The following is a 72,089-nucleotide window of genomic DNA, read 5'->3' as shown; positions in this document are numbered from 1 at the left end:
TCCACCCGCTTATCATGGCTTTCCCAACCACCCTAGTAGCTCCGTCACTCATCTTCCAATTACCTTTCCCGAAAATTGCCCTCCTGTCTTATCCACCATCCCCAACAATGAACACCCACTCAAAGCTCACGATGCCCAATATTACCCCTCAGAGGTTGCCCACAAGGTTCCCAACTCATACAAGCAGGGCCCGCGGGATGAGCCTCATGTTGAAAATAAAAAGTTCACATGAAGAAAGGGGCGAGATGGGATACCCAGGAGGCTGAAAGGCATAGAACAGTCCTTAAAGAACAAGCAAGGAACGGGAGACCGGGGTAGCATGTATTACAAAGAATTGTCTATATCCCCCAACGTTCGTCTGCCTGAGGGGTTTAAAGTGCCAAAGTTTAACTTGCATGATGGGTATGGGGATCCGGTAGCCCATTTGAGGGATTATTGCAATAAAATGAGAAGTGTTGGCGAGAAAGATGATTTGTTGATGGCGTACTTCAGTGAGAGCCTGACTGGGGTAGTGTTGGAATGTCATAATCGCCAAGATGTTGGTAAGTGGCCTACATTAGGTGACATGGTTCAAGATTTTGTTCGATACTTTCAATACAGATCGGGTGTTACCCCAGACCGCTCCTCCCTATCTAAAATGGAAAAGAAGCTGGAGGAAAGTTTTAGAGAGTTTGGGCTCAGATGGAGGGAGCAAGCTGCTCGAGTCAATACCCCGATTGGTGAAGAAGAAATGATTGAGCTTTTCCTACAAGCTCAGGGGGCCACCTACTTCAGTTATTTGATCCCGACCCTAGGGAAACCTTTCAATGATGTGTTAAAAATGGGAGAGCTAGTAGAAGAGGGAATCAAGTCAGGCAAAATCATAAGTTGTTCAAAAAACATTCAGAACATCCCAGTAAGCTTGGGTGGAAGAAAGAGAAACAGAAAAGATGATCCAATGGGCATTCCCGATCAACACTTTCAGCCTCGACATCGTCCCCGTAGATATCCTTATGTACCAGATGATCCTCCCCAATGCCACTTCTCTCCACAGAACTCCAAAAGTTGTACATCACTCTCCCAGTACCCAGCTCCACAAAATACCTATCTACCCCCACGAGCCTATCGGAAACCCCCTAGATCAGGTTTCCGGACCAGTCAAGCCTTTAAGAACGAGAGATTACAGAAGAAGAAAACCTTCACTCAATTGGGAGTGTCATATGCTAGTCTGTTCCAAAGGCTAAGGAAATTGGGCATGTTGAAGCCGACCTAGATAAAAATGCCAAACCCTCTTCCAAAGAAGTTTGATTTTTCTCAAAGGTGCGCTTATTGCTCATATGCCCCAGGGCATGACATAGAGAAGTGTTGGAATCTGAAGAATGCGATTCAGAAGCTTATTGATGCAGGCGACATTGTCGTGCAAAATCCAGATGCAGCAGACACTAGCCAAAGTCCATCGCCTATGCATAATGAGACGCATATGGTGGGTATGGTTTATTTTGAAAAGGAATGTGAGAATTCTTCTGGGAGCCTCGGAGGTCCACGTGCTACTAAGCTTTCAACGCTATCAGGGGTTGATCTTAAAAACGAGCCGGCAAAAGAAACCCAAAAGCAATTTGTTAAGAACAATGTGATGAAGACTTGTGGAGGCCCTAGTATTGCTGATGCAGAATTCAGTGGCTAAGATACCGCGCTTGGTAATTGGAAAGACGCTCCATTTCCTGGCCGGCCGGAGAGGAGTTTTGGTGGTTTATTTTTTTGTCATTTCTGCTGTCCGGGTTATTTCAGGGTTGTAATCCGGATATTGTCTTGTGACTCAAACCTTTCTATCCTTTTATTTTGCTTAGCTCGTTTACTCATAATAGCCTGTTTAGTGTTGTCTAGGTTTATAACCCCAGCTTAGTTTGTTTGTTTTGTTGTCTAAACCCTTTCACCATCTGTCTAATGCCATTTTTTGTTTTCTGTGATTTCTAGTCATTTTTGTTTAGTTCTCTTTTCTTTTCATAGTTTTTTTCATGTTAACGCTAGTGACATGACATGCACGCGTAATTCTCAGCCTGGTTTTAAAAGTCAGTTTAATCACGAAGCAATGAAACAATGTTGAAGATGTAAGGACATTTGAGGAAAATAAGTAAAGGCATTTTGAGATCACTTCAAACCCGAATTGTGTGAAACTGGGGCAGATAGAACATAAAAATACACTATTGAAATGCATCATGCTGCATCGGGTGAAGATAACGGCAAGTTTGCCCCAAATTTGTAGGGGGCCGTTCGTGGTAGTGAGAGTGAGAGTGTTGTCCAATGGTGCTTTGTATGTAACTGATGTAGAAGGCGAATATGTGGATATGGTCATCAAGTCTGGCGCAATCAAAAGATGTTACGAATGTTTTCCTTGGTTTGTTTAATTGTGTTGTTTGTACTTGGCATGTTTTGAAGATTGGGATGACGAAGACATTTTGTTCTGCTATCTAAACACCTTATCTTTCGTTACCCCTTTGAGCCTTTTTTATTTTCTTTCATACCCCTCTTTCGGAATCAGTAGCAAAGATCAGAAACACCAGCGTGAAAGATAAGTAAAGGAAAAGGAGAAAAGAAAAGAACGAAAAGGGAGAGAAGAAAAATGAAAAAATAAAAAAAAAAGAATGAAAAGAATGAAAAAAAAGAAGAAAAACAACAAAAAGAGAAAAAGAAGAAGAAAAAGAACGCTAAAGAAAAGAAAAAAGCTGAAAAGTTGCGCACAGACCCCCCCCTCCCACGTCATCTTCTCCGACCCCCCCTCGCTTGTTCATTTTCTTCAGCAACAAAGAACCAAAAACAGAGACCCCACCCCCTGTGACTTCGTCTTCTTCGCTCCACCCATCGACCACCCAAAATTCCATCGTCTCTTTCATATTGAGAGGACTTAAAGCAGCCATGAACAAGGGACCTTAGGCCAGCCATGTCCGAGTTCTCCACAGCAACCTAACGCCGAAAAACGCCCATAGCTGACCCTTCTCCATCTTCTTCTTCAACTCCTCCTCTCACTGGTCAGTGGCGAGCACGCCGGAAAACTCACAGAGCTCCATCACCACTGCTCTTTCTTCTTCGTCTATAACAGTTACAACAGCCATGAAACTTGCTTGAACCCTCCATGAAATAGTTCCACAAATCAGCTCCGAAAACATATCCAAACCCAACGTTGAAAACACACAAGAGAAGCAACCTCACCTTCGCATAGGAACAACAGCTCGAACTGTTGTTGTTTTCGTAGAGAAACATCCCAAAATGATTCTAAACCACCCGTTACTGTCATGGAGTTTGTTGGTCTCATTTTCTAGATTATTTCGAGTTTTCCGGCGAGCTTCGAGGTCTGGATCGAGGTTCCACTCGAGATCTCCATATGCCGGTCCGATAGGCAGCAACTTGTTTCACTTTAGGGAGAAAGGTTCTTAAGGTTCTATTCTATCACCTTATCTTCTTCTGGTTATTTTAATGAAAATGCTTGAAATTTTACACTATTTGTATTAATAACTAGGGTTTGAGAATTGTGGTGATGTTGATTTTTGACCTCTCTTGTTAGCTTTGTGACTGCTATTTAGTAGTAATATTTGTGGTTTAAAGTTCATTCTTATTTGCTAAACGGATCAGTGAATGGATTTTATTAGAATTAAGAAATGAAGATTCAATACCATGTTTATGGGCCATTGTTGAGTCTTGCAAAATTGAACTTCCATGAGCTGTGGTTGTAGTCATCGATCGAGCCATTTTCTTTCTTTTTGTTGAATATGTAGATATATTGGTAAATAATGTGTTGTTGGTATATTTAGAATTATATGTGATGGGATTTACAGTAGGGACAACACCTTTTATAGGAGTTTGAGAACGAGAAGTGTGCCACCCTCAAAAGAGTAATTCAAACATTTATTGAAATGAGAAACCAAGGCATGCCACCTAGCGAATTTTCATGGCCCTCGCGAAATTGCAAACGCGTAGTTGCTTTAGGCGCGTTAGTTTAATAATATTACCTTCTTAAATTTGGGTGCGCATTTATGTGACCCAAATCCAAATCTCAACGATGTTAAAATATGTCAAAAGTCATGGGTGCATTTATGTGACGTGGTTCGAGACGTGTTTTAATGTCGTTGCAGTCTTCTTTAATTAATTAAATAAAAGCGGTTAAAAGATAAAATTTGAACATAGGTTCATGATTGTTTAAAAATCAGATAATTAAGCCGAATATAACAGTTGAGCGACCATGTTAGAACCACGGAGCTCAGGAGTGCCTAACACCTTCTTCCAGGTTAACAGAATTTCTTACCCGGATTTCTAGTTCGTAAACTGTAATACAGAGTCAATATTTTTCTCGATTCGGGATTTGACCCGGTGACTTGGGACATCATGAATCTCCCAAGTGGCGACTCTGAATCTTTAAATAAATAAATCTCATTTCGATTGTCCTTTAATTGGAAAAACTCCCTTATATACTCCCCTTCCAGGGGTGTAGGTAAAAAGAGAGAAGAGAAAATCACAACAGCGAAGTAATTTCTATGTCATGAACTACGTTCGACCTGATTCCTTTTAAGGATACGTAGGCAGCCTCACAGTTCGGTCCCATCAAAATAAAAATCCAAAAGTCCCCAAACAAGAAACTAGGGCAAAAGTTGTGGTCGTTATCAAAAATCTGATTCCGAAAGTTGTAATTTTGAACCCATTCGAATTGTTTTGAGCTTTTCATACCCTTTCTTTCTAAGCCCATCCAAAAGCCATATTACGGTCCAAAGAAAGACCTTTCGATCAGTCCTCGAGAAATTCCAAGTCGAGAAGGTAGAGGTGATTCATATTGTGGGGCAACACTCTGGTCCAAATAGGGAAAAGAAACCAAAATGAGAGAGTCTTATTGGTGAAAACTCTCACGGGCACCATAAGGCGACGGGAGCATAGAGAAATGGAAATAAGAGAGTCTTATTGGTGAAAACCCTCACGGGCACCTTAAGGCGAAAGTGAGTTGACAGATGAAGGAATGAGAGAGGTCTGCTGGTGAAAACCTTTCAAGGCACCACAGGATGAACAAGGTCGGGATTTGAGGTGAAGAAATCACGTTATGGAAATTCTGGGGCAACAAAGTATGGCAACTGAAAGTTGATTGGTTGGACAGATTGGGCCGATTAATCCAAATTGCATGTCATGATCATTGGTGCTAGCTGTTCCACTCAGATAAGTCTCTTTTCTTTTTTCTCTTCAGATAGTCTTCCAGTTTTGGATTTTCTTATCCTTAACTTTGAAAGTCATTGCATTTCATTTCTTTTGGGTTTATTCCTCTAAGATGTTCCCAATGTCAGTTTTGTTTAAGCAAATAAGAAGAAATTTCAAAGCTCACTACCAGCTTCAAGACTGCAAAACACAGTGCGGCCAGAGCATACCAAAGATAGCATGATGTAAAGTGGGGCAAAGTGCCAGCAAGAGTTCCATCGGCAAAATGATTTGGTAATTTCATGGGAGATGCAGAGGTTCCATTAAAGGGGTCATAGGTGTGAAACAACGGTTCGGGGATAGAACACTCGGGTCATTCAAGTTATGGGTTTTTGAAAGTCAGTCGGAAAGTCAAGCGGTTCAGGTCCAGTTCGGGGAAGCCAATCAAAACAAAACAATGCAGCGGAGAGACCTTTAGCAAGAATGCCATCAAGTAACTACCACATTTTAAAACTGACAAAATTTTCTTTGATTAAAACAGGGGCAGGAAATTTTGTTTGTTTCGGAGAAACCCTCTGTGGAGAAAGGCAGTCACTAAACAGGTTTGATTTTTTGATTTTTAGGACCCTCCTGGAAAATGGGACCTAGTTTAAAGTTCAGAAATAGCATAATCTAGCATAAATGTACCCCAAAGAGTATAAGTTAGCTTAAAATTTGCATGTTCGAAATAGGATTCAATTAGGAGTTTTCAGGACCCTCCTGAATAAGGGGACTTAGCTTTAAGATTTCGGTTAGATAACAACATGTAGCTTAAACTCTGTTGTAGGGTAGTATAATTCAGCCATGAAAGTTGTCACCCTTGAGATAAAATTTGACCTTTGATTTTCAGGACCCTCCTGGATAATGGGGAGTGGTTTAAAGATCCTTTTAGATAACAAGATTTAGCAGAAGTCACACCTTTAGAAAATATAACGTAGATTTAAAGTTGTCGTTTAGTTAAGAGTTATCAGGACCCCCTGAATAATGGGACCTAGCTTTCAAATTCTCAGTAATACTTGGTAACATGATTTAGTTTTACACTTACATATGTTCCCAGATACCCCAAACTGGGGCAGAAAAATTTCCTTTGTTTTGTCATTTTGTTGAAGTCAGAAGCCCGCTTGGAGAGCAGGGAATACATTTCAAGTTTAGCAGCCAGGAGCCCGCCTGGAGAGCAGGGAATACATTTCAAGTTAGAAGTCAGGAGCCCGCCTGGAGAGCAAGGAATACATTTCAAATTCGAAGTCAGGAGCCCGCCTGGAGAGCAGAGAATATATTTCAAGTTTGAAGTCAGGAGCCTGCCTGGAGAGCAGGGAATACATTCAAGTTTAGCAGTCAGGAGCCCGCCTGAAGAGTAGGGAATACATTCAAGTTTAGCAGTCAGGAGCCCGCCTGGAGAGCAGGGAATACATTTCAGTTCAGCAGTCAGGAGCCCGCCTGGAGAGCAAGGAATACATTTCAAGTCAGCAGTCAGGAGCCTGCCTGGAGAGCAGGGAATACATTTCAAGTCAGCAGTCAGGAGCCCGCCTGGAGAGCAGGGAATACATTTCAAGTCAGCAGTCAGGAGCCCGCCTGGAGAGCAGTGAATATATTTCAAATCAGCAGTCAGAAGCCCGCCTGGAGAGCAGTGAATACATTTCAAATCAGCAGTCAGGAGCCCGCCTGGAGAGTAGGGAATACATTTCAAATCAGCAGTCAGGAGCCCACCTGGAGAGTAGGGAATACATTCCAGTTTAGAAGTCAGGAGCCCGCATGGAGAGCAGGGAATACATTTCAAGTTAGCAGTCAGGAGTTCGCCTGAAGAGCATGGGAATACATTTCAAGTTTAGCAGTCAGGAGCCCGCCTGGAGAGCAGGGAATACATTTCAAGTTAGCAATCAGGAGCCCGCCTGGAGAGCATGGGAATACATTTCAAGTTAAGCAATCAGGAGCCCGCTTAGAGAGCATGGGAATACATTTCAAGTTCAGCAATCAAGAGCCCGCCTGGAGAGCAGGGAATATATTCAAGTTCAGCAGTCAGGCATCCACTTGGAGAAAGGAAAAATATCTCAAAGTGTAGTTGGCAGTCAGGCATCCACCTAGAGAAAGGGAAAACATCTCAGATTACAATTCAAGTCGGCAACAAAGGGATTCCACTGGGAGATTACAAGTCAGCAAGGCAACAAGAACCACAAGAGCAAGTATGAAGATATAGATAGGATTTTGTAATATATAGATCATAGCATAGTCTAGCTTCTTTTTATTTTATCAAGGTGTAATAAGGGGATGCGGTAAGCAGCAGCAGCAGCAACAGCAGCAACAATGAAATCACAGCTACACGGTAGTCCCAGCTACCAAACCTTCCTGAACTGCACTGACCTAATTCCTTTTTAGCCAAGGATATGTAGGCAACCTCGGAAGCAGGGTGCGGTCAAATCTTTCAAATGCTTCCCACGGAGTATTCAAACGGGCAAAAATCGCTCGTATCCGCTCACTTTATCTTTGCACGAAAACTCTTCGTGTTTCCGGGCAAAGAGGGGCAGTTGTGAGTATGTGATTTTTGCCTTATATATGAATTACTTCCATAAATTCAAAACAAAATAACTTCTTTTCATTATTTGGAATTTTGAGAATTTTGTGGCATTTTCTGATAATTGTTTGCATTTGTCTGTGCATTTTTATTTTTGTTTAATTAATGGAAAATACAAAAATATATTGCATTTGCATTTAGGAGTTAATTTTGCATTTTTAAATCAATTAGTAATTAAATTGCCTTACAAAAATGGAAAATCACAAAATTGGTTTATTTTGCATTGTTCAATTTTTCGATTTGAATCTCGCTGGTTTTCCTTTAATTTGATATTTAATTAGTTGTAATAATTAGTGGGGTTAATTAATTTAATTTTCTAGGATAATTTGATTAGGAGTTAATTTGGGATTTAATTTTAATTTTTAATTTGATTTTAAAAGAAATTAGAAAAAGAAATCAAAAGAAAAAGGAAAATGAAAAGAAAATGGGTTTATTAAGAGAAGACCCGGTTTTTGGGCCAATTGCAATTCCTCAGCCAAGGCCCAAACCTGGTTTCCACCCGGTCCGTCTCCACACCCCACTAAACGACGTCGTTTCGCCTTTTTGATTTGGACCGTTGATCTCAAAAGATCAAACGGTCCAGAACTGACTTCATCTTGATATATAAATGTCGAAACCCCCCCCCTCTCACCCCCTCATCGTCTCACTCACCCTCACCTCTTTAGAAACACCCCCAAACCCTAACCCGCCGCCCCCTTTTGGCGCCACCTCCGTTCATCACCAAAATAACACCCCATGACTACTAAGCCCCCCTCATTCCAATTCCCTGATTGGTTTCCCTCGAATCATAGCCCAGCTTGTCAAATCTTGAATCTAGTTCAAGCCCTAAAATTCCAAACCAACTCAAATTCAAGATCTCAGTGGGATTTGGGTCTAGTTCGATGTTATTCATGTGTTCTTGACAAGAACACATGATTAATGTCAAACTTGACCGGAAAATTTTGAAGATTCGAAGTTCTCGCATTTCTTACGGGCCGGGTTATTTGTTTTCAACTTCTGAGTTTGATTTTCATGTGAGTTCTTTACCATCTTCCTATGTTCCTTTTGTGCATGTTTTGATTTTTTATTCCTCTTTTCTTCTTGGTTTCTTCGATATGCTAATTCTTTTGCATGTTTTTCGTCTTAAGTTAATTAACGTCTCTGAACTTGAAGACTAGTTTAATTGGTTTGCCCGTGCTACTTGGGCCCATGAAGTCTTTAGGACAAAGAGTCTGTGACTCGGTTTAGTCCCCTTCCCCCTTGTATTGTTTTTTTCTTTCTTCGAGATCTTCTATGAAACCTCGAGTCAAATTGGGCTCAAAAGAAAGGGTTTAGCCCACGATTGGTAAACTTAGACCCACTAAATTAACTTGGGTCAACTTGGCCCATGCTTTGCTCAGGTTGTCTGAAGTAAAAACAGGGTGCTTAGGGGGTATATTAGGGAATATAGATAGGGGAATCTTTTATAACTGCCTAAGGAAGCTTCTAGGAAGCTGGGGGTGGAGATTAAATTGAACTTCTGATTTTAACACTAGGGACACAATAGCAAAAATGAGAATTAAAAAAGGGAAAAAGAGCAAAAACTGAAAATTCTATTGCTGCCCTAATTCCTTTGTATAAAAGCTCCATTAGCTGAATTCTAAAAAGACAGAAGAGAGATCAGAGAGATAGGATAAAAAACAAAACGGCTGGAAAAAAAATCAATAGAATCACTATTTCATTGAACATCTTCTGTGATTTTTCAAGTTTTCAATTTGCTGAAGCAATTTCTTATTCATTTAGTATGGAAATGGATTGAATTTGGTTTTTAAAAGTTTGGTTTGAAGTTGTTGTAGTGACTGTTCGATTGAGACTGTTTTTTTTACTGCTTTGAGGCAATTCTTATAGTTTGAACTGGTTTTGTTGGTGCTGGTTTCTGCTACACTATTGTTGATTGGTTGATTCCTCACTCTTTTGTTTCTATTTCGATTTCCAAGTATTCATCTCATCTTTTGGTGCATGAGAATGGATGAATATGAAATTGTTTGATCAAGTTTGAAATCTATGAAAGAGCAATCGATTAAATGTTATTTTTGCCCCTTTGAAACTAGTTGATTATTGTTTTAGTCTAATTTCCTTTTATGTGGACATTTGACCCCTTTATTGAGTAGCCATTTCAATATTGGATGGTTTGTTGAGAAAAGGACATGTAATTTGTTTGAACATAGGGACTTTGTCTGCTGTATATTTGAATACTGAGGAAGCCAATGAAAGCTTCAAACATTTCATTTATTATTTGCTTGGTAAGTGCCTTCGTTGGATATACTGTAATATTGTTTCTGAAAAAGGGTTAAATAGTTTCACCTGTAATAAGGTTAGTTATTGTGCGATGTTTAAAGTCTGATGCTTGACGGTTCAATATCATTTGGTTTGGCTATTCGGAATTTAAATGTGCCAGCATGTGTATTAGTATATGTTCTACATGTTAAAGTTTGCACTGAGTGATGATTACATAGTCTGTTCTATTTGTGATAGGATCAATGTTTAACATAAAATTGGAAGTTTATAGCAAGTCATAGTATAAGATGTTTTTTTAAGGGATGAATAGCATAAGAAGTTCATTTGGCATGTCTCTTCGGTTTGCATATCGGCCTGCTTCCACTTAGGCTCGATTCCGAGTCCTTTGCCTACAGCCTGCGTTTGATAAATTTGGGCCTCTTTTGGGACTGAATGTCGAAGTCATGTTGAGACGAAGAGAAACCTACTGCCCTGGGAAGTCCCCCAATTCTTCGTCTCCAAGTAGAGATTTGGTAAGTTGTTGGGCCTGTTGTCAAGCCCGGGTTCCTTTGGAATAAATAATGGGTTCGAACTTTAGTTTAGAAATAGCCATAATTTCCTTAAGTCTTATTTTAATTAGTAGATCTTTATAGTTGATTGGAGGTGTGCTATATTAGGCAAAACGCATTTTTTGATTTAGAAACCTCTTGGTTAGATCAAATTGAGGTGTGTCATGCCGAACAAAAATCTCCATTGCACGGCCTTCGTTTAATTAATCTTGTTTATCCTTAGAAATCAAGGCGTGCCATTTAACAAATTTTCATGGCCCTCGCAAAGTTACAAACGCGTAGTCGCTTTAGGCACATTATCTTAATAATTTACCTTCCTAAACTCGGGTGCGCATTTATGTGACCCAAATCCAAATCTCAACAATGTTAGATAAAATATGTCGAGAACGCGGGTGCATTTATGTGACGTGGTTCAAGACGTATTTTAAATGACGTTGCAATCTTCCTTTAAAATAAATAAAAGTGGTTATAAAGTTAAAACTGAACCATATGTTAAAACATGTGTTAAAATCAGATAATAGGTCAATTATAACAGTTGAGCGACCGTGCTAGAACCACGAAACTCGGGAATGCCTAACACCTTCTCCCGGGTTAATAGAATTCCTTACCCAGATTTATGGTTCGCGGACTGTTAAACAGAGTCAATCTTTTCCTCGATTCGGGATTGGAACCGGTGACTTGGGACACCACAAATCTCCCAAGTGGCGACTCTGAATCTTTTAATAATAAATCTCATTTCGATTGTCACTTAAATTGGAAAAACTCCCTTATAAATACCCTCTCGGGGGGTGTAGGTAAAAAGGAGGTGTGACAGCTCTGAATTTGAAGCTTATTGGGATGCAAAGTAGAGGAAACTCAAGTAGATTATAAGATTTTAGATTAATAGGGAAACAAGATGTCAAATGATATGGGTCACGGTAGACTTGATTTTTAGGGGGATTAAGTCCGTTCCTTTCTTTTCTTTGTTTTGATGGGATTTTGTCTCTTTCTTCTGGTGTAGAGCTGATTTTGGTGAGAATATGAGAGCACCTTGGCCTCTCTTGAAAGAGAAGACGGTAGTGTCGTCCAGAAATGAGGTGTGGCCGTCGTTTTTTGTGTAGTCTAGGGTCTAGGTCTAGATTAGGATTTAGGAATTAGGCATTATTTATAGGGGGTAGGAATTAGGATAGGTCAAATGGAGAATGGGTATGGGCTCAATGTTTTTGGGCTATCCGAAATTGAGGCCTTTTCAATTAAGACCAAATAAAATTAACCTCAAATTTCATACTCTTTATTCTAAAACAAGACCAAAAATACTACACCATTTACTAATTAATCCTACTTAAGTAAAATAACTATTAAAATAAAACTAACTGTTAAAACAAACCTATTTTTTATATTTTTCAAATATCATACTAAAAGATAAAAAAATTGAAAAATCATTGTAAAATTAAAATAATATTCCTGAAATTAAAGTGGAACAATTTTTTTGTTTTTTTTTTAAATTTTATGTAAAGTAGATAAATTAAAAGTAACTAGATTAGCTAAAAAAGAAAATATTTTTGTAATTTTTATTTTTGTGATAAAATAAAGTAAAAGAGTCAAAACTAGCTAAAATATCGATATTAGACCTAAACTAAATATTTATATGCTAAAATATGTAAAATCTTGGGGAGGGTCAAAAATTACATGTCTACAGCTGCCCCTCTTTGACTGGAAATGCGAAGAGTTTTCAAACAAAGAACGACGAGACAGGTTTTTTGACTCGACCCTTATTTAGAGCCACCAAAAACTAAGAGAAAGGAGAATGTGACCGAGCCCTGATATCTGAGCTGTCTACATATCCTTGGCTATAAAGGAATTAGGCCAGGTGGAAAATCGATTGAGGTGCCACTCCATCGAGGTTCCGGTCCGCTAACCTATTATTACATCAAAATCAAAAATGAAAAAGACTAACTAAGCCTATCAGCTATGAGTTACAAGATTCCTATATATGAGTCTTCTGAAGCTTGATCTTGAGTCTTGGTTGGTTCTTCATGCGGACTCTGATCTGAATCTTGATGCTAGTTAGCTGCAGGTGTTAGGTCATTCTTCCACGACTTCTTCGGATCAAGACCGGACATGCAGAGCATGTGTCTTCAGTCATGTCTTGAGCAGTTCACATCTTTAATCTGCTTTTGCATTTGGATTCATTCCCCTCTTTCTTTTTTCTATCTTTTTGAATTGAGACTACTTTTGTTGGTCATCTCGGATTGTTGACTCGCATTCTTGTCATGAGCTTCTGCTAGTTCTAACTTGGATTGAATTCTGCAATAACTTCCCTTGTTCTCCAGGTGGGCGCGTGCTACTGACTTGAAACTTGAAATGACTCTGAAATGAATTCATTTGTTCTCCAGGTGGGCACCTGATACTACAACAAAACAGACAACAAAAGAAACTTTTCTGCCCCAGTTTGCACTAAGGAAGATTTGTGAGTTGTTAGCAAAACTATAAATCACCTATGCTCCTGATGAAAGATGCAATGATGAGATTAAAACTAATCACTCGACTATGCGTCTCCTAAACGTGATTGAACTTGCGGAAAACTATAAACTAAGCTTGACTAAAGTAAATATTGACCCTATTCTCCAGGTGGGGCCCCTGATTTCAAGAAAACTAAACATTGATAACTTAAGAAAACTAAAAATTGACCCCTCTTTTTTTCAAATTCAGACTTCCCTTTTTTTAAAATTATTATCCTAGGAGAAAATTCATCGGACTAGGTTTTCTATCTTAGGAGAAAGATTCATCGGACTAAGATTTTGATCCTAGGAGAAAGTTCATCATACGAGGTCTCTTTTCTACTTCTTTTTTGGTATTTTAGGAGAAAGATTCATCAGACTAAGATTTTTATCCTAGGAGAAAGTTCATCAGACTAGGTCTTCTATCTTAGGAGAAAAATTCATCAGACTAAGATTGTGATCCTAGGAGAAGAATCGTCAGACTAGGTTCCCTTTTTTGTTATCTTAGGAGAAAAATTCATCAGACTAAGATTTTTATCCTAGAAAAAAATTCATCAGACTAGGTCCCTTTTTTTTTGTTATCTTAGGAGAAAGATTCATCAGACTAAGATTTCTATCTTAGGAGAAAGATTCATCAGACTAGGTCTTTTTTATTATCTTAGCAGAAAGATTCATTGGACTAAGATTTTGATCCTAGGAGAAAGATTCATTGAACTAAGATTTTGATCCTAGGAGAAAGTTCATCAGACTAGGACCCTTTTTTTTGTTATCTTAGGAGAAAGATTTATCAGACTAAGATTTCTATCCTAGGAGAAAGATTCATCAGACTAGGGTTTTATTGGGAGGAAAATACATCAGACTAGGACTTTTTATCCTAGGAGGAAAAAGTGTTAAGATCAATGGCAAGATTTTATGCACAATAGCAAGACAAATAAAGGCAAAGATTTGAGAAACTTCCCTTTGTCGGCTTTTCTCTTCTTTTCTTTTTCTTCTCTTTTTTTTCTTTTTTGTTTTTGTTTTATGCCCTCTTTTTTTTTAACCACTTTTCTTGCACTTCTTTGTTCCTGTTTCACACAAAGAAATATTTGTCAGTTTTGAAAATGGTGGTCGATTTGTGGCCTTGAGTCCTTGGGCAGCTTTGACTTTTGCTCAATCAGCTTGAGTAGGTTTCAAGAGACTTTTACTCTGCATCAACCCAGATTGTTTCACACCCATTACCATTTGTATTTGTGGCTCAATCAGCCTTATCCCAACGGGAGATCTTTGCTCAGGTGATCTTTTCTGATATCTTGAATGACTTCCTACTTTTGAGCAATTTGTCTGTCAGAGAGAATCACAAGTTATCTTTGTTTGCGCCAAGCAGGCTGACAAGAGTCTTTTGGGGGGAGCTTTTGCATGAATTCTCAAGGCATGTTAAAAGTAACAACTGAGTACGCTGGCTAAATTTACTTTGTGCAACTGAAAAGCTGGTAGCAGATTTTGAAATCTTTTCTTGCTTGTTTGACAAGGACTGACTCGGAGTGAGGGACACAATGATGCAAAGAAACAAATATTAACAAGAAATGCCCCGGTCTGGAAGGACAGGGGAAGATTTTTTTTTCTTTTTTCATTTTTTTATTTTGCGCTAACTAGCCTTAATGATCATGAAATGCATTTTGGACTTAACGACCTGATCTATCCAACTAATTCAATCTTCCCTTTTACCATTCTTATGACCTTTGAAGTCGGACTTGTTCGTGTCAATCCTTTGCATTAGCTTCATGGCTCACTTTCGACTAGTGGTGCCCCGAGGGGTTTTCACCAACAAGTCTCTCATTTATTCATCTCTGCTTACCGTCGCCTTACAGTACCCGTGAGGGTTTTCACTAGTAAGACTCTTTTTTTTTCTTCTTTTTCTCTTTCTTTTGTGAGCAAATTGACAGTGTTCTATGTCGTGTGACAACTGTTGCTCATTGCATGTGTCTCTTGACATTCTTGAAGGCTTATCGGGAGGTTTTATTGGGAAGGTTTTTGGATAGGGTTGGAAAGAAGGGTCGGCATGAAGGCTCAAAGTAGACTCAAAATGATGGGGTTGTAGACTTACAACTCTTGGAATCGACTCTTTCAAAAATGAAATAAAATCTTTGCCCCAGTTTCAACTATTGGGGATTTTTGCAATTTTTTTTTTGAATTCTTATTTGGTTGGACTGAACCATGAGGCTGCCTACGTATCCTTTTTTAAGGAATCAGGTCTAACGTAGTTCAAACATCTGACCTAACTATTTTTTTTCTTTTTGTTCCTCTGGGGGTTTTTTTCTTTCTTTTCTTTTTCTTTTTGTTTGCCCCAACTTCTATCTTCTGAGGGCATGGACCTTCGACAGTTCTTTTCTTCTTCATTATTTTTTTTTACTTGAACTTTTTAAGAATTGCCCCAGTTTGTACTCTTGGGACATAAACTTTTCTTTTTTTTTTCTTTTTCTTTTTCTTTTTTTTAATTTTTATTTTATTTTTTGACTCTTGACTCTAAACTTGATTCCAAAAGAGGGTGGTCAAAGAAAATAACATAGACTCAAAAGGGGTAGCAAAGGATATAAAGTGTTTGGATAGCAGAAAAAGGGCCTCCCAGCCTCGAGAATGTCAAATATATTATCTTTTCGCGATCACAGCATTGACGAACATGTCTGTCTTCTTGGTGCGTCGTGGTCACAAGACACCATCCCTTAATGTCAAACTTTTCAACAAACTTCAATTGATTCTTTCCTCAACCCGATCTTAACAATGATTTTGAAGGTAAAGATCCTTAACCTCCACGGGTATAACTATTCTAGTTCCACTTGAATTTTACTCGGGCTTAATTCCAAGGTATTTCAACTCTTTTTCATCCTCAAAAGTATCTTGTTCTCACTTATCCAATTCAAGCTTAAATCATTTCTTAGATCTGGCCAAAAATTCTGCATGCATGTCATGTCACTAAAACTAGAGTAAAAAGAACTATGGACAAAATGGACACAAAATGACTGACTGCTTTTTATTGAATAAATGATAGTAGAGTCCGATAACTCAAAAAGAAAAAGAAAAGACGACAAAATAAGCTACCATGACTAAGGGATGAGTGACTTTCTAGTTATTAAGCGACATCTTAGCTACAAATTCGCACATGAACATTACCATGGTATTTGACCATTTTAATTGTTTTGGATTCAACATTCAAATTTTGACAACCATCCCGAGCAGCCCATGTCCTATTGCTCAAATCTAGTAAAGTCAACCCCACATTTGCCTCTATTTTTTTATTTTTCGCCGCCAACTTGCCTAATTACCTTTTCGTAACCTTGGATCAACAACAATGGTGCTTGTTCCATCGGTTGATAAGATAATTTTATTTCCGAGAGATCTTGGATGGTTTTTGTGACTCGTCATTGCAAACCAACAAACCGACCACCTTTGACTAGCTTTTATTTCAAAACAACAAACATGTTAGAATAAACACTCTCTTTCTTTTCTTTCTTTTTCTCTTTTCTATTTTTTTGCCTTTTCTTTCTTTTTTCCCATATTTTTTAAAACCATTCGATCGAACCTGATATGGGTTGCCTACGTATCATGTGGAAACATGAATCAGATCTTGCGTAGTTCGGGAAGATCAGGAATAAAGGAAATAAACTAACTCTTCTTTTTTTTTGGACTTTGAATTTTTTATTATTCCCTTTTTTTTTAATTTCCGAAAGAAAAACTTATAAAGAAAAAAAAAATTGGATTTAGATATTTTTTTTTGAGAATTTTTGAAAAGAAAGACTTCTAAAGAAGATTTTTTTTTTAATTTTGACTCTTTTTTTTTGTAATTTCAAAAGAAAAACTTCAAAGAAAATATTTTTGGATTTTTGGACTTTTATTTGAATTTATGAAAGAAATACTTCTAATGAAGAGAGAAAATATTTTTGAATATTGAATTATCTTTTTTAATTTTTGAAAGAAAAATGAAAACATTTTTGGATTTTGAGAAGAAATTAAAAGAAAATGTTTTGTATTTTTTAAAAATTTGGGGTCTAAAAGAAAGACTTTCTAAAAAAGGAAGTAATGGAAAATATTTTTGGATTTTTGAAAATTGGGGTCCTAAACTGATGAGGTTTGCCTACGTATCTCACATCCGGTGAGAATCAGACCCGCGTAGTTCGGCCATTTTGACATAATTGGAAAAACATGATATTGACTCACTTTCATTTTTTTTTGAAATACATTTTCTTTTCCTCTTTTTTTTCAAAAATTTTGGCAGAGTTTCGAGGCATTTTCAAATACCGGAGTTTTTAAAACCGGGTGAATTCTCTATCTTACCTCACTCTTGGTTTTTCTGTTATTTTCTTTTCTTAGCCGGTCAACATACAAGCCAAAGCAAATAAATGTACAAATAGCACGTAAGATGCATCAGGATGGTCTTCCATTTCGGGTACACTTGTCTTAGACGAACCCAGCCCCTGTGTTGAGTCCCCTAAGTCATATGCACGTGATGCAAACAAACATTCCTACTAGGGATCTGGTATGAGGTTATGTTATTCTAGATTTGAAACCTTGGTGGTGTGTTCTAGACATGGTTTACCCAAGCGGACAGCTCGAGCCGAGGTGGGTGCAACGTATCGGGAGCACAAAAGCCTACTCGGCCTAGTTGCTGGCCCAGCCTCGTTCTATCTGGTATAACTTCTAATAGAAAAAAGTGGGTCACGCGAACGTGTACACCATTTTTAGAAGACTTAGAGGGGTGGTGTAAGAAGACAGTTATATACAATTCAAATAATACTAAAGCAGTAAACAGATAGCATATAGAACAAAAGGTTCACAGAATACAGTAATATCAACAAACAATAAAGCCAAGCATAGATCATATTAACAAGCTCGAATTCTGAACCCTGAACCAGAGATTCTGGGTTCTAGTCCCCAGCAGAGTTGTCAGAGCTGTCACACCTCCTTTTTACCATCCCGAAAGGGGTATAAGAGGGTTTTTCCAATTTAAGTGACAATCGGAATGGGATTATCTATATTAAATTCAGAGTCGCCACTTGGGATAATTTATAGTGTCCCAAGTCACCAGTTTAAAATCCCGAATCGAGGAAGTTTGACTCTGTTTTACAGTCCATGAAACACAGAAATCCGGGTAAGAAATTATGTTAACCCAGGAGAAGGTGTTAGACATTCCGAGTTTCGTGGTTCTAGCACGGTTGCTTTAATCATACTTGGCTTAATTAAATTATCTAATTATTCATTTTTAGAACCTATGTGCATTTATCCCCTTAACCGCTTTTATTTGCTTAATTATTCTTAATTATGGAATTATCTTTAAAAAAATGAGGCACGCGTACGTGTACTCATTTCATTTGGTGCATCAAAAATCGTGTCACGTGTACGTATCCACAATTAATTACGCTTTATTGTTATTCAGAAATTTTGGTCAAAGTTGCGCGAACGCATACTCCGGCTTTGTTTTAGGATCGTAATTATGTCACGCGAACGTATACACAACCACGGTAATTTGTTTATTAATATGCGCCTAAAGCATACTAGCACATTTGAATTTTTCCCTAATCTTGGAGATTTTTGTGATGCCAAATTTATGAACAAGATATTATTGGGGAGCAAATAGGCTAGCTAACATGATCTATTGCTTGGCCAGATTTCTTATGGTCCAAAACCCACCTTATGGTCCAAAACCCACCTTATGGCCCATTCTTATTTCTTGCCAAGAAAGAAACAACTACAATTTTTTTCATCTACCCGATTAAAAAAATTTATTCAAGAACCAAGACTACATACATCACAATTGAAATAAAAACTAATTAAAACAATTTAAATGTAAACTAAGACATGCTACTCAAACAACGTAGAATCACAAATTAATCAACACGCGCACCAAGCTATCATAACACAATGAAATGATAATGAAAATTGAGAAATAGGACTTTTATTGATGAACAAAACTGAAAATTGCAAATCAATCGGGCTAAACAAAGCAACAATCCTTGGACTGAAACACCGAAATTACAAACCGAAACCTCGACTTCAAAACTTGCCGTAACTCGACGAACCTCGGACAGCACCTCAAAATTCGATCTCCAGAAGTTGTTCAAAAATGATTGTCAGTGCTTACACCATGGAACACAAAATTTGACAAACCATGCAGTGTCCTTCTCATTTATCTTGTCGTTAAAGGTATCGGCTGTGAGGGTAATGACTTCAGCTTTGGCGATAAATATCGAACTCAACAAAGATGCAACACGATAGGATAAAGGCAAATGGATGTGTGCAACGTTTCATCGCAGCACCAGATTTTGATCCTTAGAAGTTGCTCTGAATTTGAAGCTGATTGTGATTCCAAAGTAGAGGAAACTCAAGCAGATTATAAGATTTTAGATTAATAGGGACACAAGATGTCAAATGATGTGGTTCACGGTAAACTTGGTTTTTAGGGGGATTAAGTCTGTTCCTTTCTTTTCTTTGGTTTGATGGGATTTTGTCTTTTTCTTCTGGTGTGGAGCTGATTTTGGTGAGAATATGAGAGCACATTGGCCTCTCTTGAAAGAGAAGACGGCAGTGTCGTCTAGAAATGAGGTGTGGCCGCCATTTTTTGTGTAGTCTAGGGTCTAGGTCTAGATTAGGATTTAGGAATTAGGCATTATTTATAGGGGGTAGGAATTAGGTTAGGTCAAATGGAGAATGGGTATGGGCTCAATGTTTTGGGCTATCCGAAATTGGGCCTTTTCAATTAAGACCAAATAAAATTAGCCTCAAATTTCATACTCTTTATTCTAAAACAAGACCAAAAATACTACACCATTTACTAATTAATCCTACTTAAGTAAAATAACTATTAAAATAAAACTAACCGTTAAAACAAACCTATTTTTTATATTTTTCAAATATCATACTAAAAGATAAAAAAAATTGAAAAATCATTGTAAAATTAAAATAATATTCCTGAAAAAAGTGGAACTATTTTTTTGTATTTTTTTTGAATTTTATGTAAAGTAGATAAATTAAAAGTAATTAGATTAGCTAAAAAAGAAAATATTTTGTAATTTTTATTTTTGTGATAAAATAAAGTAAAAGGGTCAAAACTAGCTAAAATATCGATATTAGACCTAAACTAAATATTTATATGCTAAAATATGTAAAATCTTAGGGAGAGTCAAAATTACATGTCTACACTTCACTTCCTCGAAGTTTCCAGGTCTAGACCTTGGAGTCTATTCTATATATACAGGTTTGATGGGTAGGTCGAGGCCCAGTCCCGAACATGATATAGTTCAATTATCTCTAGAGGCTTGTAGATGAGTCCTGTGTATTTTGTATATTAGTATTGTGGCCTTGCCAACCCTGTGTATACGTTCAGTTTGGTATTGATGGTTGGAGACATTCATGGAAGCTTCGTCGGCCTGCACCGTTATGTGTATGAGCTTTTGGGTATGTTTACCCCTCAGATGATAGAGAAGTTATTTTCAGATGATTTAGAATATGGCCTCATCGGCCTAAGTAGAGGGTTACCCCTCTAGAGTTTACAGTTACAGAGTGGTAGCTCGGGCCAAGTATGGCACTGGGTGCCGGCCATGCCTCTTCAGGTTTGGGGCATTACAAACGTGGTATCAGAGCAGTTCTATCTTAGGGAGTCTATAAACCGTGTATAGTAGAGCCTTGTTTATAGATGTGTTGTGAACCACATTATATAAACAGGAAGCTACAAGGCATTTAGGAGTATTGTTGGCCCAAGTGAAGGTTTGTTTTGAAGATTGACAAAGGAAGCTCAGGCATAAACCAGGTCAACCCGTTGTGTGCATAGAAATGGGCAGATTCGAGCATGTGGGATGCACTTGAAGGAGATAAGCTTAACTTGGTATATTTGATATCTCCTGATCGAAAAGGTTGCATAATTAATAAGGAGAAGGACTCCTTACTCAAAGAGAACACTATCCAAGATCTAGAAGGAGTTAGAAGTTGAGATCAACTAGAACTCTTCCACCAAGGAAGAGTAGGATTAAAACTCTAGTTATTTCTTCATCTACTAACTCTATAAATTGTAGGATGTTCTCACTTTACAGGTAATGCACAAACGCAGAAGTTAAACATGAATTGAGAGAAAAATAGCAAGGCTTTTTGCAAGCAGTTCGTGTGTGATTCAAGTGTGCAAACTTGAAGCTACATGAACCAGATGGACGAACCAATTACAAGTGTCTGTCTTTTATTCTAGTTCAATTATAGTAGATTTTTTCATATTGTTCCTTTTGGCTTTATCTAGAGGCAATTGTAATAGGTACTCAGAGTTTTCAAGTTAGAGTTAATTTGAAGTTGTTGCAATAGTTAGAGATTGTTTGCCACAACGGGATTAGAGTAAATCCTAGGTTTACAAAAGTGTTTTGTAAATGCAGTTTTTGGTTTTGTAATTTAGTAGAGAGTTTGGGAAAATCCTACTGGGAAGTAGGTCATGGTTTTTTTTGTAACACCCCGTACATCCAGACTAGGTGTGGATATGATAAATGGGTATTAATTTGATATTTTAGACATATGAAGTCCTATAGGGATGATTATGGGTGAAAATAGTTATTTCAAAATCAAGATGGAAAGTGAGGTGTATAAGATTTGACAAAATCAACTAAGTTTGCAGAAGGTTCGTATTCCAGCAGGTTTTAGTGAAAATGAGTAAGGAATTTGGGAAAACTCAAAGCATGAAAATTGTAGGGCTTTGAAATAACTTTCCAACTATATATTGTGGAGCCCGAACAGTTCTTTGTGCAAAAGGTTATATGCATTTTACAGAACGGTATGTGATATGCACGCCCTTAGCGCGGCCACGCTAATTTTGAGGCAGTGTTACTGCCGTTTAGCGCGGGCAATATCGCGGGCAGGCCTCTAGATATGCGGGCGCACTAGTGGGGGTCGTTTTAAAGCTATATTTTGTCCCCCACAACCCCAAAACATAAAAACTTGCTCTAAAAAGAGGAACTCTCAAAAACCTAACTCCTTAAGGGTCCTTTCACCACCCAAGGTAAGTTCTAATGGTCATTCTAAGTTAATTTCAATATCCCAATATATTATTAACATGGGTAAACCCTCCATATCATTAGATATTCGTTTGGGGCATCATTGTTGAGAGAAGAAACCCTAGAACTCGAATTCAAGAAGATTGAACGTCAAAAAGGTAATGTCTTCACCCTCTAATTGATTCTAGCATTGGATTAATGATTATTGACTCAAGTTCATGAGATATGAGTTGATGAGTTTGATAGAAAAACATGAACAATTATAGATTTGGCTTGTTGATTGTTAATTATTGGTTAAGGGTGTTGTTTACCTTATGGGTGATAAAGAATAATGTTGATTATAACTATTTGAGACATTAGAATTTATCTAGGAGCAAGAGAATGGGTTATTGGGTGTAGAGACACCATTAATAAGGACTATGAAGCTTTATGCTACCAAGTGTTTGAGAAAATGCCTAAGTGACCAAAACATGAGTATTATTGCTAATACGGAATCCCTTTGACTTGTATTGATATAGATTGAAGTTGAAGGGGTTGGCGAATGTTGTATTATGTTCAAGAGCAGGAAGTTAAGGTATGTGAGGCTAACTCTCTATGTTTGAGAATATTAATGATTCTCCCTACACTACGTTTCTTTTACGACGTATCAATTGCCTCAAAAAAATATAGTTAAGCCTAGTTCCTTGAATAGTTGTAGAGCTTCTATTCTCTAGCTTCGTAACTCGTTCATGACTTTCATTCTGAACGTTGTGAGCTCAGTGCGTATTCAATATAGACTTGGGTTTGATTCCCCCGAGTCTTAGTATAGATTACTCAGTATGCTATAAACAGTTGAAGTTTCAGTGTTCATAATCAGTTCAAGAATACATGTCTCCGTCTAGTCCTATTCAGTATCCCAGTATTATGTAACTCAATGTGATTCAGTATTTCACTATCATATATTGCAGTATGATTCTCAGTTCCTGAATTTAAATCCCTGAATGTTGAACACTTGTATTTGGGCCCGAGGCCGCAGTTTATGCTTTATGCATCTTTGGGCCTGAGGCCGTAGTTTATGCTTTATGCATTTTGGACCTGAGATCACAGTTATGTATACGTATACTTGGGCCCGAGGCCGCAGTTTGTGCACATATATATATTGGGCCTGAGGCCGCAGTTTAATATTCAGATAAACAGGTTGTTCATCATTCAGAAGAGGGAGTATTCATATCCTTACTTCCTTTCAGTTCAATTATTAGTTACCGTTCAGTTATCAGTTATCAGTTCAATTACCAGTTATCAGTCTAGTTATCATATCATTTATCAGTTATCATTTCAGTTTCAATAGTTATCATTTCAGTTATCAATTATCAATTCTCAGATATCAGCTTAGTTTCAGTTTCAGTATTTATAATTCTTTCTTTCAGTTGCCTTACATACCAGTACAATTCAAATGCACTGACGTCCCTTTTTGCCCGGGGCCTGCATCTCATAATGTAGGTAATGATTTACAGGTTGACGACGCAGAGCGCTAGGATTCTCGTACCAGCTATTTGGTGATCCCCAGTTCTTTTGGGGCATTATCATTACTTTACAGCCTTTCAGTATTTACAGATAGTCAGTGTTTTCAGTACTTCAATAGAGGCTTCATAGACTAGAGAAACAGTTAGACAGAGTCTCAGACTTTTCATATTAAGCTATGTTGGCTACGAATATGTTTCAGAATTGTATTAGTATTTCCGCACTTTGATTTATATTATCTAGACTTTCAATATATCAGCATATGTTAGTTTATCTTCCGCATTTAGTATGTTATGATATCACATATTGATTCAGCCAGTCAGTTGGTTCGCTCGGTCACATGTAGTCAGGCACCGAGTGTCGTGTTACGTCCAGGCCCAGGTTCGGGGCGTGACATTTTCACCTTTTGAGCCAAGTGTTTTTCACGTAAAATACTTGTGTTCTTTACTTACATTTACTATTTCAGCAATAGTAGGTTAAGGAACACTTAGAAGAACCATGTCCTTCCATAATCAGTTTAAGCAAAAAATTGGATACCACACAAATCACCCCCCCCAATCCTTGTGTGGTATTGAAGTTAAAACATCAAACATCAATTGGTATCAAAGCAGGTTATCCTTAAAGAGGCTACCACCTTAGGAACAGATCAAGATGAGTGCACCACCTGGAAACTGGGAAGGGCAATCCACTGTTAGGCCACCACTCTTTAATGGCCAGTACTACTCTTGGTGGAAAAACAGGATGAGAGATCACATCATCGGAGAAGAATCTGAGCTATGGGACATTGTCGTTGATGGTCCCCTGGCTACCATGAAAAAAACTGCTGAAGGAGTAGATGTGCCAAAAACAAGAACTGACTGCACCACTAAGGACTTGAGGAAATGGGATAAGAATGCTAAGGCCAAGAAATGGCTTGTGTGTGGACTTGGTCCAGATGAGTACAGCAAAATTCAAAGTTGTACCACTGCTAAGGAAATTTTGGATACTTTGCAAGTGACTCATAAAGGAACACCTCAAGTGAAGAGGTCCAGAGGAACACTACTATATTCTCAATATGAGAATTTTACCATGAAGGAAGGGGAAATCATTCAGGAGATGTATACAAGGTTCATCACACTCACAAATGAACTTAAGTCTCTTGGAAGGATTATTCCTGAAGAAGACAGAGTTGAGAAGATTTTGACAAGGGTTCTGCCAGTGACTTGGGGGAGCAAAATCACTGTTATTCAGGAATCAAAGAACATTAACACTCTTAAGTTGGATGAGCTAATTGGAAATCTCACTACTTATGAACTTAGAAGGCAACCTATGAAGATGAACTCAACCAATTCAAAAGGATCCAAGTTTGGCATCTGGTACTAAGACCCAAAGAGAGATCAGTAATTGGCACAAAATGGGTCTTCAGAAACAAACTTAATGAGGATGGAATAGTTACAAGGAACAAGGCAAGATTGGTGGTTCAAGGTATAGTCAAGAGGAGGGCATAGACTATGATGAAACCTTTGCTCGAGTTGCAAGGCTGGAAGCAATAAGACTCCCCATAGCCTTTGCTACTTACATGGAATTCACCCTTCACCAGATGGATGTCAAGAGTGCCTTTCTCAATGGATATCTAAAGGAAGAAGTATTTGTCAAGCAACCTCCAGGATTTGAAAGCAAGGAGTGTCCTGATCATGTGTCCAAACTTGACAAGGAACTCTATAGGCTCAAGCAGGCTCCTAGAGCATGGTATGAAAGATTATCAAAATTCCTACTTGAGCATTGCTACAAGAGAGGTAAAATTGATAACCCTTTATTATTAAAGGAAAAAGATAAAGACTTCTTAGTAGTGCAGATATACGTTGATGATATAATCTTTGAAACAACTACTGATAAACTAAGTAAAGAATTTGCTAAACTAATGGGGTATGAATTTGAAATGAGTATGATGGATGATCTTAATTTCTTTTTAGGCTTAAAAATTAAATAAAACTCAAATAGAACTATGATCCATCAACATAAATATGTGAAAGAGTTGTTTAAAAGGTTTAAAATGGAAGAATCAAAAGAAACCGATACTCCTATAGCAACAACCACAAAGTTAGATATATAGATGAACCTGGTTCATCTGTTGGTCAGAAGTTGTATAGATGAATGATTGGTTCTCTTTTATACCTCACTGCTAGCAGACCTGCCATTGTTTTCATTGTAGGTCTTTGTGCTCGATTTCAAGCAAATCCAAAGGAGTCCCACTTGACTGCTCTCAAGAGAATTTTGAGATACTTAAAAGGCACCACTGACCTTTGTCTTTGGTATCCAAAAGGTAGTAATTTTAACTTAGTAGGATAAGCTGACGTTGATATGCAGGTTTCCTTGTGGATAGGAAGATCACCTCTTGTATGGCACAATTTCTTGGTTCATGTCTTGTGTCATGGGCTATCAAAAAGCAAAATTTAGTGGCCATATCTACTGCTGAAGCTGAGTATGTTGATGTTTCTTCATGTTGTGCTCAACTGTTGTTGATCAAACAACAATTATTGGACTTTGGAATTGATGTTGGTTGTATCCCTATATTTTGTGATAACACTAGTTCCATTAGTATGACAATGAACCCGGTTCATCATAAGAGAACTAAGCGCATAGATGTTATGCACCATTTTTTGAGGACAACTATGAGAAAGGCTTGATCACTGTAAAGTTTTGTGCTACTGACAAGCAAATAGCTAACATCTTCACAAAAGCCTTAAGTAGAGATCACTTTGAGAGGAACATGTTGGAAGTAGGGATGATTAAGATCACTTAAAAGGACCAGTTCAAGGATAAACCAAAAAATAAAAATAAAATAAATAAATAAATAAAAATTGAAAAAAAAAATATTTGGTTAGAAAGTCTGTAAATTGTGTATAATTAGATTAAGTCTTGCTCATTCTCATACTTTCAATAGTATACTTCTGTGCCATGTGCTAAAATGATTCATTAATCTCTAATGATACTTTCTCTGTTTTGGAAAATTTAGACTTACACGAGAGAATTTTCAGTGAAGAACGTGGTCCACCAAGATAAATAGGTATGTTTTCTACACTCTACATAATTTGAAATAATTATATTTGGATCATGAGTAGAGTCCTACGAAATTCCGAAGTTCTTTTAAACTTATCCTTTTACAAATGAACCAGTTTCGTTCAAAGACTCCTAACCGAATTAAACTACCTAGATATTAGGGATAAACTCCAACGTCTTTTCAAAAATGAAATTCAGTTTGATTAGACTTCTAAAAGTCTGAAAAGCCTAACGTTACCCATTAATTACCTCTCCTTTAAATTGATCAGCATTATTGCTTTCTTCACTCCATCTTTTTCAAGCCGTCAAATACTCTTCATCTTTTCTCATCTTCCAAACATAATCCAATTCTCTTCTCTTCCAGAACCAAGCATAGAAATGTCTAACACGTCTGAAAACCCTTCATCACTACCACATAAAACCACTTCCTTACCCACTATCACTCCTTCTAAAACCCCAACCTCTAAGAAAAAAGTAAAACAGATGGCTCGCAAGATTGTTGCTGGTGGAGAGCAGATTAATAAAATTAATGAACCACTGAAGGCGAGTAGGGAGGAGGAATCCTAGAAATTTGAAGATTCATTTAAGTCTGCTATAGAGGGGGAAGAAAGTGGTTCTTCCGAAACTGAACATGTATCTTTTGGTTCCAAAGTTACTCCTGAAACTATTTCTGAAGTTGCTGCAAATTTGGAGAATAGATTTGTACTTGTAGGGTCTATAGCAGGTGTTGAGACTACAGAATCTGGAGAAGTTGGTGGTAAAAATGAAAAGGAAAAAGAAAAAGAGAGCAAGGGTGCTAGGAGTGATATAAAGGGAAAGGGTAAAAGAGTGGTTGATTCTTCACCCACTCATGTTGGTCTAACAAAATAAACTGGTGCAATGCTTGTTTGGGGAGAGGAATTTGCTGAAATAGATGAGAGTGTGAGCAAAACAGGGGAAACTGGGTCTGGCGAAGCTGCTGAAGGGTTGGTTCAACTTGGAAAAAATGTAGATGAACCTATTCCATCTGAACAGGAAACCCTCGCTGACCTACTGAAAAGGGTGACTGATAGTTATAACCCGAAGAAGAAGGGAAGTTCAAAGGCTAAAACCCCTGGCACTGCTAGGGAAAACAAGAAAAGGAAGGTTTCCCCCTATGTCTCTTCTGTTACTATTTAAATTCCTCCCACAAGAGGCAGAGCCACAAGAAGCCAGAAAAAGTAGGATGAAGAAAAATTGGAGAAAGCCTTGGAGAAAGTAAAAGAAAAGCAGTTGCTAAGGGAAAGAAAAAGATGAGTGATCCTGTTGAGGTTGTTGATGTTGATGATATGGACATGGTCCTTCGTAATGAAGAGGAGACTGAAAAGGTGGAGGTTCTGACTCCCAAACCCAAGAAAGCCAAGACTTCCACTAAGAAGTTTGTTTCAGAGTCAATATCTGCTAAACCATCCACCTTAGCAAAAAGAACCAGGTCTGCTATGAAGTCAAAATAAGTGAAAAAGGTTTAAGAAGAAGAACGGAGTGGAAAGGAAGAAGATGATTCTGACACTGAGAAAGACAAGATGGCCATGTTTGGAAAAAGGACAATTTTGAGGGGAAGACTCCTCAGGGATTTGGAGGAGCAAGGAATGGTGCTGCTATTGGAGAAGTTGGAGTTGCAAGGCTAGAAGGACATGGTCCTTCAGACGGATGGCAGGTTGGCCAGGAATGAAATTGTTAACTTTATGAAAAATGCTCAGGTAAAAAAATGGAAGGGTTTCCAGTATGGTGAAAGGAGTGCAAGTCTCCTTCGATGTGAAGGAGTTGGGAGAAATTCTGGGTGTACTTGTTAAGAGTTACAATAACTATACAAAGCTTAAGTGGCCAAGCCTAGAAAATCTTCCTACTGCCCTTGCCAGTACCAGAAAATTCAGTGACAATGAGAAGGAAATTGAGCCCAAGGTTGTGTACAAGAGTGAGATGAAGCCACCCCACAAAGTGTTGTTCGAATTTGTCAACAAATGCATTATGCCAAGGCAGGAAAGGAGGCACTTTGCAAACTTCATGGACTTTGTCTTGATGGAGTGTTTGGATAGTGGGAAGCAGATTAATTGGCATGGGTTTATAATCCAGCTTCTTGATAGGGTTATCAATGGCACCAAGACTCATTCGGTTCCTTATGGCTTTATTCTTACAACTATGCTTGCACGTCTCAAGGTACCTATAAAGAAGTGGGAGGTTAGTACAAGCAAGGATCATTTTGGGGCAAATACTATGCTTGCCTATGACTATGAAGTTCATGTCACTCCTAAAGAACCTGGTTCATCCAAGAAGGTATCGGTGAATAGCAATGTGCGAGCCTTAGTGCAAGAAAATGGGGCTAAGGATGCTGAGATTGGGAGGATGAAGAAGAGGTTGGCAGAGGTGGAGACTAAGAGAAATGCTCTCAAAACTGAGCTGGCAAGAGAAAAGGAGAAGAATGATGGTATTCTTCAGGATATGCTGAAACTCCTCCAAGCCAAAAATCAAGCACCTGATCCTTCCCAGCCTTAAGCCTCCTAGCCTAGTGTGGATCAACCAGTGACCCAATTCGGGACTTTTTGTTTCTTTTGCTCATGTTTCCAGTATTTTTATTTCTTCTAATGCTTTGTGGTAGAATCTTATCAATCATTAATAAATTCATTGTTTTTGCTCTAACTGTTTGTTTACATTTCTTTGACGGTTAAAGTTTTAGCTTGATCTATGATGATTAATCCATGATTGTATTTGATGTAGCCCAGTGGCCATGAGTAAGTTTTAAAATCTGGTTATCTTACATATTTATGCACCTTTTCGATGATGTCAAAAGGGGGAAAAAGGTTGTTCTTTATACATTGAACAGTGATGTTTATAACCTAATATACTCGGTCCTTGATGATATGTGATAAAAAGGAATAATATTTCTAACATTGTGTTGATGTTGAGCTAAGTTGAAACAGGTCCTAAGCTTATGAAAAAGTGCAGAGTTTGTCATCATCAAAAAGGGGGAATTTGTTGGCCCAAGTGAAGGTTTGTTTTGAAGATTGACAAAGGAAGTTCAGGCATGAACTAGGTTCATCTCTTATGTGCATAGAAACGGGCAGATTCGAGCATGTGGGATGCCCGTGAAGGAGATAAGCTTAAATTGGTATATTTGATATCTCCTGATCGAAAAGATTGCATAATTGATAAGGAGAAGGACTCCTTACTCAAAGAGAACACTATCCAAGATAGGGAAAGAGTTAGAAGTTGAGATCAACTAGAACTCTTCCACCAAGGAAGAGTAGCATTAGAACTCTAGTTATTTCTTCATCTACTAACTCTATAAATTGCAGGATGTTCTCACTTTATAGGTAATGCACAAACGCAGAAATTAAACGTGAATTGAGAGCAAAATAGCAAGGCTTTTTGCAAGTAGTTCGCGTGTGATTCAAGTGTGAAAACCTGAAGCTACATGAACCAGATAGAAGAACCAGTTCCAAGAGTCTGTCTTTTATTTTAGTTCAATTGTAGTAGGTGTTTTCATATTTTACCTTTGAGCTTTATCTAGAGGCAATTGTAACAGGTACTCAGAGTTTTCAAGTTAGAGTTAACTTGAAGTTGGCGCAAAAGTGGGAAGTTGTTTGCCACAACGGGAATAGAGTTAATCCTAGTTTTACAAAAGTGTTTTGTAAATACAGTTTTTGGCTCAATGATTTAGTGAAGAGTTTGGGGAAATCCTATTAGGAAGTAGGTCATAGTTTTTTCACCTTTTGAGCCAGGTATTTTCCACATAAAATACTTGTGTTCTTTACTTTCCACATATACTATTTCAGCAATAGTAGGTTAAGGAACACTTAGAAGAACCATATCCTTCCATAATAAGTTTAAGCGAAAAATTGGATACCACACAAATCACCCCCCCCTGTCTAGTATTGAAGTTAAAACATCAAGTATGTTACCCTTCTTTCAAATCCAAATCGTTCTATATAAGAGTTTGAGTCAGGACTTAGGTTTGTTAATGATACAGAGATGTTTGCAATTAGAAAGATTACAGTTAGCCAGGGAGCTAATACAACAACAAGTAAGGGCACTAATTGAGAGAGATTTCTTGACAATGTGTCCATGTTTGAGGCCTATCAAATCGTGCATACCAGATGTGCAAATTTCCAGCTAAACACTCTAATATAGGAATATCAAGCACACCCCGTGAATAGCAGGCCATGGGAGAATCAGAAGGTGAAAGTATAAGTTTCAACATGTGATAGAAGCAAGGTGAAGGAGGGTACGAGGTACCCAGTTAGTGAAGATTATCAGTATTTACAATTCAGATAGAGAAATATAAGCATTATGAGGTACCTTCAACAGTAACAAATATATGTACAATTGGCCACTCGCATCTCTAATATGCCCTATGGGAGCTAAAATATATGGTTTAAGAGAAGGATGAGATATCAGGATCCAGTAACCCAAAATGGTGAATGAATTGTTAGTGTTAGATGACATTTCCAAAGGATATTGTAAACGTGATAATATTTCTCCTTGTGAAACACCCAAGTTTTGCACTCTAGAATAGTATAGTTAGATATGAATACTAGAATGTTCAGAAAATTCAGAAGATAGGCATTAGAATCATAGAAGGACAAATATTCACCTTAATATGGCTCTCGTCTCTAGTAAAGAGAGAATATTAGGTGACCGAAGAGCTAGTGAATAGAGCCAACGGAGCTAAAAGCAAAAGATTATTTTGTTGAAGTTTTCAGAATAAAGTGACAGATAAAACTATTAGTAGGAGAATAAGAAGAGAGTAAATGAAGCATTATGAGTCATATGTGATAAATGGGTGATAACGATAAATCAAAATATGACAGGATGGTAGAGTCTATAGTCAAGTGAAGGAAAAAATAATAGGTGACATGCCTTGAGACGATAAAAAGGTATAATCCATAAAGTCATATCCTCATTTCAAGAAATGAGTTGGTGACTCCAACATGATTACCATAAGGAAAAGTTAGACCCCCGAAGTAATAGAAATCAGTATGGGCTAGTGAACAAGATAAACTGAACATGAATAAGGGATAAGAAGATTTGATAATAGTCGACATCATGAGAATTTTAAAGATCGCATTTCGGCAATAATAGAATGGACAACAGAAGAATAACCTTTAAATGTCATTCAGGAACATGCTTTCCTAAAAGAAAACACTGTGAGCAGAGTTAATCTTAAGGGACTAAGTGTGCTAGTTATACTAGGTGTCACACTCGCGCGTAAGAAATTCAGTTATCCCTGGTACAGAAGGGTTACGGCAAGGCGAGTAAGGGTTATTGAAAATATGGAAAGACACCAAAGATGAAGAGGTAAAACATCTACATGTAAAACTTCAGAGCATTAAATGTTTGTACTACCCTTAAAGGGGAAAGATGATGTGATATGGTATTAAGTCAGATTCAAGTGGTTCAGGTAACTATGGAATGGTAAACGAAGAATGCAATAAAAATGCAAAAGGGGTGAGATTGAAATTATTCAAATTCGGCAGATATGTTACAACTCCGGAACAATATGCAAGCACGACGCTCGGGAGTGGCAGTAAGGGTTCCTTCCCAGGATGTTATTGATAAATAAGTATGAATGAACACATGATACATAAGGAGCTAGTGTGATAGGTAAGTTAAGATAAATGACATAACCCAATAGAAATTACGCAAAATATAGATATGAGCATGGATTTATGAGTGGTTAGTTGATTCAGGAGGAGCCTAGTTATGGCTAGATAAGAGGTCTAACATAAATTAGTAGATCATGCAAGACAAACTCTGTGAAACCTAGTATAGAAAATTTAGTCTCGTAGATACGAGATAGTAATCCCGGAGAAATATTCAGATAGAAGTCAGGGTAGTAAAGGTACCATATAAGTGTTACAAAAATAAAGAGAGTGCTACTGGGGAGACAGTCAAATTTTAGTTCAGAAGTAACCCTACGAGCACTATGGTGCGGAGGTAAGTAACTAAGGATAAATATAGGCAAGTAAGAACATCAAAACTTCTGTCGGGTATACGATGTAATAAGCTTGTAGCTTTACAAGAGTTAGAGGGTCTTCCCTAAGTACTACTATGAAAGACTAGCCAAGGAAAAAAAGAAGAAGGCTTCAACCTAAGCATAGTGACTTGAAGAAGAAATGATCTTGGAACAACAGTCTCACTACAACATTGTATGCACTCCATAATAAAGTGGCACCTATCATGACCAATCAATGGGAAGTAAAATCAAAAGTAACATTCAAGATCATAGGAGTTGCATGAAATTCCAATATATGTGGGCACTAATATAAGCCAAGTATTCATATAACAAGTGGCAGAACGACCAGGAAAAGTAATTGGTTACTTTTAAAGAAAGCTGAGAAGGCACAAAAAGAATTATTTGATCAATGCCCCAGAGTTAGTTATGTTATGAACGTACTTAAGAGTTTGGGAGTGTTATCCATGCAGCATATATGTTGACATTCATATAGCTATATAAGACTCTGGTATAAATGAAAAGAAAAACTTGAGTCCACGTCACAGACAAAGGCTTGAATTGTTAGAAGGTTATATCATAGATGTTCCATAGCATCCACAAAAGGATAAAGTAATAACTAATACCCTGAGCCGCAGATCGGAAGATAGCTTAAGCCTACATAAAGGCTAAGAGAGAAGAGGAAACCAAAGAGTTTCATCAGTTAAGTAAATCAGGAGTCTAATTATTAGACCTAGATAATTATAAAAATCATTTATGAGAACACTGTAGAAATACTCTTAATATCATAGGTACAAGAGAGCACAACAACCATATTCTATAACGGCTCTACGATAAAGCCAGTTAGAAGAGTACCGACCTCATAAGAAGTCAGTATGAAGCTCCTACCGGATTGTGTATGCACCAGAGGTGCAAGTATTATAATAGAGCTTCAAGTTGTGGATGTGAATCCTACCTATGTGGAAAGAAGGTTATGAAAGAGATAGAGATATGATGCGAGATTTATGGTAAGTAAGGTAAAAGTGAAGAAGGTACGAGATACTCAAGTGTAGAAGGTTGTAAATAGTCCATACTTCAGGTAGAGTGCTAGAAGCGATGTGATTCAGTATTCATAAATGATACTAGTATCGTCAGTAGCATATCTTTCACCCTATGGTTTCCAGGTACCGAGAGGTCTAGTTAAGAGAGTAAATAAGAGTTAGAGACAATGTGATCTATCGCTTGAGGTTCTAGAATAATATAAAGAAATCTATGGTGCTAGCAAGTTAAAGGAAGGTTGCGAGTAGTATAAATAGATATGTATAGGTCGTAAGCTAAAGTATGGTAGAGCAACAAGGTTTTAGGTAGACATGAGTAAGGATAAGAAAAGGTGAGTGAGAAGGTGACGAGAATAGGTAAGGCCTCAAGATTAAGCCCATCAAAATAAGAGAGTTGATGGTTCCCATAAGTAATAGAAAGCTTTGTATAACCTGAATGAACTCGGAAGAGTTTAAGACTAGGAGCATTTAGAAGAGATGGAATGCTTCTATAGTAGTATAATAAGGGTATAATTGTTTTAAATGATAAGCGGATGACATTTAGGCCTTCGATTGAATATTGATTCAAAGAGAAGGGTTTTCATGAATTGTATGGGATTAGAATACCCCCTTAAGATGGATCACATTGGGATGCTATGAAATACAGTTATTGAAGTATAGTAGCATCCCTAGGTGGATCGGGCAAATAACTTCAGATGTTCCCCGATGAAACGTGAACCCGAATGACAATGTATTACATAAGAGGTTTCAAGTTATCAGTGGTAGATTAAAGATCAACATGAAGGTGAATCAACAATAGTTGGATAAAAGTTACAAAGTTGAGATGAGATTAGTCTATCATTCTTTAGATGAATAGTAATAAAGAAGCATTAAAGGACTTAGATTTATAAATATAGGATAAGCAGTGAGAGAGTAACCTGGAGTTAGGTAGCAAACCTCGGTAATAATAAATTAAATTTAGAGTTATGGTATAGTATGACCTACCTAGATATAGTAAGGCCAAAAGCATAGACAACCGAGACTATGAAACAAGATATAGCAATAGTCGTAAGTTTGATAAAGTACCGAGCAAAGAACTTCAGTACCCCTATAGATGCCTAAAGGGACGGCTTGTCATAGTTCTATATATGTTCATAAAGTGAGGTCTAGAGGTTGGCTAAAAGTTGGAGGAAAATGGAGAGAAGTGTCACATATGCGTACATACAAGGACAAAGTCGTACAACCTGCATGCAGAAGGTAGCAACAGTTACGAGATTGGAAAAATTCCGACCACAAGTCATAGTGTGAGAAAGAGGCCTAAAAAGGGAATGCTCTAGCATTTAGATTTATTCACAAAACAGTTGCCTAGATGGCAAGGATAGTATTGAAGTATTCGTAAGATCTATGGGTTATGAGACTGATAAGCGCATCAGTCAATATTCGAGGACGAATGTCCCGAAGGGGGGGAAATGATGCTATACCCAATGTTTTTGTATGTAAAAGTATGTCGTAAGTCATTTAATGTAAACTCGGGAGTGAGACCATCTTTGAAAGTATATAAAGTAAGTTAATCATATTACCTTGGAGGTTAAAAATATTTAAGATCATGAATAACAAGTACCAAGAGGGTTGGAAGGCTTAGAAGCTAAATGAATCAAAGAAAATAAGTTTCGTCGAAAGTCGACAAGTTGGGATGTTATAACATGTACTTTTGGGATGAGACTAGTGTGCATAACATGATAAGGAGGTTATATTCTGAGTTATTTTAGTTGTATGATATTCGTGTATTGCGTTTTGAATTCAAGCGAAGTATGGAACAAAAGCTGACAAAGGTCATCAAAATTTACATTCATAAATGTGTTGAAAATTAGGTTAAATATATCTGAGCTTTTCTCCCAATATACTTTAAATTAAAGGATGATCCACCTACCAAATTGAAAATCTACGAATCTAGTTTCTAACGCATTAAATCGTTTGTAGACACGACATCGAAGTAAATAGGTATTTGCATTTTTGCAAGACTGCATAGGTGACAAGTAGGTGTGTCACCTACTTGCTTACATGAAAAGACGAATATGTCCCAAAAGGGGCTAGTTTGGGTCGGCCAAAAAGCCCTTTTAAGGTCTGATTTCCTTCATATATTACACTCATTATATAGCAAGAAAAATAGAGATAAGCCCCTGCAAACTTCTCCCAAAAATTTAACACAAACCCCAAAATAATTTTCTCTTCTTTTCAAGTTCTAGTTGGAGGAAAACCTAAGGGTTGAAGAACCAAGATAGGAGATGAGATATTCACCAAAGAAGGTAAGTATACTGCTCTCTCTCATCCATTTTTTCTATTGTAAAGGTATAGCAATTCGTTCAATAATTGTAAGAACTCACAGAACGATGATTCAGAAGCCGTAATTTTGAGTTATTCAACTTATAGTGGACTGTTTTGTGGGTTGTTTCGTGTTTTTGTTGGGTTATCTATTTTGATGCTATTTTATGAAGTTTTAGAGGATAAAGGATGTGGAGAAACACCACATAATGGCAGAATGGTAGGCTGGTCATTTGTCATTATGTTTTCAGGTTGTTTGACACTATTATGGTTATTGTTTTATGTATGGAGTGATTAGGGTGTGTGGGTTCTTTTGTGGTATTTTGTGATGGAGACAATGTTGGAAGATGTTGTATACATATTGTTATTATTGTGTTCTTGTTGTTGCTGGTGTTATGTCGAATTGGGAGGAAGTAAAGATTATAGGCGAGGTGTTGCCCTATTTATTATTAAATAAGCTTGTCGTTCGTTGTTGTAGATTAAGGTGCGACAAGACGAGTTCAACGTGGTTATTGGACAGATTATGATATGGTATGTTAAGTCTAAACCCTTCCTTTATTTTGGCATGATCCCATAACTACATGTGTTTGATAATGAGACATAAAGAGAAGTTCGTATTCCTGAACTTATGTACATTATCCTAGTCTCATAAGTTATAATATTCTTCCTTATTGAGACTTTATATTCAGTTAAGTATTATCTTCTTCCAGTCCAGAGAATATATATATATATATATATATACGCACACACACATAGAGTATTGTCGTATTTTCACCACCATCGAGCTATAATCGGTGGGCATGCTCCTATTGGGTAGTATTACTCTCTCTCTCTCTCTCTCTCTCTCTCTCTCTATATATATATATATATATATATATATATATATATATATAGAGAGAGAATTTTCACCACCATCGAGCTATAATCGGTGGGCAGGCTCCTATTGGGTAGTATTACAGTATTTTTACCACCATCGAGCTATAATCGGTTGGCAGGCCCCTATTGGACAACCTCTTATCAGATGGTAAGTTATATACGAGCCTACTATGATCGAGCGCCATTGAGCAAGTTGAGAATGACTGAGATACAGAGCCTAGTGTGACCGAGCGCCTATGAGCAAGCCTACGACGGCAGAGCAGTTACACATACCGAGCCTTATAGGTCTGGACAATTATTTTACTTACTATATTGAGAGAGTTAGGTTAGTATCAGCATGTAAGCATATCTTCAGATTATCTTTGACTCCCAGTTACTTTCAATTATTATATTATCAGTTCAATTTCAGCTTTCAGTTATTCTATTACCTTACATACTCGGTACATTATTTCGTACTGATGTCCCTTTTTGCTGGGGATGCTGCATTTCATGCATGCAGGTCCTGATAGACAACTAGATAGATATTCCCAGTAAACAAAGTCAAACATCAGCTTGATTGGTAAGCTCCACTTCCTCCGAGTTACCAGGTCTAGGCCTTGGAGTCTATTTTATATATACAGGTTTGATAGATAGGTCGAGGCCATGTCCCGACCATAATACAGTTCAGTTATCTCTAAAAGCTTGTAGACGAGTCCTGTGTAATTCCTTAATCAGTATTGTGGCCTTGCCAGCCCTGTGTATACTTTCAGTTTGGTATTGTTGGTTGGAGAAATTCATGGCGGCCTCGTCGGCCTGATAGTTATGTGTATGAGCTTTTGGGTATGTTTACCCCTCAGATGAAAGAGACGTTATTTTTAGATGATTTAGAATATGGCCTCATCGACCTATGTTGAGAGTTACCCCTCTAGAGTTCACAGTTACAGAGTGGTACACTCGGGCCGAGTATGGCGTCGGGTGCCGACCACGCCTCTTCAGGCTTGGGGCGTGACAAATTAATCTGTGCAAAATATATACACGGATAAAACAACAAAAATACAAGTATGACCTTGTATTTTTCCTAGAAGCCTATGAAAGTAAAGTATCTGAGGATATAATTGTAAACTCATAGCCTTTTTATTTTAATAAATAAATAAATAAATATTTAAATAATATCTTGTATATCCAATTTTAGTACAATAAATCAAACACACAATAAAAAATAATCCCTACATTATTAATCACTATATTGCAAATTCCTACATTATTAGTTCATTATATCTTGTTTTCTAACCAAACAAGGAGGTTTCTCAGAATTTTCCCTAAATTTGTCTTAGTGATGACAGTGATGGCATGTTTATGAAGTAAACTTATAGTCCGTTTGGCCAAGCTGCAAAAATCAGCTTATTTTGAAAAGTGCTTTTTTCAAAAATACTTTTCTTAAAAGTGCTTTTGGTAAGAAGCAGTTTGTATTTGGCTAATTAGTTTGAAAAACACTTCTGAGCAGCAATTAGTGTTTGACCAAGCTTTAAAAAACTGCTTCTAGGTGTATTTTTCTCAAAAGTGCTTCTCAAAAAAATGTTTTTGAAGAGAAGCTATTTTTTTCTGCTTCTGCTTCTCCTCGAAAATACTTTTTTTCTTTCCAGAAGTTTGCCCAAACACCTCAATTTGGAAAACACTTTTGGCCAAAAATAAGCTGGCCAAAAGGGCTATTAATCTCTCTAATTATGGGTAATTTTTGGGGTTTCGATAGCTTAATAGGTGTGGAGAGTGCACTGTACACCCCCTTTTTGTCATACGGTGAATCTGGCAAATATTAAATCGGACAAAACCCTACCCCAGCAAATCATCTTCACATTCAACTAAAGACAAACAACATTTCATCATCTTCCCCCATAGTTTTGCATTATCAACCCCCTTTCTCTTATTCTACAAACTCCACAATCACACCACCTCTTCTGTTCCTCTGCCAAAAACCCACCATACAAAACACAGCTTTTTACAGTTTCAGACCCCACTATAGTCCAATGTCTATAACAATGTACTGAAAACCAAGATATCAATGTCCTGTCCTAGCTAATGGACTTAGACAGACCCCATCACCGCACCAACTCTACTACTACTACAACCAGTGAACTTTTCATCTGCTTCACTTCTCGTCTTTCTTCATCTTCAATGAAACTCTCCAAGTCCATTCTTAGCCCAAGCCATGCTCGTGACACTCCTCTTTCTCTTTCCACTTCCCTCAGCCGTAGGCTTAAAACCAATGGCAGTATCAAAGGTGGCCAGTCCCCTATGTTTCCCTGCACTAACAAGAAACGTGGGTCTAATTTTGAAAACCCAGAACCTTCTTCTCCTAAAGTAACATGTATCGGTCAAGTGAAAATGAAGACCAAGAAAAAAGTAAAACAGACACGTAGTTTGTCCAAAAGAAGAGGCGATGGAAGTTTCAGGAAAATTGAACAAGCCCCTGCTGATGTCTTGAATCAAAGGTGTTTAAGTGTGCATCTTCAGCCACAACAAGAATGCGCGGCACATAGAAATCAGAGATGGGTTCATCTGCCATTGACGATATACGAAGCTTTGAGGGAGTTCAGCTGTTTGTTTCCGCGTCGTTCGTCGTGTTTTTCGACGAACGAGAAAGAAAAGGAAGAGAAAATTAACGGATCTAAGTGTGCTTTTGGTAGATGGTTAGTTGCATTGCAAAATGGGGAAGCAGAAAAAAATAGAGAGATTGAGTTTGTGGTAGCTAATAATGGTGAAGAAGAAGAGAGAATTGAGGAAATGAAAAGTAGAATGAGGAGTTCAAGAAGGCATGTGTTTGACGATATTGAATTTAAGGATGTTGAGAGAATTATTGAAATGAAGGAATTAGGAGTACCGGAGGAAGAAGAGAAAGCTAGAGTAAGCATTTGCGTTCCGCCTAAGAATGCTTTGCTTTTAATGAGATGTCGATCTGATCCTATGAAAATGGCTGATCTTACTAATAAATTCTGGGAATCACCTGTTCGAAAAGAAAATAATGAAAAAGAAGATGAAAATAAGGATGAAATTGGAGAAAATGAGCATGTGGAAAAAGAACTACCAGATGCAGAGAAATGTGAGTGGAATAATGAGCTTCAAGTGATTGACAAACGGTGCGAAGAGCCGGAGGAAACCAGTGATTCAGTAGATCTTGTGGAAAATGAAGAGATCTCAGAATCAGTAGAGATTATGGAAATGGAAATAGAAAGTAGTAAAGACGAAGAAAAGCTCAAGAGCAGTGAATTAGAACCCGAACCAGAGCAAGAAGATGAAGAACAGAGTGAGATAAAGCCACTTATAGCAGAAGTAAACTCCATTGGACAAGTAGAAGAATCAACTGTAGATCAAACAACAGAAAACGTTGAAGATAACCAAATCCCTGAACCAGAGAAGGAAGAAGAAGAAGAAGAAGGAGGCAGCAGTCAGAGCTATTCATCATTTTCAGAAAACTCTAGCGAATCCAGAGAAGATAAATCGGAAGCAACAGAAGAAGAAGAAGAAGAAGAAACATTCAACTCTACCATAACAAAGAAAGAAATGGAAGAAACACTCTTGTTGGAACACATTGACGAAGATGCAAAACAGGAAGAAGAAGAAGAAGAAGAAGAAGCAACAGCAAAATCTGATGATGTAGAAGTTGTGGGGACAGAAAAGAATGAAGTCAAAAAAGGAGATATAATTAAATCAGTTCTACCAGATTGCTTGCTAATGATGATGTACGAACCAAAATTATCAATGGAGGTATCCAAAGAAACATGGGTACACAGCACCGACTTCATTTTACCAGAGAGAGAAAAACAAGCTAAATCAGTGAAGAAAAGGATTAGCATCGATTCTAAACCTCCGCACCCAGCGCAGGATAACAGGAGCGATCAACATCTGCTAATACCGCCGAGGTCTTCGTGTTGCCTGCCGGCGGTTGGCGTTCCGGCGATGTCCATGGCGACGATGATAGAGCAGAAATTGGTGAATGCTGTGGCTTACGAGCCGTTCGTGTTGACGAGGTGCAAGTCGGAGCCGATGAGGATGGCGGTGGCGGCTAAACTTGCGCCGGAGAGTTGTTTCTGGAAGAATAGGAAGTTTGAGCCGCATCGACCCGCTACATTCGGAGTCGGGTTTTGAGCTACCCGAATCGACAAGATTATACGCTGTGGTTGGTGGTACCGGAAAACCTTAGTCTTGCACCAGTGCTCAGGTTGTACATTTTCTTTTAAACTTTTTATCATTAATGAATTATTAGTAGTAGAAGTAATCCTTTTTAAGTTTTTATATTTTTGGGTATTTCATGATTGGATTCAAGATTATGTACTGATGTTGTAAAAATGAATTTTGCTCATTGTAATTTAATCGGTTCTAATAAATTAAGCTCTTTCATGTTTTTGGTTTATACTTGATTCTTTCAGATATTTACATATTGTTAATTTTAAAAGATTTAAGTATATAAATATTCTCTTATTACCAGTTAATAAATTTGAACTTTAATTGATTTAACCAATAATTAGTTGCCTTTTCTTTTATTTTCAGTCTCCAAAAAGTATGAAAGAAATAATAATTATTCAAAGAAATGAAAATTGGGACATGGGTTTGTTAGGCTGGTAGATGTGAGGACAGAGGAGATTTTGGACTTGATCCAGATTTAGGCAAATCCTATTTAATTGTGTATTAGACATTTATAAATTTCTAATGTTTGTACAATGATTGTTTAAAGAAAATGTTGCCACTAAACAAAAATGCAACAATAAAGTGTGACACCTAAACTTAATGTTTCAAGCACTAATTATTGTACTAAGTATTTTTTTTATTGGAATTAATCTATATGATAGTACCAAAACATATAGATAGCTCATACATACATGAAGACATTTTTAAAAGGGACAGCCTGGTTTTGTATGCTAATCCGTGGCTTGTTTATATTATCATGTGACAGTCCCTTGTTTATTATCATGTGACACACTGTCACTTACATAGCCAGTTTCCCAACTTAAAACAGATCTATAATTTGAAATTAATAAATGGAAGATGAACAATGTTATCTATTATCTTTTTGTAGCAATAGATTTAACCTTTGTATTTATTATAGTTTTGAGAATGTATATGCTTTATTTGGTGCATGTTGTCTATCTTTTAAAGTTTGTACACTTATTAATTCCTCTCTCCGTTTCAATTTATGTGAATCTGTTTTACTGGTTACAAAGTTTAAGAAAAAATGAATACTTTTGAAATTTGTAATCCTAAACAAGTCCAAAGGGGCCAGAGTAGTTGTGTGGTTATAAAAGCTCATCACTAAGAACAGAATTGTAAGTTTAAGCTAAATCGTTAACAAATTTAAAAAGAGGTCATTCTTTTTTGAACGAAAAAAAAAGAAATAGGTTCACATAAACTGAAACAGGAGGAGTATCTTTTATTTTTTTCTTAAACGTATTGCTTATCGACGCTTTACTAACTAAAGAAGTAAGAGTAACATTGAAAAAAGTAGTATAAATATTTTTTGTTTATTAAAATAAAAAATATTTTGAAACAAATATTTTTTTCTTATTAAGAAACTCTTACCAAAAAAAATATTGCACAAGGGGGTTCCCTTTCCCATTTAAAACGTGAGGGGTATTGTTTCCCAAGGCTAAAGGGGTAAAGTGATTTTGACTCTTAATTACACTAAATTTTGTTTTGTTATTGTTGTCGTTGAGGAGGAGGGATCTTTGAGCTGTTTACTCATATTTGATCGTGACTAGGGATAATTATGGTTCGGTTGGATCGGTTTTTCCCTAAAAAATAATAAACCAATTAAGTTAATTTTTTATCAATTCGGTTTATATCGTTTTTTTTTGTTGTTTTTTTAGACTTTTTCTTAAAGATGAGACGTACACTATCAAATACATATTCTGGCGACTACATTTTTACCGTAACACTATCAAAAATTGATCTTTGAGAAATCTATCATTTACTATGATATATTGATGATAATTGAATCAAATAGTGATGAATAATTTAAGGACTCAATTAAAAATATATTCTCGTACTTAGCAAAAGAAAACTATAACTAGAATATGAGATTCCTTGGAAGGGCGACGTAAGGCTAAGCAACTGATGTCAGTGCAGTTGTTGTCCGCCAACTGAGGTCCCTCCGTACGCTAGACTAGATTGTCAGTGCCGTACGGGAAAACCAATGTCAAGAGCAATTGAGAGAACATGAATGAGAATTGAGAATGAAAGAAAACTTGATTGCATTAATGAAAGCTATTACAGAAAGGCAACGCGGTGTCGAGGGGGAGAGACACCAGTACAGAGAATTGTTTGCTTGCTAGAAAGTTTGATTGCTTGATCCCCCTAATAATGCTTAAAAAAATAATCCAAAGCTACAAGACTAGACTTGATTAAGCTAGAGAAACATAATGGAAGTACATGGAATAAAACTACTCTATATTTACAATGAAAAAGACTTAGTTTGCTATAAGGCAGAAAACATGGCCGTTGTCGGCAGCATAGTCTTTGGCATCAGGATCTGCGCGCGCGGCATTGTCTGCGCGCGCGGCGCTGTTGGCATCTGCCTGCGGTTGGGCGCTGGCGAGGGATATCGGTGGGGCGACAGAGGCACATGCGCGCTTGTCACTTGGCGCGGCCAAGACCACGGGGTCGTCCGTAGCGCTAGGCATTGGAAGGCTTGTTAGGACGCCACGGGACGCGCCCAAGGGGTCATGGGGCACGGCTGGAAAGCCGCCCATGACAATACTCGCGACCGTGAAGGTACTGCAGGTATCAAACACTAATAAAACACAAACTACAAGAAAGAAACAATGGTCTGATAAACGAAGTATTCCCAAATATTCTTATCTTTTCTAGCTGTAGATGGCATTTCCCGATTACTCACTTTTATGCTTTTTGTTCCAATAGAGACTGAACATGATTGAAGCCTCAAGTCCCCTTCCTCAAAAGTCAAAAGAATGAAATACAAGAAAGTTAAAACTGAAAAGTGTGTTTTATATGTGTTGTACGTTTGATACGTCTTTTGTTGGTCCTATAAAAAAGTGGTGGGGCTGGGGACTAAAGCCTACGCCATCTTTTATAAGTAATTCTAAAGCAGCTCGCTCCTGAATCACGCCCTCACCTATTTACAAACATATCGGGCAAGTCATTTTGCAATTATTACTGATAAAAATTAGCAATAAACGTTTTATTCTTTTCTCGTAATTTTAGTATACAATACGTAGTTTAAAATAGAATAAATAACATTATATTAATTTAGAAAAAAAATTCAAAAGATATAAAACAGAGAATCTAAAAGATAGAGAAAGCCCACGTACTGAGAAGTGACTACCAAGTCAGGGTAACTGAAGCACAGGTTCCTATACTAACAGTGGGCACTTTAAAAGCAGCGTTAGTCGGACTTGCCCACAGTTTTGTGGGTTCAAAGCTGCACGATAAGCACCCTTTTGACAGTTTGGCTCGAGTCTCTGATATGCTTTCGGTTTGACTGAAATTTTTATTAAAATAAACATCAAATCAGGATTCAAGAGAGTGTAACCCAAAAATTAATTTTAGAATAAATAATAAGGTCTCTAGCAATCAGATTAATCCAAAACGTGTGTAGTGAAATAATTATTACAAAGTATAGCGAGATTTGGTGATTGCCAACTTATGTTTTTAAAAAAGGGAGGAGCACTTGGTTATATTCCGGAGTTTTTTGGTCAAGACTCAAATTGATTATTTATTTCTCCGAAAGTGCGATAGGAGTCTGTGTATGGATTGCAAGGTTATACCCAGTGAGGATCTCACGACTCAGCATAGATTATTGGTGATGGATTTAGAGATCGTGAGGAAGAGGGCCGTGTATGGTCAACCAGGATCAGGTGGGGTACTTTGAGTAGTGACAAAGCGCAGGAATAGGGAGGTAAGTTGTTGTCTATGGGAGCCTGGAGGAGCATCTTATGTAATAATCGCACATGTAACTATCTCATAGATGCATCTTTTGTGGTATACATGGTAGGTGAATGAGTTCATATTCACCTTTGATATTTCCAACATTTATCGAATTCAATCCCAATTTTAGTTGGTCTATTAATTAATGAGAACAAACAACATTATTTTTGCATTCATGTAAATTTTCTTTTATTTTTGCACATTATACTTAAATTAACATGGTTAAACCAATTATGCTAATTGGATAAATTATCAATATTGATAAACAACATGTTTACATCATGACGTGTGCAATTCTTCCAGGAATGAATATGTATTCATAGAGGTGAGTGTGGTATATTCATTATCAATAGCACGTTCATATTCTTCCAAGAATGAATATGTATTCATAAATCACATGTTGTCGCATTCACATCATGAATGGACCATAATTATCTATATGTGCTTTACAAAATATCATGTCAAATCAATGATATACATTACTTTCATAGAGTGAAGGATTATTTTGAGAATCTTTATTGTTCTCATTACCACAATGATGACGATTATAATTTCGTCTATTATCACGTCCACATCCATTGATACCTTCACGATAATAATTTTGTCTTCTTTCAAACTTATCACATACTGCTACCATATTCTCTTAAGGAAACAAGAAGAACAACAAAGTCAATGGGACGGATTTTCACTTCTTGTGCTCACAATCATACGTTAATTTGACCATGATGGGACATAAAAATATTACCACTTCAGGTGGTTATAATTTCTTAAAACTTTATTAGATTTATAACCAAAATCTATTGTCTTTGCTTGTATTTAATTAAATTATAGAATTTCAAGATTTTTTTTTTAAAAAAGGGTAAAATACTTACCTTAAATTCAGAATTTATTCCTGAAGGAAGTTCATTGAACAATTGACAATCAGTATGCTCAATATTATGTACAAGCTGAGAACCGTGCACGTATACCAAAGCCTGGTGACTAAAGCAGATGTCTAGTATTGGAATATCAATGCATTCACGCAAGAGCCTCACGCAAATTCCTCTCTTCTCTCCACGGGTGGTTTAATTTCTCAAACATTAGACAATTAATTCATAGTATATCTACAAATTAAAACAAACGCCTTCTACTCTATTGGTTAGAGTCTCGTGTTGAATCCTGATAACGTGTTATAAAACAATAAAAGAAGAAGAAGAGTATTGAAGAGAAAAGTAGAGAGAGAGAGAGAGAGAGAGAGAGAGAGAGAATTCTTATTAATTTGGGATGAATTATAATGGAATAGAACTCCTCTATTTATAGGGAAAAAGTGACTTACACTCTATTTGGATCATTGTTCCCCATTGTTTTATAATGTATTGTATTGTATCGTATCATTTTATGAATACAATGTTTGAATAGATTGTATTATTTGTTATTGTTAAATAATTTTTTGCTGTTTGGTTTGATTGTATCGTACTGTACTGTAACTGATACGTTTACTAAAATACCCTCAATTAGTTAAATGTTAAATTTATTAAAAATTATGCATAAAAATAATTTTAAAAAACAAACAGAAGAAGGCAAAACACCTTAAGAAAGTAGAACAAAGGAGCGAGACAGAAGAAGGCAAAACAAAGGAGCGCAACTAATTAGAATTGAGTTAAAAGCAAATTAAGAGAAAAAATAAAACAGAAGGCGGTAAAACACCTTTAGCGTTGGCGACAGAAGAACTAGAAAAAAATAAAGTAGATCATAGGTTGGAGATGGAGTTAAAATAGCAAAAAAGCTAAAGGGTAAAATAGAATTGTAGAGTAATAAGTTAGAGCATAATTGGAAAGAAAAATAGGAAACAATCCCACCACACCAATTCGTTGTTTCAAAAATGGGGATTTTTCATTGTTCCGGAACAATAGATTTAACAATACAATAAAATCAATTTTAATGAAACAATCAAAACAAACATTGTTTTACGATAACAATACAATACGATACAATGGGGAACATCCATCCAAACAAGCTGTTAGCCACAAAGTTACAAACTCTATAATCTCTCTCAAAGATAAACATTACTTTAAATACAATACTATTTATAATACTAATCTTTTTTTGAATGGACTAATGAAGGAAAAAGTGCCAAATAAAATGGAACGGGGGGAGAACATGAAACTTGGACACAACTTAATTATTGGGCCTCTGCTTTTTATTGGGCCTAGTAGAGCCTATTTTCTATTAAAGGAAAGGAGGCAGGAAAATTACCAGCTATGTCCATTTATAGGTAGCTCATTACAAAAATTGGCCAATTGATAAAATGTTATTGATATTAGTCAAATTAGCCAATTAGCTATTTGTAGCAAAAAATATCAAATTTTTGCTTTATTTTGAGTGGGTGTTATTAGAATAGATTGAGCACAAGTTAAGGAGCTTGAATCTCAGTTTTTGGATGATTTGGTGAAGTTTTGAGGTGGTTTGAATTGAAAATTCGGTAAAAACTGAACATGAAAAAAATGATATGTGTATCACACTGTGTATCATTTGTGTATCACATATGTATCATATTTGTATCTATTGTGTATCACATGTATATCCATGTATACCTGTGTGTGAGATACATGCGCGATACATGTGTCGCAGAAGACTTTTTGAATTCGATTTAATTACGAATTTTGATACGAAACCCGTCCAAATCACCTCCAATCTTACTCAAATTTTGTATATTGACTTATCTATTTATTTTCAATGAATTTCAACTATACCCATTGAAAAAGTTCCTTTTTTGTTTAGATTTTTGGAATATTGTATATATTTTTTGTATTTCATCACGTTATTTGCTACATCATCCATAAAATTTCCTTTTTGTCTTGTATCTAGTGTTGTTAATCACGCTTAAAAATATGGAAGGTGATTTTTGTATATGATTCTTTGAGAGAAAAAGCCATATTATTTGGTTTTTCAATTTTTGTTGGCTAGTTTTGATAAGTTTATAATTAATGGCTAGAGGTTGGTAAGTTGAGATTTATTTGAGACATTTGCTTAAGTTCCCAAGGAGGCAGCCTTATCCATAACAGACAAGCCCATTTGTAAACCTCAAAACAAACAGGCTGAGCAGATAAGCTGGAATAGGAAGTTGCTCAACTTGTGATGAGGATTTTCCTTTCTAGAGGGAGGAAGAGAAGTACAAAGCAAGAGCGATGGCGGGAGCTTCCATATCTTCTTCTTGTTGGAGCTTAACTGGAAAATTCAAAACCCTTTCTCTCAATCCCTCTCACCCAAATTCTGCTGCTTTCAACCCCCTAAGCTTTTCTGCTAACACTTCGGTCAATCTATTTTCCAAAGGTACTCGGTTCATATTGAACAACCATTCGCTTTAATTAAGTGACCCTTATGATTTACAGAATTTTGCTTAAAGTTGCAGGAAATGTTTCACTGACTCCTCTGCAGCGGCCGTCACGTCGTTCAATTGTTTGTGAAGCTGCTCCAACGAAAAAAGCAGATTCAGCTGCCAAAAGGGCACGCCAAGCTGAGAAGAGGAGGATTTACAACAAAGCTCGAAAATCTGAGGTCAAAACTCGGATGAAGAAGGTATATTGCAATCCTAATTACTGATTTCTTGATAAACTTTGTTTGATTGAGCTTACTTCTGTTCGATCGCTATTGCATTTCCCCAGATTTTCCAAAATTATCTTCACGATCATATTAATCAAGTTCCCCCTCTTTAAATTTTCTCGCATAAGCTACTTATATGGGTATTGCGTGGGCATGTTGAGCTAAACTTGAACAAGTCAAATGTGTTCAATCAAAAACGATTGAGGACTCAGTTAGGTTAAGATGGGTTGGTTAATTTCGAATGACAAGACTAGAATGAGACACACAGCATATACTGGAATAGGAAACAAAGAAAAAAATCACTGCTAGTAAGTAATGACATGTCAAGGTCCTTGTCTCTGGCTATGAAGCTAATCTCTTGTTTAATATTTTTGAAAAGTCCGTATACTGTGATCATACAGTCAACACTTGAGGTCAACTCTTATGTGTTGCACCCCTTGCATTTGCAACTCGGAAAAAATAGTGTTTAGGATCAAAAGTGGAGATTTTCCGGAAAGACTTGACAATTGCTTTGAGAAAAAGTTATTGCTACATGACAACCTGCTTATCTGCATATTAAAGGTATGTTTTCCTGTTTCAGGTTTTGGAAGAATTGGACATGCTGAGGAAGAAACCAGATGCACAGCCAGAGGAAGTTCTTACTATCGAGAAGTTGATTGCAGAAGCATATTCAGTAATTGATAAAGCAGTCAAAGTAGGAACGCTTCACAGGAACACAGGAGCAAGAAGAAAATCACGTCTTGCAAGAAGAAAGAAAGCAGTTGAGATCCATCACGGCTGGTATGTACCATCTCCAGCCGCTGAACCTGCTTCTGCAGCAACAGTTTAATCTATTCCTTGTTGAATGTAAACCACTGGCACCTTGAGTAAGATATATGAATTATTTTATTATTACTCCACCTTGTTTGTGCAATTACTATCCTTTTCTGTTGTAGCACTGCAATGGCAATGCGCTTTTATGTGTTAAGACACCTGATTTATACGTGTTCTTTTCCCATATAATGTTGGATAGAAGAGAACGGAAGAGTGATGAACCCAAAAAAGGGGAAAAAGAAGGGGACATGTGGAGACTAGTGCATCTGTTCCAGATATACTTGTTGTATTGATGTTTTGATGGCACTGCAAAATACGAGCAGAATATGCCTATACACAGTAGTGTCAACAACAAAGAATGTGCTTTCGAAATTGATTAGTGGTCTTCATAATGTTTTAGCTGATTATATTCAAGGGGTTTAGAGAAGTTCTAGTGAGATTTACACACTCGCCAACTCAACGCAGATTTACCAAAGTAAGCAGAGACGTCTTGTTAGACAATTTCTACAGGATGTAGGGCGGTAAGCTGATGCCTTCAGTGGACAAAGGTTATAGATGAGAAATTCCTTGAGCAAATGGAACTCGTTTCACAGATAGAGAAGCCAACTATATTAGTCACATAGCTGAGTGTCTGAAACAAAACCAATGGGCAATAAATTTGTCTGTGCCGCTGCATATAATAAGCTGATGAGGCTTCTTTGCTTTAGCAAATACATCAAAAGAGATGCCTCAAAGATTCTTAATTGATGTTTACATTCTTATGAAAGCAAAGAGGATATCATACAAAACTAGCTCTAGTGCACCATTCACGGATCACCTACCCTTTTTCATTCTTATTCAACTTCTCATTCTTCTGTTTCCTAAACCTCTTTCATTGTCCCATAAATTTCTTGCAGCATCCTCCAGAATTTTGTCCTTGCTCCAAGCACCAACCCGTAAATGTCATCTCATTGAGATGATCCAATCTGTCATCTTATCTTCCACTGTTGATATGACCACGAATCATGTAAGGTGAACAAGATTGTTTATTCTGCTTCCTCCACAATTATCGAGTTGAAAGGGGGACAAGTGAACCACAGGACATTGTTCAGTGAACCCACAATCCACATTACCAGTTCTGCAACTCAAGGCAGTTAACCAGCAAATGCTACTTTTAGCCCCAATCACTTCTCCAGCTCCGGGCAGGTAAAACTTGCTGAGCAGTTTTCTCAAAGAATATAACTTCCAAATTGAAGACTAATATGGACGAGCATTGGTTATAATATGAAAAGATTGGAAAAATAATGCTATCAAGCTTTTATATCTCCAAGTTTGTTTCTTAGGGATACCTATATGAGAGTGTAGAAAACTTGTTACACACAAAAAGTTCACTCCAAATTATCACCATCCAATTAATTGCTTAATTATAACATGATTGCATTAACACGCAGTGATCAGATACCCTGATTTCTCGATTTGCTATATTCTGGAAAACATTCTAAGTGCCTTTGTCATCATTCTAAAGCAAGCCAATAGCATGTCAAGCAAGATTATAATAGTAATAATTATTGTAGCATGCATTACCTAGTGTTCTCATTACTCCTTCCCTTTTTTGTCATTTCCTTCTTCTCCAACTCTTTTCTTTTCTCCTTTAGCTTGATGTTCATGGCATCCACTAACAAATTTGTCCTTGGCTCTGGCACCATACTCTTTGATATCATCTCATTGAAATAACACAAAGCATCCTCTAATCTTCCCCTTTCAAAAAGACCATGAATCATAATTGTATACGATCGTTGATCAGGTCCTAGTCCACTCTTCTCCATCTCATCCCATGTACTCTTTACTCTTTCTTGATTATCCCAGCTCATAAACAACCTTAACAGCAAATTATAGGTATCCCCAAGCATTTTACATCCATTTTTATTCATCCTTTCCAAAATCCCAATAGCTTCCTCAGGTGTCTTGGCGGAATTTAACAAGTAACCATAAGTTCTAGCATTTGGCAAACAACCGTCTCCCTTCGTTTCCATCTCGTCTAAAAGCTCAAAAACCTTCTCCATCCTCCTGATCTTACATAAATGCTTGATCAACGAATTATAAGTGGCAACATCAGGTAAACAATCTCTTTCATTCATTTCACGGAAAATCTCTAAAGCTTCAGGAATTCTCTTCTTGAAACACAATCCATCAATAATAGAATTGCAAATTGCCAAATCCGGCTTACACCCTTTCTCCCACATTGTCTGAAACAACTTCACTGCAGTGCTTATTTTCCCTGATTTGCATAGAGAATTGATGAATATCCCATACGTAAACTTATCCGGCTTACACTTTGAAGTCACAATATCATTCCAAAACCTCTTTGCCTCACGTAAACTCCCCAAAACACACCATCCATTCAGAATGATATTACGCGTCTTTATATCATGCTTGAACTCATTTTTCTTATTGTGAAACAAGAATTCAGCAGCTTCAACGTGCTTGAATCGACACAAACATACGAGAAGCGTCTGAAAAGCAATAAGATCAAGCTCCAAACCCAAATCTTTCCTCTTATAGAAAAACTCTATTGCATCTTCAACTTTATGGGCTGCAGCATATCTATTAATCGCAATGCCATAAGTTCTTTCATTAACTAATCCTCTCTTAGACATTTCGTCGAGCACTTGGTTGAGTTCATCAAAACGCCTCATTCGCCCAAGTATATCAAGAATTTCATTGAAAGATCCAGTCTTTGGTGAATACCCACCTGCTAATACCCATTTGAAGAACGTAAAAGCTGGTTTCCAATCAGAACGGTGCCGTTTAAGCACGTCAAGAATGAAATCTTCAGATAGTGTAAAGTTGCATTGGCTGAGGGATTGAAATATGTCACTCACTGATTTTTGTGCTTCAATCTTGAGAAGGGTCTGCACTTTCAATGCGGCGTTCTCCTCACAAGCATTGGCAGCGAAGTCGTCGGATTTTGTGTGCGTTTGGCGATGATAGTTTTGTATGGGGAGGGGAAAGAGAGGCGTTGTTTTGTTTGTTAATAGATATATGGGTTGAAAACTGCATAAACTGTAAATTTTCCGGTAGGGTTGTTTAGTTGACATTGGTAATCAGAAAGTGAATGCCGAATACGAGATGCTAGCTGAAAAAATTGCTACTCTAGGATGAATTTTCCGGCGGGAGCACTGGGGGGGGGGGGGGGGGGTGGAGTAATGGAATGAAGAGCAAATGCAAAAGATGTAGGACCCGCTTGTCCATACATTTTTTTTCTTTTTTTAAAAAACGTGTTTGCGTACGAAGTTTTACACGCTTTTGGAAATTTTTTGGAAAATGAATTTTTCAAAATCACTTTTTTAAAGTTTTTTCTAAAAAAAAATTCACACTCATAAAACTATAATATTTTCTAATTCTAATAGTACTATTTTTTAACTTAACTCCAAATATTAGTATTTTTTTTTAAAATACAATTTTTATGTCCAAACGCCTAAGTAGTGTCACACGTTAGAGTCCTCTTAATACGATTGCCATTTTATTTTTTATTTTTATACTTGGTACAGTTTAATTCAAGTGTACATAAGAAGAAAATGGATGTTTCATACTGCCAACAAAATTTCGCAAGCAGACATTCTTTTTTGGGTAATTTCTAGTATGCTTACTCAACTTTTATTTTGTTGAATCAAACATCACTTAAATTTACGCAGATACTCAAATAAAATAGTTACTCAATTTTGGGGGGAAAAATGATAAAATGGTCTCTTATGTTTGAAGGTAGGTTCAAAATAGTTTTTAAAGTATGTACTTAGCAGTTTTGATCCAAAAATATCATTCTTTTAAATCCGAACTAAGCCTTCGTAATTCGATTTTCTTTTTTCGACTTTAAGGTTTATTCATTTTTTATTTAAGATAAATTCGAAATTGTTCGAATTGTGTAACCATCAATTAGTGACATTGGTTAGCGGCCTAAAACGATTTGATTATAATTCAATTTGTGAGGATCATAAGTAAAAAGTTCATATTCTTCGGTCATTAATAAACAATTTGCTGGACAATACTCAACGCAATTACCACAAAATATACAAATTTAAAAATGAATAAGTTTGCCAAAAGTTAATACTTTAGGTCTCCACAAATATTTAACAATTTATATTCATTAAATTTGATAGAAACTAGAGAACATTTGGAAAGAAGACCTCCTCAACACTTGAATTGGTCAAGTGACCTCTCATTTTCTTTCTCAATTTCTTTGGGTTGAAAAACGGTTAAATGAGTGGGGTTAGGGTGGATGGGGCCTTTTTAACATTGTAAAAACTTGTGGATCACCTATAAAGTTTGAAAAACACAAATTTTCTCTCATTTTTCCGCCAAATTTCTCTCTAATCTCTCTACTCTCTCTTCTCTCTATCACTCAACCACATCGATCAAGGTGGTTTCCGGCGAGAAGGGACAAGAATCAAGCTTCGATTTTAGGTGTAATCGTCTCTATAGACCCATCAAGCACCGTATTAAAGCTCAGAACGCGTCAATTTTGGTAAATCCTAAATTCTTCTTTTTTCGTTTCTTACATTTTTTATTTTGGATTTTATAGAGTGATTCGTTCATGTGCATGTTCAAGATCGATTGGGTTGTGTATAACTATATCTTATATGGCTTGGGTAGTGATTTTGCTTCTTGGACTATCTTTGTGGTCTGTATTTTAGAATTTCGTCGGAACTGGTGACCTAATGTTTATTGAGAAACTTGTGGTCGATTGTTTTCTGGTCATAGATGTTTGTCGTAATTGGGGCTTATTTTTCTTATTCTGATCATAAGTTTGAAATTATTAAATGTGACATTGCATATTTGCATGTAGGTAACATAAGGAGGAAATCAATTACTAAGAAGCATATTCCTTTGACAAAGCCTTCACAGCCTTCAAAGCTTTCAAACAAGAAAGGAAATACAAAAAAAGAAGCATCGCCAAGTAAAGCAATTGTTGAGCCTTCAAAAATTACTGCTAGAAAATAAAATGTAGATACTTCTAAAGCTTCCCGTGGTAAAGGAAATGCTGAGATTTCTAAGCATGATAAGAGCAAAAAGAACATAGAGCCATCAAAGCCTATCGGTAAAAAAAACAAGATTAATGTCTAGATTAGTTGACGAGGACATACATGTTAGTAAAAAATCTGTTTCAAGGAGGTTAGCATTAGAGGGTATTGATAAGGAGGAGGAAGAAGGTGTGGACATAAATGCAACACAAACTCAAATGGAAGAACGGGTTTCTAAAAAAATAATTATCGCAGAAGAAAAGGACAGTGATGATGAAGCTTTAAGTGTGGAGAATGATGAAAATGGTAATGATGTTGCTCCGGAGGCTGATGAAGATGTTGAAGAAGAAAAAGTAGCAGAAGAAGAAGAAGATGATGATAATGATGATGATGATGATGATGATGAAGAAGAAGAAGAAGAAGAAGAAGAAGAAGAAGAAGAAGAAGAAGAAGAAGAAGAAGAAGAAGAAGAAGAAGAAGAAGAAGAAGAAGAAGAAGAAGAAGATGATGATGATGATGATGAACAACTTGAAGATGGTGTAGATGGATTGGAAAGTGAAACACATGCAGCAGTTGAAGGTGACCAGGATGCTCTATTTGTAAGGGCCATCAACGCATCCAAATACAAATTCAAGACTTCTATAAGAAAACATAGACGTTTTCCGACCAAGATAAGTGTGAAGTTTAGGATCAATATATGCCATGAGTTCAAGGATAAACTTAGAACAATTAAATTGATGGAAAAGTTTAATAGTAGTTCTTTTGGACAGTTTGCAAAACTTTCAGAGCATTGGACACAGTTTAATGGACAACTTGTCAACTCCCTACTGATCCACCAAATTTATTGCGCGAAGAAGCACGGGTTTTGGTTTTTAGTTAGAGACAAGCTTGTTCACTTTGGATTGAAGGAGTTTGCTATGATGAATAGATTGAACTGTAGTGTCAAACCCAGTAAAGAAGCTATGAAGAAAGTGATGGATCATGGACAAGCATTCTACGACAAAGTTTGCTAGTCTAGCAGGAAATGGGTGGATGCAGAGCTGCTTTTGAAATAATTAAAGTCCAAGAGTGACACAGTCGAGAGGTTTAAGATTGCATTGGTGTGGTTTGTCCATTCAGTCTTATTTGCAAGGGATTACATAACGCAAGTCGATAAGAGATGGATTCGTATGGCTAACAATCTAGAAGTTTTCACGAAATATCCATAGGGCAAGGAGTATTTTGAGCTTACAATTGAGTACTTGAAGAAGTACATGTTGCCAATATACAAATCATATGTGAGAAAGAGGAAGAAAAATAATATCTCTGGTAAAAATTCCAAATCCGCTAGTTATGCCTTGTATGGCTTCCCATGGGCATTCATGGTAAGTATTAAAAAATCCTTCTCAAAATTTTTTTGCAGTTGAGTAGTATTATTTTATTTACTACAGGCATAAATTAATACATTTTGGTTCATGAAAAAATATAGGCATGGGCGTACGAAGCAATTTCGCTATTTGGTTGTAATGCCAAAAAATTAAAGGTCGAACCGATGTCGCCGCCAAGAATGTTGAGATGGCACAGAAAGAAAGTGAAAACTGACCCTTGATTGAGACCCCTTTAAGCAGAAAGTTGATGACCCTAGTGTCGTAAGATAGGGAGTTCAATAACACTCCACCAGTAGATTAGTATCAGCCAAAGTATGAGATTATCATAGAACTCGTGTCTATTGTTTTGTATTACTTTTCTATTGACTTCTATCTATGCTATATTTTAGGAGTTGCACCATTACCTTATTCTTATCCTACATGAGATAGATATGGACCATATGTAGAATTTGGTATCAAACGGCGATGAGGTAATGGATCCTATAATCGACCAGTTAGCGGTTAATTTAGAATGGGTGTCTGTCATTAAAAAGGCACCTGGTGCAGCGATCTTAAAGACCAATGATGAAGCTGACATTGCTGATGATGGCCCTTTGGATGGGAGTATTCCTATTTTTAACATTAGTTGGTGGTTTTTCTGATATTGGTAGTGGAGGACCATGCAAGGTGTGCAATGCTCAGCCAAGTGATACAAACATGCGCAAAGAGTTGAAGGCTGTGAAGGAGAATCTGCAACATGCGTGTGTTACGGCAAATGTTCCTCTCTTACCTCACTCTGTCTTCTTGGATCTCTCAGATGAGCCTATCCAGCGATTCTCTGATGAAAATGGCATCCATGTTTGTCCTTGACCTCAGGGGCATTTCTCTGTTAAGTGATTGAGATATTTGGAAGAATGATAAATAAATATTTCCATCAGATCTAGTGTATTTATAGGCAGAATTTGACATTAAATGGTGCCGCTCCATATGACTTCTCGTAAATGACATGACTGTTGAGAGTTTTGAGAAACTAATTGTTTCTTTGAATCCGCATATTCGATGTATTTCAATTAATTAGACAAGTCCTTTTCATGTTAGCTGTCGATGCTTATTAACATTAGACATTAAGTTAACTACCTAAACTAGTGGTTGTCAATAGACCATCTAAACCGGCACAACAAATCTTGATTAAATTGAAAATATCTATGGGGGTTGACAATAAAACATTGGTTGATTACAGGTGGTTGATTCTAAAATAGTAGTCTTCAACAGAAAGTCACATGACTCCTTCTTAAAATAAGGAGGTTGATTATAGATCATAGGTCTACAATGGACAATGTGAGTGGTTGACCATAAAATAATAGTCTATAAGATAACTTGGTCACATGAATCCTTCTTAAAATAAGAGGAGGGTTGACTCTAGATCATAGGTCTGCAATAGAAAATATTGGTGATTGACCTAAAACATTAGTCTATGATGTACAATGCAACAGTTGATAGTAGAAATAACAAGTCTAGTAAAAATAACAAGTGATTACAAACAACAAGTTTAGACTATTAAAAGAGTTAATTATCTTTATTACAACACCAATAGCTAAAAGATCAAGAATGTTGCAACAATACTTTACAAGTCGTTTTTCTGTGGTCAAGTTCTTTGCAAATGGAACATTTATTTTTGTCGTTTTTACTGCTGCTAGAAGAGCTAGGTTCTAAAATGCTTGGCCATCTCTTAAACTTCTTTCTACCCTTTGTAGGCTCAATATCGGGTGGAAGTATTTTTGTGGATTGAATCTCGTCATGCACCACCCATTTCTCTTTTATAGGAATTATGTGAATGGTTCCTTCATATGCAGCCAAATATGTTGAAATCTTATAAAACAGAGATGAGTGATCGTAAATGGAGGAACCACATCCATCCATAAAGCTCAATCTCTAAGCTGTCATTGCATGTGGGCAGGGTATTTTTTCCAAATAAAGTTGACAACAAGAACATGTGTTCGAATTTAGATCAACTACTGCATACCTACAGTGCCTGATGACTAAGCTGGTTATACTCTAATTGATGTACAAGGAGCGTGTCACCGACAACCATATTATTCCTAATCTTATTTTCAGCAGAAGGAACAAAGAGGGTAAAAATATTTTTCATTTCATTATGCTGCTCCTCAAATTTTTCTGCAAACTTTCGAATAATATTATTGAGTAGGCCAATGATCGGGAAGTCTATTTGATCCTTAATCATTGCGTTAAGAGATTCTGCAATGTTTGTTGTTAACATGCTATATCGATTTCCTGGAAAGAAGGCCCTGCTGCACTTTTGAAACCCAATTTCATTCGCGAGGCAGTTAGCTACTTTTCTGCTTTTATCACGCAATTGTTGAAAATGATCAAAGAATTCCTCAATACTGTATGACTTTGCCGCAAAAAAGAAATGCTTAACAAAAATTCCACAATAAAACCTCTTGTGCATATTTTCAGCAATGTGATGCGTGCAAAAACCATGATGAGTGGTAGTAAAATTTTTTTTGAAGCAATTCCTAATAGACAAATGTCGATAAGAGATAATGCATAATTCATCACTGTCGTCAATAATGTACCACAACTGTTAAAAAAAGTAAGTCCAAGAATCATCGCACTTTTTTTCGACTACACAAAACGCAATTGGAAAAATGTGATTCTCTATATCTTGTGCCACATTAGACAACAAGCAGCCTCCATACCTGCCACTCTGAAATGTCCCATCAACAGCAATAACCTTTCTCATATGCGCGAATCCCTTAATGAAAGCTCCAACATATAAGAAAAAATATCTAAAATGCAATTTATCGTCAACCTTCAGACCAACAATACTTCCTTCATTATAGGATAATATAACACGGCGATACGCTTCCAACAAAGCATACCCCTTCCTGGATACCCCTGATCGTAGCCTTAGCTATTTCACCTACCTTCCAGCTCCTCCAATAAGTAAGATTTTGATTAAAATCTGCAAAAATAGCATTCTTCAGATCTGGATGGGATCAGCCTTTGTCATTAACATGCCGTTCATGGTAATATGCACCCAAAGTCTTCGACGACGCATTAGGATGGCGTCTTGATATGTGTCGTACTCCGCATGTGTGCTTGCCATGGTACTTGATAATATAAAACTTATCAAAACTCTCATACTTTAAAGCGCGTAACTTCCATGGGCAACTCACATTTCGGCATGCCACTAAAGTTAATTTACTGCTACTCTTCCTCATACAAAACGTAAAATGCATTTTCACATAAGCAATCTCCAACTATTTCATTAGATCCAATTTGTTGTCAGAACATTTCCCAAAGAAAAAACATGTACCATCAGGGTGGTTGCGTTGTGTAGATAACGAGTCCACCAAACCTTCTTCTCCAGTTGTCCGACTGACAATATCTGGGAGTTCTTCCGCTCCATCTGCATCTTCTGGACCATACGAGTTCATTCCATTGTCACAAAAATCATGCAAGTAATCACTAAATCCATTGAAATCCTCTTTTACCTTTCTTTTCTCCTCTACTTCTATAATTGGTGGCCGTGTTAGCGTTGGTGGTGGCGGTAGTGGTGCAGTCGCGATATTTGAACTTTGATGAGACCTTTCAACAGGAACTCCAGCCCCTCCTTCAAACTCATTTTCAGCAACAAATATCTCAAAACAAGGCCTCATACCATCAATTATAACATTAAGGATGTGCGATTGCAAATCACTATTATTCTTAATAAAGGAAGGATGAATTTTGTCCCTCTTCGATGCAAAGCTAAGCATATATGTAATATTCGAATTTCTCGGAGAACATTTTAGTTTATCACGTTTAATAATGACATCAACAAATTCGTCAAATGTACAATTGCTAGGTATATGGATAGGTACTGTGGCCTTTATATAGAAATTCTAATTCCAACTAGTTGGTCCCTCAACCCATTCGCCAGAATATAGACTGCATACTAATATATAATCTCCCATCGTTCTATTGTGAACCAATGATATTGTACACTAGTGATCGAGCACTGTGCAGAAACCCAAATTAACAATGACGAAGAAGATAAGATGAAAACACTTACCGGATGAAGGAGGTACACAATATACCACATGGAATGAATTATCAATCCAATGTACCACCAATTTCTTTCCCAAATTCTACAGATCCGAAAAACTCCCAATTTTTCGATTTCTTCAAAGTAAATGATAAATCAAAAAATGAAGCTTTGAGAGGAATGTGGAATAAGGGAGACGACCTTTGTGTATTGAATGCAAGAAAAACAAGTTGCAATGGAGGATTCAGCCATGGGAAATGGTGATTGGAGCGGTAGATGAGGCGGGAAAGGATGAGATTTTTTTTCAAAATCTAGTAATATTACATTTATATAAATTGGGGCCAAAGTATAATAACTGAAACTTTAGGGATAAAGACTGAACTCTCCCCTTCACTTTATAATCCGACTTTATCATTAATTAAGCATGGGTCAATCCTATAATAGTTAAAACCTGAATGTCTCTTGGTCAATTCAAGTTTGAAAAGAGGTCACCTCGCCGACTACCCCTAGAAACTATGGGGAAAAATATTTAACCATGAACACCAGGAAAGTTCCATCAAAGCTTAAAGAAACATAAAAAAAAACTACATTAGACCCCGAAAGGATACCAAATATAGCAAAATATATCTCAAAAAGCTGCACCAGGCTATAGAAATAAATAAAAAAAATAGCAAAAATTATGAAGAAATATACCTCTAAATGTGAGCTTCCGCTAATTTTCTTTTAATTTTCATAGTTCTCGTGAAATCTAACAGAAAGAGTTCAATAAATATTTAACGAATTAACACATTTTTCAATACCCGTAAAATCTAACAGAAAGAGTTCGTTAAATATTTGATAGAAACCAAAAGTATTAACTTTTGGCAAATTTTAAGGATCAAAACTGCTCGGTGCATACTTAAAGTACCACTTTGGGCCTACCATTAAACATATGGGACCATTTTTGCTATTTTTTCTAATTTTTGGTGCAATAAAATAAATGTTGAGCATATATTCATGAAATTAACCCACATTTTTAATAACTTTCAAATTTCATCCTTTTTCCGGTAAGTTGAGTATAAGTTTCAAGTGTTCCAAGTTATAAACGGATTAATAACGGAAAAAATATTTTTATGACAAGTAAAATTTATATTGTTGATGCACAACGTAACTCTTAATTAAATTACTTAAATGGAATGGATTACCGATCTATTCACTTCTTGACAGTCAATGACATTTGCTTTTAATTTTCAGTGTACCGTAGGTGTCGACCCGCAAATTGCATGGAATCATAAGGTAATTTTTACTTATCTATATTATATTATAAACGTATTTATCCTTTTCTAAAGAAGTTATCACTTAATTACATTAGTATATAAAATTTATCATTTATATACAAAATAATATATTAGACTCAAAGCCTACTCATTTTTTTCTCCCTTTTTTTTATTCCCCACGTTTGTATCACACTTAGGGGTCGTTTGGTAGGAGGTATTAGAAAAAATAATGCAAGCATTAGCTCTATGCATTACTAATATCTTGCTTAGTATTAGTTATACATCATACCTGGTATTATCCTATGCATTAGTGATGCATAGAAAACCATGGCATTAGTAATACCAAGGCTATTAATGCATGCATTAGTATGTTTAAAAACAAAATTATCCTTAAAGTCCTTTAAAGCTAGAGAATATGGAGGGCATTTCTGTAAACAACTATTTTTCTTAAAAATTATGCAATGCATTATAATTTTATTACACCACACCAAACAGTAGATAAGAAATAATATATGCACAACTAATGTTTGCATTACTAACACATGCATTACTAATACACCTTATTCCACATTATTCTTATAATCCTACCAAATCACCCCTTAATACAATTGGAATACCGCAAAAACTCACTCCTTGGCAAATAAAATCGTTGGAAAATGTTAGTTGGTGAATTTTGAGTAGTTTTCGTTGACTCAAATGCCCAAACACCATAACTAAATTCATGATTATGTTGCATAATGCAATTGGAGCTTTTGAAACAATGGGGAAAATGGATATAACGGAGAAGAATCATGAGTTAGTTATCCTGAAACAGTAAAAAAGATAGTAACTACTACTAAAAACTTCCCTCGACAACCATTAAAAAGCTTTAGAGGTCGTTTGGTATGAGGTATAAGAAGGTATAAGGGTGGTATAAAAATTTAATACCACATTAATACTCTGTTTGGTTAGCAAACCAGGTATAAGTTATCCTGGTATTAATTTTAACACTGGGATAACTTATACCTTATAGAAGGTGGGGTAATTAGTACCGGTATAACTTATACCTTCTTCTTAGAAATTATGCAATTGTCATTCTTAATACAACATACCAAACAATGAATAAACAACAATCTCAGCATAACTAATCCCAGCATAACTTATCCCAATATAACTTATACCGCCATAACTTATACCGGTATAAATCGTATTCCAACCAAATGACCCCTTAAAGCTTTGAATTCAAAAATAAAATTTTGTGAAATGTTATTTGTTTGATCGAGTATTATTTCAGACGATTGGGCATATCCTTTGGAGTTTATATCTCAATTTTGAGAGAATTTGTTGAAGACTCGATGTAATTTTTGTTAAAATTTTAAATTGAAACTCGAAGAAGACAACAATAAATTATAGATATTTTTATATAACGGGTGTAGAAACGGCATACAAAATATGTACAACTAACATAATTGCAGAGGCGGATTCACCTTAGAGCCCATGGTGCACATGCACACATGCTGTTTGGCTTTAAGAGTGAATCTTATAAGCAAAATTTTTTAAAAATTAGTTCCATATTGCAGTGTGAATCCATGGTGAAAAATATACGTTGGGTCCTTGCTGCCTTACGGGTTATTTGGTATGAGGTATAAGAAGGTATAAGGGTGGTATAAAAATTTAATACCACCTTAATACTCTGTTTGGTTAGTAAATTAGGTATAAGTTATCCTGGTGTTAATTTTAACACTGGGATAACTTATACCTTATAGAAGGTGGGGTAATTAGCACCGGTATAACTTATACTTTCTTCTTAGAAATTATGCAATTGTCATTCTTAATACAACATACCAAACAATGAATAAACAACAATCCCAGCATAATTAATCCCAGCATAACTTATTCCAATATAACTTATACCGGTATAACTTATACCGATATAAATCGTATTCCAACCAAACGACCCCTTAATTTTATAGAGCTTCTGCTAAATGTATACCCATGGCCCAATGTTTCAGAATTTAGATTAACGAAAGCATTGGCTAATTTCTTTTCAGTTTTCTTTTTCTTTTCCCGTTCTACTTTTTCTCTTATCTCCATTTCATCGGAATATATGTTCTTCAATGCAATTCTGTTACACATTTTTTTAAATCTCTTTCTTTTTAATTTTTATTTTTCTAATTCCTTGACTGCATAGGACTTTGATGCCGCAAAATTTCATGGTTAACAACAACGGATTTGGAAATTAGCTATTGGCTACTTTAAATTAAATTAGTATTTGCCTCCATCTTGAGTTGCTATAAATAATTTACATGATTATAGGATTTAAGTTACAAATGAAAATCACTAAATAATATTTTTATTAATTTCAATTATATTGTTGAATTTTTGTCTCCAAAATTTTCACAACTAGATAGAGATTTTTTTACTTTTGGCAAGCAATTCACTAATAAAGAATTTAGTGATATGCTCTACGGCTTTTTGGTATCTTCTTGCAATCAATTTGCACATAAATCAATTTTCAGCTATCTATTTTCCGCTTTGTTTTGAATTTTTACACCAAGAATAATATTTTAACATTTTATTACTTAGTGGGCGTTTGGACATAAGAATTGTAAAATTCCAAAAATGGGTAGAATATTTTTTTAAGTGAAAATGGTATTTGAAATTTAGAGTTGTGTTTGGACATGAATATAATTTTCAGTTGTTTTTTGAAGTTTTGTGAGTGATTTGAGTGAAATTTTTAAAAAATAGGTTTTTGGAGTTTTTTAAATTTTCGAAAATTTCCAAAATGCATCCTCAAGTGAAAATTAAAAATTTATGAACAAACACTGATTTCGGGAAAAAAGTAAAAAAAATTGGAAAAAGGGAAAAAATTTCTTATGTCCAAACGGGCTTTAGCCAATGTTTTGGAATTGTTATTGCTTTATACCAAACAACATATCAAATAATGAATAAACAACAATCTCATCATAACTAATCCCAGCATAACTTATCCCAATATAATTTATACCGGCATAACTTATACCGGTATAAATCGTATTCCAACCAAATGACCCCTTAAAGCTTTGAATTCAAAAATAAAATTTTTTGAAATGTTATTTGTTTGATTGGGTATTATTTCAGACGATTGGAAATATCTTTTGGAGTTTATATCTCAATTTTGAGAGAATTTGTTGAAGACTCGATGTGGTTTTTGTTAAAATTTTAAATTGAAACTCGAAGAAGACAACAATAAATTATAGATATTTTTATATAACGGGTGTAGAAACGACATACAAAATATGTACAACTAACATAATTGCAGAGGCGGATTCACCTTAGAGCCCATGGTGCACATGCACACATGCTGTTTGGCTTTAAGAGTGAATCTTATAAGCAAAATTTTTAAAAAATTAGTTCCATATTGCAGTGTGAATCCATGGTGAAAAATATACGTTGGGTCCTTACTGCCTTAGGGGTTATTTGGCATGACTCTCTTCGCGATCGCATAGAGCAATTTTGCCCAGTTATAAATTTTAATTCCAGAACAGTGTAGTTACGGGATTTTCATAAAAACACACGAACTCTTTCTTCTCCAAGGTCCTTAGGCGTCCATTGAAGCTCTCTTTCACCAATACTTCTTGGGTTAGTAAATTTCAACTCGTTTTCTTCATTTTCCATCAATATCTATTGAATTCCTAAGCCTAAAACATGTAATTTAGAGTAGAAATTAGGGTTTTGGGTAGAGTTAGGTTTTTGGGAATTTTGAGTGATTCAACCTCAATTTGGGGTCGGATCTTAAAAAAAATTATATATTTGAACTCGTGGTGTTATGGGTAATCGGGTTTTGTTCCGAGCCTCGTGTTTGGACCATGTGGGCCCGGGGTCGAATTTTGGTATTTTTGGAAAAATGCTAGGAACTTCATATCTAAGGTATGGGATTTTGTTATCGAGTCTTTATTGATATTATTGAATTAATTATGCCTAGATATCGTTGTTTCGGAGTCGGATTATAAAGGAAAGGAGGTATTTGAGGGTTGATTGTTATTCTTTGGACCGAGGTAAGTGTTTGTTCTAACTTTGGCTTAAGGGAATAGGATTAGAGTGTTGTTTGCTATTATCTAATTGTTGAGTACGGTGTATAGGCATGGTGACGAGTATCTATGCACCGGAGTCTAGCATGACCGTGAGTCTTGTTTGTGTTTATTGGGATTTTGTGATACCCCTTCCTTGTTAAATTGATAAATTTCATATAATGTGAAGAGTTTGAGGAAGAATTATGATTTGTACATTCTTGGAGCGTTGGCTCGAACGAGAATATGATAATTGAGCTAGAAGTGATCAAAAGAGAAAGTGATGTAATTATTCCCTTGCCGGGACATGTAGTTTATTATAGTTGTTGCTCCCTTGCCGGGATTTAAGTATTATATTTGTCCTCCCTTGCCGGGATGTTTAATATTGTTTGTCTATCCCCTCGCCCTGTTTGGTTGGGATTGTTGATTGGGTGAGGAAGAGCGATTATGCACGAAGGGTCATTCCGTGTCATGTTCTGAATATTTATGCACGAAGGGTCATACCGTGCCATGTTTTGAATATTTATGCACGAAGGGTCATTCCGTGCCATGTTTGAATATTTATGCACGAAGGGTCATACTGTGCCACGTTTTGAATATTTATGCACGAAGGGTCATTCCGTGCCTTGATATGAGAGTTTATGAGAGTAAAAGCACGAATGGTGATGCCGTGCATTTGTTGCTTTCTGATTCTTTGTTGATATCCGAATTATTTTTTTTTCATTACTTGTTGTTATTTGATTTACTTCGAGGTTATAGCTTCCCTTACCCTAATTGTCTTGTGATTGTTGTTTGGGTGAGGAAGAGCGTAAAGCACGAAGGGTGATGCCGTGTATTGTTTTGGTGAGGACGAGAGTAAAAGCACGAAGGGTGATGCCATGTAAATTTTTGACTTTTGATTCCTGTTGATATTCTGACTTGTTGTTTCTTTCTGTTATTGAGGATTTCTATTTGAAACTGTTAAATCCCCACGCCATGTTTCCCCCTCCCACATTGACTGATTATTTCTGTATCTCTTTTCCGCTGCATGTGTATATATATATATATATGAACTGTACAGGTTTATTTGGAGTCCGGCCCTAGCCTCGTCACTACTTCGCCGAGGTTAGGCTGGGCACTTACCAACACATGGGGTCGGTTGTGCTGATGCTACACTCTGTGCATCTTTTTGCACAGATCCAGGAGCAGCTTTTGGACCTCAGCAGTAGGATTTGATCGGGAGCTGACTTCAGTCCAGGGACTTTCGAGATAGCCTAGTTGACGTCCACAGGCCGGAGTCCCTTCCTATTTTACTTGGATTGTTTCCCTTTTGTATCGGAACAAAGCATTGTATCTTTTATTCAAACCTTGTTTGTAGTACTCTCTAGTAGTTCGTGAGTTAGTGACACCAGACTCTGGGTAGAGACGTATTTAGACTTCCGCATTTAATTTCAGTTATCTAAGTTTAAAGACTTCCGCTTTTATTTAATTGTCTCGTTTTGTTTATATTGTTGCGAATGTTATCAGAAATGTTTTAATACTTGGCTAGCCTAGCTCCAATAGTAGGCGCCATCACGACTCCCGATGGTGGAAAATCCGGGTCGTGATAAGAGATTTCCACCTAGTGCGAAGTGTCTCAATGTCAAAATTATCTTTTCGAATTTCCTTACCAAGGATGAAATACTCAGCAAATCCAGCAACAAAAGCACCACAATCACTGTAATTAAAAAGAAACAAATCAGATTCAAATAGGTATACTAATAGTAAAATAGTAAAACAATTAAGATTAAACTACCATTTGATCTGTTGGGGCACATTATTAACCAGATTAATCTACAAAGCATCAGAATGGGATTTATCGGTATATGCACCATTGTTCCAATTAATGCCCTTCTTCTCGGCATAAAAATCAGAACTCTTCAAGAAGTAAGGTATGAGAATTGCATAAGGTAATGCAACATCCAAAGCAAGTCTATCATTAATAGCTCCACGGTTAGAGTCATCGATGTGGATGCACCTATCTATGAACGTAAACAACCCCAAAACCCAATGGCCCAATTTTGCTCTTCCGCGCTTCACATAGATAGGGAATAAGACGTGGTCAATAGTGTGTTACGGTACATTTGCATCACAATAATATCCTCTAATGTACTCTTCTATCTCATGCCCTTCAGGAATCACTGAAGAATCTTGATTCACTTTGAAATCTTTATACAGGGAGTTGATTTTGTTACCAAAGGCAAAGTCGGTTGTAGTAAACCTCATGGAAACACTCGGCCCATATTTTCCCCTCTTCCTCAAATAATAAAAGAGGACATCCAAGTGCTGAGATAAGAAATAAAATAGAACAACCATCACTACAAGATTTTTAAAATATAGAAATTTATACACTATTATACAATCTTACATTGTGATTATACAAAGTTATGTATACACTATGGGGGTCTCAAACAATAAAGATATGCAACAAATAAAAAAAGGCATTAGAACAGAAAGTTATTAAATACCGTGTCAATCAAAGGTCGACCACAATACACAAGTGAGTGGAACCAATCCTTAGTGGTCACATGACATGAGCCAAAAGTAAAAGCTTCCACAAGCTTATTTACCTCATCGGTATATATATTTTTGGCACTTCAAATCACAAAAAATAAAAAGTAATCAGAACTACCTTCATTGACAAGTATAAAATCAGAACATGAAAGATTAAAGAAAGTGAAGATACCTTCGCCTCGTATCCATCCCATTATCAACATACGCGCAAAACTCTTTAGCCAATGGCGACAATGGATCAAAATCATCAATTTCAATCGTAAAAGGATGCTTGATATCAAAAATGAGCTTGTGTGCCGATCCTGATGCCCCCAAATAAAAAACTGGCAAATATGGAGATTTGGCATATTTTCCTGGTATTTTCTGTCGAACTGACTGTCCAGGAGAAATGTAATCATCTTCTACGTCTATGATGGATGGTTTGTGAAGCACAATTTGGGACATCTGTAGCGAAGCTAAATCTTCATCGCCAATGTCATCCCAAAATGTGTCACCCTTAACACCACCTGATGTCCCTTAGATAGAGAAAACCAATAATAAAAAACTTTCAAAATGAAGAAATGAAAAATCAGACAAAAAAAGATAAAATGTGGAACGAATACCATGATCAACATCATCAATAACTCCCTCGTCAGCTAGCACGTTATCTTGATTCACTTGATCGACAAAGTCAGGAACAACATCATTTTGATGACCATCAAATTTGCCGAGACCAGATGTATTGTCATCAAACACGCGCTGACGAAAATAGAAAGAGAATACATATTGAGTGATGATTTAGAAAAGGCATAACTGTTGAGTGATTTGGTTTTATCAGTAAAAAATTACCTTAGAATCAGTAACATCCTTTCTCGTTTTCTTGGTTTCCTTCATATTCAGAAAACTGAACACTTTTTCAAAGGAAGAAACTACATAATTGGTGAGTGTCGAAATTGTATCAGTCAACTACAACAAAAAAAAAGTAAATCAACAACTATGTTTATAATCCAAAAACCATGTATATACAAAAAGTACCGATAAACTACAGAAAAGCTAAAACTCCAGTACATTTCTAACAACAGTCCTCAACTTCTCAACTTCAGCAGATCAATACGCACAAAAGGATCATAACTCGAGTTAGACTGTTGCTCCGTATTCTGAGGAAAAAGTCATTTAGACTGTTGCTCCGTATTCTGAGGATAATGTCGTTTAGACTATTGCTCCATATTCTAAGGACAAGGTGGAGATGCAGCGACAGAATCATCAGTGTGAAAGGCAGGCACCTCCCCTGATGCAACATCATCGGCATTAACCTCAAAAAACGTGTCGATGTTCAGAGTTGACATCTCTTCACGAGTAGGGGAAATGTTCCTATAGTTCAACTACAAGAAGAAAAACTGGATTACAATAGTAGAAAAAGGAAATTGTGACGTATTCATAAATATATACTTACAGAAAAACTGAAATCATATATGAAGAAGTATTATGGTACAAAATGTTTTCCTTGTTGATACTACACATGATCACCCGCCAGTTAAATCCGCATATGTTGGAGTTTAAGTGACTTTCCAATTAAGAATGCATGGCACATTTGTGCCAACGCGAACAACTAGATGCTTGTCAACCATAGAGCAAGACTCAAAAAACCATATTTGTAATGCAAGTGGCAAACCTCCAAGCCTATACATTGTCAAATAGTCACACTGTCTGTCCCCCATTGTCTTTAAAATATTTTCAAATGATGATTTTCCCCAAGCATACGTCTGATATTTATCACTTTCAACGATATCAAAATCATCTTTGTTGATACCATGATTATTGACATATGAGAATATGAAATGATGGACAAACACCATCAATGCCATCTTGAACGCATCTTCGTCCGACTTCCAGTCCTTTTTCTTGAAGCGATCAAGAAGTTGCCCCCTCGTTATAGCCTTTTTTCCATCTCCTGGAAACTACTCTTTTAGCAACCTATTAACAACTGGTTTGTTATAGAAAGTGGGGTCGTCTTCTACACACTTCAAACTAGTGATAACAACAAACTCTCCAATGCCAAAACACAGCAAACAACCATTAATTTTCACCCACAACTCCCTTTCCCATCCTGGGACTACTTTCCTCAATAGTATACAGTGAATAAGTTGATTTTGAATTTTAAATTGAGGGAGGTCCAAGAAGTACCCAAAACAACTAGAATGGAACATTTGAAGTTGCGTGTCAGTCAAACATTGCTTCAAAATACTCACAATATCAGTCTCGGTATGAGAACTAATCTTGTTGTGGAAATGATCAACTGGTTGTATATAGAAGTCCCCAACCTTGCATATATAAAAATAACAAGAAATAGACCAGGAACAAAAACTATACTAAAACATTGTATAAACATGTATAAATCAGTGTAGCAGTACTTGTATAAATATGTATAAACAGCTGTATAACTTTGTATGAAATTGTATAAGCATGTATAAAATTAATAGCAACACAGAGAATACCTTCAGCTTAGCTTTTCTCTCATTCAATTTGCAGCGAATAGCAAACCTTTGTTCTTTCGATATGCAATCAAGACCATTGTCACCATCGTCCTTGATCTTTCTCCTTTTCGGTTTAACACTGGGACCTACATCATCTTCATTAACCAAATCAACTTTCATATTTTCTTTTGATTTTTCAGGTCTCCCACATTTCTTACTCCTTATTCTAACGATGTTAACCGGAGTAGGAGTATTACTCGTTTGCGAACGAGTCATTCGACTGCTCTCTTGTTGCAACTTTTTTGTAGGAGTAGGAGACTCAAAATCATCATCATCGGGAGCCTGGACATGCATATTCGCTTTAGAAGCAGGGGTTGAGGGCAAGTCCCTCGATGATTTAACTGGAGTGGGAGTAGTCCTCGTTTGCGAACGAGTCATTCGACTGCTCTTTTGTTGCGAATTTTTAGGAGGAGCATGAGACTCAAAATCATCATCATCTGGGGCCTGGACATGCACATTAGCTTCAGAATCAGGGCTTGAGGGCAAGTCCCTCAATCTTTTCGCACAATCGAACTTAACGCCTTTTCCAGCAACCTTCATTTTTCTTTTAGAAACAGGTATTTTTGAATGCATTTTCTACAATAAAACAAACAAACAAAGCTTTAACAAAAGTGAAGACAAGTGAAAGAAAACACAAAAATCAAACCAAAAATAGAGGCCATGAACACAAAGTAGAGGCCAATTTTCCCAAATTGTAACAAAAATCAAAAAATAAAAAAGTCTACCCTAAAAGTAAAAATAACAAAGCATGCAAACTGAAACATCAACTTTAAGCCTAGAACGAAGATAAAAGGAACAAAAAATCAAATGAAAAATACAACAATATTGTAAAGAAAACAGGCATAATCAGAAAAGCAAAAAAATTAAAAATAAAACAAAATTCAAAACCAAAACTGTGGGAAAAGCATAAAATGAAACGAAAATTACCTGAAAATAAGAGTGAAAGCTCGAAAAAGTACTTAAACCCAACAATGGAGGTCGATTACCTTCGTCTCTAAGAAAAGCGTGAGGAAGAGAGAGAAAAAGAAACAGAGAAATTAAAATTTAAAATATGAAAACCGTTGTTTTAACTTGTGGGCTACTGGTGAAAACTAAATTTCATAACATATACAATCTGGGCTAAACCAAGTAAGGGCTTCAAATATGGGCTATTTTCGAATGGGTTGTATGGCCCAAGTAATATATGATGTAATTTCTTCTAAAATTAGGAATGCTCTTATGTCTTACTTACCATAGATCTTACGTCAGTAATCTTTTAGTTCTCTTGAAATTTAGTTTGGTTGTTTCCATAGTTATTTTTTTTTGGTTAAACTGGATGCATATTATAAAATAAACTACTCGTTAGGGTTTACAGACGGAATATTTGCGAGTGGATATATCAAATCCCCCACTATCTTGCTATAATATTACATTCCATAATTTGTCTTTCAAAAATAGTTCCTGCAATGTTTGCCCAAAATACATGCTTGACAAACACCGGAGGAACTGTTGTTACAAAAATAACTTCAATTTTTTTTGTTAGTGCCCTCCTTTGCCAGCAGATCAGCAACTCTGTTGGTCTCCCTGTAGCTGTGCTTCACCACCACGGCGCCTAGTCTTTGGACGATTGGCCTGCATTCATGAATAAGTGAGTCAAAGGGGAGGTTCCCATTAATTAGCATTCTAATTACCTCTGTTGAATCAGTGTTTATTTCCAATGGTGTTAACTGTCTTTCTTCTGCAAGTTGCAGCCCTTTCAGGATCGCTAGCAATTCTGCATAAGTGTTAGTGGTGTACTGGATGGTACCCATATAGCCGAGTACCCAATTTTCACTTGCATTTCTGAAAACTCCTTCCAATCCTCCCCTTCTAGGATTTTCTGGTGCAGCTCCATCAGTGTTGAGCTTGTAGTTGTTGTTTTTTGGTGGCTCCCATTTTACCCAGATTTTTTTTTGGTTTTGGGTTCTTTATTCAACATAATGGTAACATATTCAGTTGCCTTAGCTATAGCATTTTTTGAGTCTACCCTTTCCTTTGAATATTTCTATTTAAAATATAATTTATTTAATTTATGTGAATCTATTTGTGGTGTAAAATAAAATACATATATGTTATGTGGCTATAACTTATTGCATAAAGGTAAATTATTTTCAAATACGAAAGAGAATTACTCCCTCCGGTCCAATTTAATTGATTTTTTAGCTTTTATTTTGTGGTCCAAAATATTTAATTTTTCAGATATCAAGAAGGAATTAACTTCTTTTTTGCAAAGTTACTTTTGGAGTAAAGAGCCTGTCATGACCCCAACCCCGGTCATGATG

General features: G+C 36.5%; 3 protein-coding genes across 4 annotated transcripts; 2 read left to right on the top strand and 1 right to left on the bottom strand.

The window, feature by feature from the left end:
* The first annotated feature begins 38,579 nt into the window (after window positions 1-38,579).
* Window positions 38,580-41,144, top strand: LOC104226382 (uncharacterized). Its single transcript, XM_009778367.2, has one exon. It carries the CDS (start codon window positions 38,813-38,815, stop codon window positions 40,877-40,879), a length of 2,067 nt encoding a protein of 688 aa, XP_009776669.1. The 5' UTR covers window positions 38,580-38,812; the 3' UTR covers window positions 40,880-41,144.
* Window positions 41,145-47,746: 6,602 nt separating this feature from the next.
* LOC104226388 (small ribosomal subunit protein bS20c) lies at window positions 47,747-49,152 on the top strand. 2 transcript variants are annotated; one of them, XM_009778381.2, is made up of 3 exons: window positions 47,747-47,983; window positions 48,057-48,229; window positions 48,834-49,152. In XM_009778381.2, exons 1-3 carry the CDS (start codon window positions 47,839-47,841, stop codon window positions 49,080-49,082), a joined length of 567 nt encoding a protein of 188 aa, XP_009776683.1. In that variant the 5' UTR covers window positions 47,747-47,838; the 3' UTR covers window positions 49,083-49,152. The 2 variants fall into 2 exon arrangements, with proteins under 2 accessions (XP_009776683.1, XP_009776691.1); XM_009778389.2 differs by having other exon boundaries at window positions 47,757-47,983; window positions 48,063-48,229.
* Window positions 49,153-50,379: 1,227 nt separating this feature from the next.
* LOC104226399 (putative pentatricopeptide repeat-containing protein At3g15200) lies at window positions 50,380-52,212 on the bottom strand. Its single transcript, XM_009778397.2, has one exon. The coding sequence runs from the start codon at window positions 52,141-52,143 to the stop codon at window positions 50,626-50,628; it is 1,518 nt and encodes a 505-aa protein (XP_009776699.1). The 5' UTR covers window positions 52,144-52,212; the 3' UTR covers window positions 50,380-50,625.
* Between the last annotated feature and the right edge of the window lie 19,877 nt (window positions 52,213-72,089).

The sequence above is a fragment of the Nicotiana sylvestris genome, chromosome 6 (assembly GCF_000393655.2).
Source record: "Nicotiana sylvestris chromosome 6, ASM39365v2, whole genome shotgun sequence".
In the NCBI taxonomy this organism is placed as follows: domain Eukaryota; kingdom Viridiplantae; phylum Streptophyta; class Magnoliopsida; order Solanales; family Solanaceae; genus Nicotiana; species Nicotiana sylvestris.
Note: the sequence above shows the minus strand (reverse complement) of the source record. Positions and strands in the feature narration are given on the sequence as shown.

Excerpts from the sequence above, each read along its gene's own strand:
- LOC104226382 (XM_009778367.2), top strand. The coding sequence starts at position 38,813 with ATGGACTTAGACAGACCCCATCACCGCACCAACTCTACTACTACTACA.
- LOC104226388 (XM_009778381.2), top strand. The coding sequence starts at position 47,839 with ATGGCGGGAGCTTCCATATCTTCTTCTTGTTGGAGCTTAACTGGAAAA. Across the intron at positions 47,984-48,056 it reads GGTCAATCTATTTTCCAAAG|TTGCAGGAAATGTTTCACTG; the intron begins GTACTCGGTTCA and ends TTTTGCTTAAAG. Across the intron at positions 48,230-48,833 it reads TCAAAACTCGGATGAAGAAG|GTTTTGGAAGAATTGGACAT; the intron begins GTATATTGCAAT and ends TTCCTGTTTCAG.
- LOC104226399 (XM_009778397.2), bottom strand. The coding sequence starts at position 52,143 with ATGTCAACTAAACAACCCTACCGGAAAATTTACAGTTTATGCAGTTTT.